Here is a 72,089-nt window from a genome sequence, read left to right as displayed (position 1 = left end):
TATTGCCATTCATTATTTGAAAATTAGTATAGGTTTCACTGAACATAAGTCTTTTTATGTCCAGATGAAGTTCTGTAAAAACTCTGTAGGGGAGAAAGATAAGCCAAATACAGAGTTTAGGAATATAATGAGTTGATGAGTAGCTTTCAAACATACCAACAATAAATGGCTGATTTAATTTCATTCAATTTGTATTCTCATTAATGCCTGGGCTAATTTTTAACTCATTGCCCCCCAAAACTAACATACTCTGTCTTTCATATAACCTCTCAGTGTTGGCTTCTCAGCTGCTAAAGCCAGATCAACATAGTCACATGGCTGACATGAATGACTAGTCTATCATGAGGCTCCAAAGCAATTTACTACCAACAGGGAGCCTAAAAACAGGGTGATCAGCTGGCTCTGACTTCCAGCTTCTCCCCTTTCCTTGTGAAGCTCATTGACTCTTCTCAGACTGGCTTTTGGCTCAGTTCTTTCTTAGGTGAATAATCTGAAGTATTGGTGTCTCTTTAGAGGATCTTCAGCTCTCCTGTTGGAGGCCTGTGGCTCAGAACATGCAGGAATGGGATTTGATTCCACTATTTGAGGAAAAAACTTCATGGTTCAACTACTCTGACTTAAACAGTTTAGTGGTTGTGATTAGGCTCGTTACTACTGACATTGCCACAGATACATGTGAATTGCAAACTGAGAGAAAAACAACCAACTTCCAGTGTATTGCTTTCAGAGAGCACATGACTTCAGCCATTGAAAACAAGTCAGAAGAGAAATAACAGTGTAAGCCCATGTTTCATTAATCCTCTACTAGCTGCAAGGCACACGCGTGAAATTTGTTCCACTAGGGAAACTCTTACAAAAGCTGAAAGCCTGCCTGGAGAGTCAGGTATTGTAGTAGGAGGAAGGTACAATCTTTTTTGCACTGTTGGGAATGTTTGTTATGTCTGTGTGCAGGTAGTATGGTTTCAGAAAAATGTACTTCCAAGACACTCCTTTTATTTGGAATATCATGTTTTGTTTAGAGGCTGTGTTTTCTAATTTTAATAATAATGAAACAATCCTCATTTGATGTAACTTACTGTGGGCAATGTAAAGAGGCTCTGATGTTAACCAGCCTTAAAACAGTTGCGCCATGTCTACACTGGCCTCTAAATGGTTCTTTATGATGTGTTAATTAGTGAACATTAATTACTGTACATATTAAATGCATGTATTTCTTGTCAGCTAGGTCTAGAAACAAGACAGATAGTGGAAAACAGTGCAACAAATCATAAAATTATATCACTTACATAATATCCATGCTACAGATAACTAGAAAGCTGCTTTCTCATGCTCTTAACCTACCACCTTTCATATTGAACGCTATAGTCACAATGTGGAAAAAACTACCCATGTACAAGTAATTTGAAGGGTCATTTATTTACATGTAAGCATCTTCTGAAGCTACTTTATAGCACAAAAGTATTCAAAAAGTCCATTAATTATATATATGAAAAGGGCATATAAAACCACATTGTTAAAAATTTTCACTTACTTCTACAGCATCATGAACATACAATAAATTTAAAATTTCATACACGTCTTTCAAAACACTTTTTCTAAAGACATGGAGGTAACCATAAAAAGGCAATGATTTGGCCTCAGTATTCTCTAGAACAAATCAAAATTCCAGAATCATAAGCTTCTCCCTCCAAATGTACTAGAAAAAAAAAAGCACTGCATATAAAATTAAAGATACCAGATTTTTGATTTTTTGTCAAATTCTAGCACAAGTGTACACTAATTCTCCATTATGCATGATTTTAACAAAGACTTAATAACAGAATTACATTATGTTGTATAAAAAATTAAAGTTTGGGCTCTATAGAAAGGGAAACAGATTTTGAATAAATTGAAAAACTAATTTGGTTTATAATATTTAAAGTGTCTGTAAATTTACAAATATTTCAGACAAAATAAATTGTGAGTTAACAAAATCAGAATTATTTTCCGTATTCTTAAATTATTTTTATCACAGATTAGTATTTGGAAGATTCATCCTTTTTGTAATATATTTTTTAAAATCCAGCCTGCAAGCTTTGACTTAGAACAGAAACATTTCTTGTGGTGCATTTTCTTCTTGCATATTTCACAAGGTCAGTTAAAAGAAACTTTCTAAAAAGGCTTTGAGCACCAGAAGAAAGGCTCTACAAATTAACATTTACTTAAACATGTTGATAAATTTCTGTATTTGTGGCTAAACGGTATTTATTTTTTCTATTATTTTCTTGGTTTGGGACTTGTGAGAAAAGTGAATAAGCAGTTTTTTAAATAATTATAATCTTTCTTGATCAATAATATACATCAATTAACTGTCACTTAGAAGTTCAAACATAATTATTCTATATCTATCTTCCCTCTTTAGCATGAATCATTGTAGTATCTGATCTTAAAGCTCTTTGCTGTGGTCCTTCTTAGGAAATGAGAAGAAAATTAATGTTTGTGTAGGTTTAGAGACTGGCCCAAGGCTATGTAGCAACTCAGCAGTAGTACAACTGAGATGATTAGTCAGGTATTCTGACTCCCTCTTGATTTAGACACAGCTGTACCTAAACATGCCCATTAAGGGAAAATGTGTTTAACAACAGTGGTGTCTTCAAATTTACTTTATCTATAAAACAATAGCTGTAAAAACATAAAGAGAACACATCACAAAGTACACATTTAATACTGTGGCACAAGTGAAGTACTCTGCCTTTTTCTCTCGTACTTATAGATGAAGGGATTCATATGGAAGACAATAAGTAGTCAAAAATAATTTTAGCCCCTTCTACATCATATTCTTTGAATAACCATCAAGCAGTCTCCTATTTGGATAACATCAAGGGAGGAAAAGAGTGAACAAAAGAGAGGCCATTCATTTTTGAGTCACTTTGGAGGCAACCAGTTAGCATACAGAATAAAAAAATGAGAAGATATACAACATTATTTAGGCCAGAGAGTTCTCAAGAGTAGGTTTCAAAATACTTAGTTTGCTTTTCCACCAGCTTTCTCTCTTGCTTGGGATAAAAGTAGCAAATTCATCAATGGAGCTATTTTTCACCAGAAACACCCAACAGCATCAAACCAATCCTAAATGTAGGATATATTAATTTAAGCAAATCCTCATGAAAATTTTTTACAAGTTTGGAATTGTAAAATTAGTGAAGTGTACATAAGCAGAACAGACTATTGTGAGTAAATCAGGAATTCATTGGTTATAATACTGCTTTTTGAGGTGTACAACCCAGATTCAGGTGCTCAGTTTTCCATGATCTCATTCAAAAATCTGCCCTGCCATTTCATATATCAGGACTGCTGGACTGGAAGAAATTTTTTGGGTTTTTGTCCAAATGACCATTGGGTTTGAGAAATTATATGGAACACAGGAGACTGGAAGAAGGACTGGCCTATTTTTATTCTAAATTTTCTGAGCTGTTTTTACATGAAAAAACTTGAAAAGTTTCAGAAAGTTTTTCAGTAGGGGAGTACACTTTGCAATTCAACTCTAGTTACGCTAAGAGTTCAGTTATATTCAGATAAATCAATATTCTTCTAATAGCTGAAAGGATAACTGATACTGTATCCTTTATTCCTGTAAAGAAATGTTTAATTGTACATATCCATTGAACAATAATCAATAAGCACCCATTTAGAAGAATACATAAACATTTATTTATATTTCATTTAATATGTAAAATATGACAGGCTTTAAGTACATGCAGTGATGAAAAGGGTGAATAGGAAGTGTTTCCATGAATCAGGACCCTATCAAGAGTTGTAGATGCCAACATGCACCACTTATTTGAATATTCCGTGTGGAGGCACTGCATACATGTAACTGCAATGCAAACAGCATTTGCTTTGCATGTAAGATTCAAAATCTTTAACACCTTTCAAATTATTTTTTAAGAAGATAATAATGTTATTGCTGTAACTGAAAGTAATAGTGGCTATTTTTGAGCAAATATGCACCCCCAAATTCACAGATGTCTGGCCTGTCTGTTGTTCTCATCATAGTGAATGTGTGTAAGCCCTGGACTGCTCTCAATGTTGCTGATAGCATGGAGTTTTTCTTTGTGTGAGATACTTAAGTGCTTCAAGGGAAAATCCTTAAGACTTTCTGAGTTGTGCAGGTGAGTTGCTTTTACTGCCTTCTTTCATGCTAGTTAAGAGATTCTTCAAGGTGAAGTTGAGTGTGCCTTCCAGGATTGAGAGACCACTGCTTGGCCATAAGGTTGTAAATAGGAAAGGTTACGATAACTAAAATGCTGTTCACAGCTAGCACCAAAGGAGTTGGAGTACAGACTAAACACACTGAACAATTTACTCATCACAGAATCATAGAATATCTCAAGTTGAAAGGGACCCATAAGAATCATCAAGTCCAACTCCCTGCCCCTCGCGAGACTACCTAAAACTAAATCACATGACTAAGACCATCATCCAGATGCCCCTTGAATTCTGACAGGTTTGGTGCTGGGACCACTTCCTTGGGGAGCCTGTTCCAGTAACTGACCAACCTCTTCAGCAAAAAACCTTTTCCTAATGTCCAATCTGAACTTCCCCTGACACAGCTACATTCCATTTCCTTGTCTCCTGTCACTGGTCACCAGAGATAGGAGATCAGCACCTCCACTCTGCTGCCTTCCTTGAGGATGTTGTGGACTGAGATGAGGTCGTCCCTCAGCCTTCTCTCCTCCAAGATGAACAAATTAAGTGATCTCACCCACTCTTTATAAGTCTTGCCCTTGAGGCCTTTCACCATTGTGGCTTCTCTTGGTCGATTAAGTGGGTGACCTTGTCGTAAAAGGAAATTAAGTTGGTTAAGCAGGACTTCCCCCTTGTGAACCGATGCTGGCTATGACCAATGATTGTGTTGTCTCTGAAGTGTTTTTCAGTAAGTCCCAGAAGTGTTTTTCAGTAAGTCCCAGAAGTGTTTTTCGGTAAGTCCCAGAATAACCTTCTCCATCATTTTACCAGTCACTGAAGTGAGACTGACAGGCCTGTAATTACCAGGGTCTTCCTTCTTTCCCTTCTTGGAAATTGGGACAACATTTGCCAAATTCCAGATGACTAGACCTCTCCAGACTCCTAAGACCATTGAAAAATAATGAAGAGAGGTTCTGCAGTGAAATCAGCTAGATCTTTCAGTACCCTGGGATGAATCCCACTGGGCCCCGTGGTCTTTTTTGGGTCTTTTGCAGCACATCTAGCTGGAGTAGCAAGTCTCCAACAAGTTCAGAGTTGGCTGGGCATTTATCATCCCTCCAGTCATGGTCTTGCAACACAGGGCTCCAGGGGTCCCAGGGCCCTAATTGGTGTTAAAGACAGAGGTGAAGAAGGCATTAAATGTCTCTGCTTCATCTACATCCTTATTTGTGAGGTGTCATCAAGTAACAGACCAATGTTATCTCTGATCCCCCTTTTGCTGTAAAAGTATTTTAAAAAGCCCTTTTTGGTGTCCTTCACAGTGCTGGCCAGCTTGAATTCTAATCAAGCCTTTGGTTGCATGAATTTTCTCCCTGCAGCAGTATCTCTGTAGTCCTCCCTTGTCGCCTGTTCTTGCTCTCAATGTCCATACACTTCCCTTTTCTACCTAAGTTCTAGAAGATCACTGCTCAGCCAAGCCAGCCTTTTGACCTACTTGCTTGACTTTCATCACTTTGGAATTGCCTGCTCCTGTGCTCTTAAGAGATGGCTTTTAAAAAGTGAGCAGCATTCATGGACCCCAATACCTTTGAAAACAGATTCACAGGGAATCTTACTAACTAGCTCCTTCAGCAGCCTGAGGTCTGCTTTCCCCATACCCAGGGTTGAAGTTTTGCTGGCAGTTTTTCTTCAGTTGCTGATGATTTGAAGCTAAACTACGTCATGGTCACTGTGACCAAGACAGCCACCAATCACCACTTCATCCATGAGTCCCTCTCTGTTTACAAAACAACAAATCTAGGATGGCACCTTTCCTAAATATCAGGCAAGGCATAGAAATGAATACTACCTGTCTTAGAAAAGATTCTTACAATAAGCTGTCTCTAATCCCTGTTCTGAAGAGGAAAAGCAACTTTAGTCAATAGACTAAATATGTTCATACTCAACAGTAGCCTTTTAAAAGGAAGTTTTGCAGCACATTTCACCACTATATCTAAAAGACATCTCATAGTTAAGAATATATGCTAGGAATTTAATTACTTTAAGGAATTAAATTAGTAATTACTATTACACATACACACAGAATGATATATTTCTTTATTTAGAGGAGTTATTTGTTTCCAGGGGATGACATGTTACCTCCTGTAAACAGCAATTCCATAGCTATTAATCTTATGTTACAAATTCATAAGTAATAAAAAAAAAAGTGTTGGCGTTTCTCCATCCTCATTAATCTTTAGAGGTCTTAGATCTGTTCTTCACCTTTAACACTGCATCTTCTTTTAAGGCTCATATTCTCAGGACTAGTAGCTTTGTGTTGTACATTAGGATTTTAGTTCAGAACATGAGCGTGGTTTTAAAACAGATCTAAACTTTTCACTGACTTTGTTTCAGTCTTGGACTATGTGAACTGTGTTACTTTTCTAAAAAGATAAATTGGAAGTGAGCTAAATATGCTCCAAGAGCTATTGACTGTTCATCCCACAGAATGAGACCATAGCTAATCTGAAGCAATTCCCTGGAAAACATTTCTGGTGTGGATGTTGGTTCCTTGCTGTATACAACTGCTGCCATAATGCTGTACTACTTGCTCATGTAGATAGAGCCATTTACTCATAAATGCCTCCAGTGGATGGGAACAGAGAGTTATACCTAGCTAATGCCAGTCACTCAGATTTTCCTTGGTCTTTTAGCCGTACACCTGTCATTGTCAAAGCTTGGTTTAAAAATAAAATGAAAAGATTTTAAAACAAAAAAGAAAATATGTACTTTTAAAATCTCTACTTTCAGAGTCTAATAATATGTTAATCTCCTCCATCTCTGAAGTGCCACATCTTATCTCTCCCTGAATTTGTAGTCATTTCAGAGTGAAAGATCATGTATAGGTTCTCTTCCAATTACTTTATGCTTCTGGTTGTACTGCATGACCAATTAGTAAGGACCAATATTCTGGTCATTAATCTTCAGAGAAATTACAAGGATTGCAACTTCTATCAACAGGGTTATGTTTAGGCCTAGAAAGTTCAATGTATGACGATTTCTACATTATTGGTTGGAGCTTCAGCTTCATACTGAGCCAGCCTGAGGCCTAGACCCAGTCTGTCTAGGCATAAGAAAACTGGAGGTTCAGAACCTAGTATGAAATATAACTCTTTGGATATGAGTAGCTCTGTGGCTTATGACCAGTTTGGTTGCAATATATGTAAGAGCTTTCAACGAAACTGTATTGGTGAGAACAGAGAGGAAAATTTGACACTGGTTTCTCAATGCAGTGTTAGAGTGAGACTTGAATTTGAATGTTCTGTCAAAGAAAAGCTAAAAGGATAGCCAGGATTAACACAGTTGGTAATCTCAGCTGCTTGTCATCCCCTGTACAGTTGGAGCACATACTGTGTGGAACTTAGTACAGACAGAGCCACTGTGATTGACAAGATAATTGCTCTGTCTTCTGGAAATGTACAACATAGAAGGCTCTTCCAGATGAATTATTCATTCAAAGCTTCCACCAACAAGAAGCAAGTTGCCTTTGATTCAGGCAGGATTGTGATGAGTGGGATGGTGTTGATAACATTGAATAGAGAGAGGTGTGATGATAATAAGCCTGAAAGAAGTGTGAGGACTGCATCTGCTAAATAAATTCAAAGCTACTTTAAAAAAATCAAACAATACACAAAATGGGAAATTGTAAAATAGTTAAGAGAACAACATGTTTGAAATCTGTCAGTAAGCTTACAGCATGTGTTAAAAGGAAGAATGAAGAACTCTAAAATATGATCTTAAAAAAAACATTGATATTTTAAAATAATAGTATTAATTGTATTTAGAATTATATAACCTTTATCCCCCTTCTGTTGAGATATTTCAAAGTAAATAAAATATCTTCCCACCCTTAAAAAATAAGTCATAACTATTCCTTTCACTTCAGCAATGACCAAGAAGTGATACAATACTTTGTTTACAGAAAAACAGTGCATTTACTTTCCTTAGTCCCCAGTTCAAGAAATATTGTTGTCTACCCCTTTTCAGCAAAGTAATATGAAGCATCAATTTTGACTACTAATTTTGAGATACCTTTTTCCAGAAAAGCTTAATCATATTATAATATAGGGCAATCACTCTTCTGCATTTCCAAAGGGAACACATTCATAGGTCCAAAACTGTAGCACATATTTCATTAGTTGGGAAAGACAAAAATCCAACTTGCAGCTTGGATAGATGAAAAACCTCAGAATCTAATCTGTGTCACAGAATTAAGTGAAGCATTTATCTCTCACATAGCACCAGCCAGATAGTTCCAGATATACTTTGACACCTCCTCCTTTATGGAAAACAAACTTTTCACAGGAAGTCAAAGTCAATCCCTTCCAGAGTGGGAACATTCTGGGGTTGTCAGCCTACCTGGAACACTGAGGATTTTTAACTTGCTGAAACTTTGTGGCTGTGTTAGAAGAAAGCAATTTCTTTTTCTACACGGTTTTAATGGGATAGGAATACTAAAATTCTGCATGATACATGATAATATAGGCCATGTACCTTACATCACTATTTTTTTATTGGTGAAGATTTGGATATCTATCTTAACTCGGTTTATAAGATCTGGTAGCTGTTACAAAATTTCTACCATGAAATGAAAAAAATCTGTTTTGTCAGACACGGCGCTACACAGTTTGTATGCTTTTGTACACAAGGCTGCTAGCATCATCACAGTAAACTGCAGAGGAAATAGGCTGTTAATGTTAACTCTTCTATTTTTATTAAAAAGATGTTATACTATGGAGTACTGGTTTTCTCTTCAGACAGCTCTGGAATTTGGAGAAGACAAAAACTTCAAGAGTAGAACAAAAAAAACTAAGCAGAAGATTGATAGAGAAGACTATAATCTGAGGAAGGCTTAGAGAAGCAGTAAGAATTGTTCTGTGCAAGAGGACTAAAGATGAGGTTCTCAGGGTCAGGGAGAGCTAGCCTCCCACAGGACCTAAACAGTTTAAGAAAATTAGCCGTGTTGGAAGGACTCGGCAGTAAAGGCCTTAAGATACTATGAGTTGCAGGAGAAGCAACAAATCTTTTGAGGCCATAAGATCCTTCAGAGTAATGGGGATTCTAAGGAGTGGAATGAAGAATGATGTATTTTTGTAGCTATACACATTTATCATACCGTTGAATAAAGAGCATTAATATTTTAAAATTTTTTGAAAAATTTACGTATATGTCCCAACTGCATATTTGGGTGCCCTTTGGCTGGCAGTGTTGAGTGAAATACACTCAAGCTACTATTTGATTGGATCATGACTATATCTCTGAAATAGAAAAAGACAAGAAAGTGAAAAACATTGAATTTATCAAAAGTCAGAGAAGCTTAAAGCACATATGTATAATGCAAAGGAACCCAACTTAATGATTAAGAAAATAAACTCAAAAGTATTTTCACTAAGCGCATGGAAAAAATCCTCTAGCAAAATCATTACTGAAGAAGGCAGGGTGAGAGGATCCATTGTGCTACTAACAAATAGTTACTTTTATTGATACGATTCATATCACTGACTTATGCAAAGTTAAGCCTAGTTAGGATTGTTAATGCAACCTAAGTGACTTGGAAACAAAAAACTTAGAATCATAGAAACAGTTAGGTGTGACAGGACCTCTGGATGTCATCCACTCTAACCACCTCAAAACTGGACAAACTTGAAAGTCACAGAAAATATGTGCTCTTATGTTGCATACAGCAACAGTTCACCTTCTAAACTTAAATATCTAGTTTGTGCTGGTTGCCTCGGCACTCTCTATAGGCAATAGGAAAGCAAAGGTATGTGACATCCCAGAAATAATTAATCCCATGTTAAAACTCATGCTTTACTCAGGTAGGTAGGTATTGTGCTCTTTAAAATTCCTATCTCTAATGAATGTAGACAAAGTTTAGAGGATCAGCGAAGTGGAATTGGCTTAACCATGGACTTGAACGTATGCATTAATTTCTTTTTCTTATGGATGTTAAATATTTTTATAGACAATTTATTGTAATATGTTGTTCATATGAACATGAACAAAACAAATTTGTCTAGATTATGATTGCCACTTTGAAGGTGGGAAAAGCTTGAGAATTACAGTCCCTACATTAACTCTGATTTTGATTGTCTGCAGACCAAACAATATTAAAAATAGAAACTCTTGAAGAAAAAGGCAGACAGAATATATTTTTAAAGGGCAGCAGTAAGGCCAAGTAATACAGAAAGACAAAGGTGTTGGGTTCTGCCATCTTTACTCATACTGAGTATCACAGTAAAGTTTGTGGTAGACCCTTCAAAAATGACAAACATATTACTGCTCAGCGTAAGAGAAGACTACTGGCTCTTACCCAATATGCATTCCGAGTAGTGATGATAATGTCTTAGATTCTTACTTGGCACTTATACATAGCCTGATTTTCAGACATACTTCACATTTCAATAATGTCAAATGATTTCACTGGAAGCAGTGGAAAGAGCAGCACATTTGAAAATTTGGCCGTTTGTGTAGATACCTAAATATGAATTTAAGGTATAGAAATTTGAAAATCTTTGCCCTTCTCTCCACAACTAACTGAAGAACAAATTTCACAAGAAAATCTGTTAAAACAAATATAATTTCTAAATCATCATCATGTGGTCATCTAAAATATGGTGGTAAAATATGGTCATGGCTCTTTTTTAAAGTAGTTTTTTAATACTAATGTTCTCATAATTTGATGATCTGACTTTTAGTCTTCAGTTTGGAAAGTTTGATGATGGTCAGTTTCTTGAAAAGTAATCCATCCGAGGGTTTGATCATGTGAACATATGAAGTCTTAATGACATTTGTAGTGCCTCAACTCTGTGAAATGTAACATGTCAAAGCTACTCTGTGGGCCAGCATAGCAAAACAGAGAAACCCCAATTGTTTTTAATAAGAAGCACTGTGAATATTTTCAGTGGTAATATAAAGCGTATAGCACTTAAGAGCTTGAGATCATCCTTTCAGTTCTGGCTAACTTAAGTGTGAAAGAATGTAGACCCAAACGTTCAGTACAATGGTTAATATAGACCAGGTTGGTAATACCACAATTTGCATTTTTGTATGGAATCCATGGCATTTGCTCTAATTTCTCCTTTTGTAAACCCAAACCACAACTTATAACTCTGTTTGCATTCACTATTCTTTATGTAGATTTTATGCTTTAGAAGGCTTATTCAGATCAGTTCCATGAATGATCACATATGATGCAAAGACAGAACATAGAATTTAGAGCACCACTTCGTACAATCAACACAGTACAGAGTGCCGTTCTGTGAAAGTCATCCTCCTTTCTATGACAAATGTCAGTTTGTTTGTTTTTATATGTAAAAGTGATTCACCAACTATTTTGAAGAGAGGTAAATGAATACATCTTCCTACACAGAATTGCAAGAAGTTTAATTTATTTCAAACAAGTTTAACAATTGCTGTGGCTTATGAAGTTATATTCCCTTTGACTAGCATACTGCAGGGCAGATGTTTTGTCTGTAAGTTGTTTGTCCACCTACGCTCATTAACTGTTTACCTGGCCCAACAATAAGAAAAATGCATTAGTATGGAATGCATACTTATGAATTCATACCTGTATTGAAGGTCTGGATAAATCAAAAAATAGTTCTTACCCCTCTCTATTCTTCTCTATCAACAGATCGTTCCATTTAATTTAGATGAGCATGACAAAGTATATAGCTTCACATTGCTCTAGTAGTCATAGAATATGAATTTGACATCACTTTTAACATCACTTCTAATACACGGGCCGAGTTCTGCATTTTAGAGAAATCATTCCCCTGGGAATCATTAGGAGCATTTAGTTAAGAATATGTTTTCGGCTGGCTGAGTAAAGTGAGATTGGCAAATGAATTATGATTTTAATGGGACTAGAAATGTGTAAGCTAAGTTCATTTTTCCATGACCTTGTTTCAGTAAACTCACTTGTTATGGACGTATAGCATTACACTGCTGCCCTTAGCAATGTGGAATGTAAACAATTGATCTGTTCAAAATATATTACAACATCTATAATAATGTTGTGTTTTTCCGTCTTTTTAAAAAAAGAGAAAATTATAAATAAGGGAGATCCTTCATATTTCTCAATATATGGCTGTCAGAGTGCACATCTTAAAATGTTCTGTACAATCACATTGACTAAAAATTATTAATAGTGAGGTTATCTTTTACTTTAAAAAAGTAGTTTCAACATTACCATTTTTTTCCCAATTAATACTTTTGTTTCTGTGTCCCAAATGATTTTTTACTTTGATTTATTTGGTTCTTGGATTTACAGATGCTTTATGACTTAGCTATGCCAACCCTTTTGCTATTTACATTTTTATCCTCAGATTTTCTAAATGATAAGCTTTATAAACAACTTTTCGAGAAATCACTTTTCTGAGACCTATGGATGGATGGTAAAGACCCATTTTCTTCCACTGTTATTCCTTAATAGGTTTAAACCTCAGTCAGGAAGAAAAAAGTATGTCTTTTTAACTAATACCATGTCATCTCTTTAATCATGCTGATTCTGAATAATTCAGCCACTGTGGAAGTTGCAGGGTGAGGATCTATAGCTCTATCTCTCACTGGGGGGAGTTTATTATTACTGAGTCTGACAGCAGAAAGCCCTGGCAGGTTAATTGCTGCAGCAAGACTAGCTGGGAGTTTGCTGTTGATATATAGTGACTAAAGGGAGTGAAAGAGATTGACTATGCCTGTTACAGCACAAATATCTTCATGCGCCTCAGGTTCCTCAGAAAGATATGAGAAATAAATGTTCGCTGTTCATTTTCTGTCTGCACAATACAAATAGCCTCGGGCTGAACATGGTAACCACAGCATACAGAATATATACAAAAAAGAGGAAATTTGCAAATTAACATTATTACAAACATTCATGCCTGAAAGTGCTGAAAATCAATTTCAATATAGTTTGCATTTTAATGAGGTGCAAAAGAGATAAATTAGTTGTGTTTGAGGAACACTTGACTGGCAATGAGGTTTTCTGATCATATCATGTCTTAACTAATATTAGATTAAGTAAAACCAGTGTTAATTGAAGGCGTGGGAAATGTTACTGCTAGTTAATGAAGTAAACTCTTCCTGGCTGTATAGATTCATTAATTGAAGTCAGACAGCCATTTACCAGGAACGCCTGCCCCCTTTTTCCCTTCAAAAACAGAACAGTACTTGAAATTACTGAGGAGGAATATCACTCTTCTAAAAACAGGTTTAATTTTTTTCAAGGTTTGTTAAGACATTCTCAAATAATTTATCTTTATGTATTATAACGATATGGAAGTATTATTATTACTGAGGGTACAAAAATATTCAGATGCTTTTTCTGGAAAAGAACACATCCCAATTTTTCCAATAAGAAAGCATGATGCTAGTGGTTTTTTAACCTTTATGTATCAAGAGAATAAGTAATCAGTAGCTGTTTCTTTCTTCAATTAGAATTCTCTTAACAGAGGAAGAAGTGTATTTTCCATGGTGCTTTTAGAGGGTCTCTTTGCAATGTGCTCTCCCTGGAGTCGAGAAAACTGACCTCTCTCCACTTGTTTATAGTTCTCCTTAACTGCACTTCAATGCCCTGCAGATCAGCTCTGCTCTTTGTTGTGGTAATGAAAACTAGCAAGGAAATTCCTTTTCTGAAGGTATTTCAATAAGAAACATCAACTCTCAAATGTTAGATCACTATGCAAAATACAAAACATGGCCCAGTTTTTCTTCCATTTACTGCATTTGTGTACCAGTGTGACTATTCACTTCCATAAAGATTTTCATCTTTAAAGGTCAGTTAAAGGAATAAAGTAAAATCTACCCTAAAGAACAAGGTGCAGTTACTAGTTTCCACAGAAAAGCTGGAGACACTGCACTATGTTTTAGAGTGCCACAGAACAAAATAGAAGCTGGTTCTCAGTGGTCATTTGAGGGGTGTAAGGTCACATACAAAATCATAGCAATTGACATACCAGCTATTTTGAAAATATTTGCTTTTAAATACAGTGGATTCATTGTTAATCATTCTCAAATGCTTTATCTCACAATTTAATCCATAGAAAACATGTAAATTAGAAGAAAGTGTTGTGGACACTACGAAAAAGAAATGTGAGAGGAAGGCTGGTTGCAGTCGGCATGGAGTCTGCCTTGGAAAAAAATGTTGCAGTTCATGTTACTAGTGGAGAAGTATTTGGGAAAGAAGTTTAATATCTTGACTAACCCTCTGTAAGCTGTCTTCTGCCTTAGTCTACATCTATCCAGTCCAACAGTTTCAAATAAACCACTACTCCTTGCTTTTCTAAATGGAACCTGATGCATTTTTATTGTTTCATTTACACGTATCTTCATTCTCATTTTTGCATTTGGCCTCACTGCTCTCTCCTTCAGGACTTGGAGACTCCTTCAGCACTCTTCTTCAGGACTTCTCTCATTTCTTGCTTTTGTGTTGTGATTTTGGGGAGGAGGGGAAGAGTAGTCAATCCTTTCACCTGAGCTAGAATGAGGTCACTTCTTTGTTCTGATCTACTGATGGTGTCAAACTTTTAAAAGGATAAGCAGTTAACACTGGTGACTGTTAAAGTTACACATGTTGCAAAACAGTACCACAGGCTTTTAATGCAATTATCTTTCAGTTTATTATGCCTGTTTTCTGTTGATGCAAACAGTATGAAAATGTCTTTATTGTTCAACTCGGCTTTGCAACTTTATCACTATGAGAACAGAAACAGGTTAGATGTCACCTTCCTTACAATCATGAGAGGACTTAAAACATTCTTTAAAGCTTTTTCTTCAGCTTGTACTGCTAAAACCCTTAAGACAATTTTTACCTTATCAAAATGTTCACTTCTTTCGTTAACATGCTGAATACAGTTCTGACATTCACAAAAGCACTACACTTCAGCTCTCTGTCTGCACATCGTGAATATTCTGAACACATGTACAACAGAGAGGAAGATATAAGTATAGCTTTTGCAAATCAGGGAATCAGTCCCTTCTTTAAAACATCACGGTCAATGTTATTTATGATAACTGATAATAACAAAGCAAATAAACAAAAAGAACCAAAACCTTCCGCAATGGACTAAGCTTGATATAAATTTGACATGTTGACAAATGATGTCCTAACTCACCTTAATTTCCCACTGAAATTTTACATATTTCAGTCTTGAACGATTTCAGGTTTATGGTCAACTAGTTTCCCTCTATGTAGGAACAGAAAAATATTGGAAAAATGGTAAGTGATAAACAATGGCAGAAAGATTCAAAGACATACATGACAGCTGGATTTCTTTTTATCTCATAATATAACTGACTTAAAGTTTATGGAACCCCCAAATGATCTTTCTTCACTCTGTCCTTATCCTTTATTTCTAGGGCACTCTGGAGGGCATAGGAATGTTACTGAGCATTATATAACAATTTTATTTCTCTTTCCAAATGCTCTGGACCACCATAAGGGCATATACTTCTGCGTTCTCTCATGAGTAAGAAACATACCTGCTTTCCTACGTGCCTAATCCTTGATTCTGTTTTCCTAGTCTTCCATGTTAAAACCATATTTGTTCCCCCTATGTAAAATTTCATGCCCTAAAATTGCATTTCTGTAACAGACATGACGCTTGTACTTGAAAATGCTGGGGGAGTTAAAATTTTAAGTAACACAGATAAAATATTTAGAGAATAATTATAATATTTATGTCATATTAAACTAATGATATCACAGATTTGCGATTTAAAAAAAATGTCTTTTTTAAAAAAATATGCCATGTAAAATACTCTGGTAACTCAAAAATAAAATTTTAAACATTTTGTCAAAACAGTGACTCTACAGAATAAAGTACATTTATAGCAATTAAACACTGCTCTTGCCAGACAGATGTGATAAAGTAATCCATATCATTGCAAAGTTTTATAAATCCTAAGGAAAAAATATTAATAATCAAAAAGTACTTAGCTTTTAACAAATCACCTACTGTATTTTTCCCTTCTTTAAAGCAGAGGCTAAAAAGCAAACAGTAAAAACACATTATTCTACAGTTCATAATCTATTCATATCTTCATGACCACAGGTTATTTGCTTATAATGGGTAAAAAAAATTCAGATTTCACTGAATTAAATAGGATTAAGATTTGATTCTGTGTACGTAAAATAAAATGGGGGTGAGTGAGATTATTCCGTATCTAAAATTCTAGAGATGTGGCTTCTTCACTTTAAAATAGGGACCTCGATGACTTCTAACATGATTTTATGGTAAAAGAATAAAGGAGAAAAATAGGTGATGAGTTCTGTGTTAAGAAACTAATGTACTCTAGAACAGAATTTCTAGTAGATTTCTAATGAACATATGCAGAAAAATTTCACCATGCTAAAAAGCAAACTGCTTCATTCCAAGAGTTTCCTAATGAAAGCAGATATTGTATTTAACAACAAAGGAAAGATTAGAAAGCATAGTCTTACTATAGCATGTTAGGCTCATAGTAATAAGATTACAGAATTGAGCCCGTAGGAAATGACTCAGAAAATTAATTAAAATTGCTAATAAATCATTCTGGCTTGATTTCCTAATGGCAGTATGCTGTACACTGACACATCAGAGACATTAGTTTGATTTCTCTGCTCCAGTATCCCTCACTCCTTGAGGCACTAAGAGCTAGCAGTGTTGTGGAAACAGATTATTTAGTCCAAGCAATTGTAGGGACAAGAGAATCAAGTCTTAGGGGGCTTAGCAGTGATCCTTTCAATTGATTAAAGAGTGACACTGACTTCTTTCAAGCTGGAACCTTCTGTAGCATGAGGCCTTTACGGGGATGTTGCATGAAATGAGCTAAAAAGAGCTTTTGGGATTGATGAAAAAAACAGGGTTTGTAAGGACTGGGGGATTTGTTTACACTTAATAGAATGGTGATATAAAAAAGGATAAAGAGAGTGTGTGTCTGTCATCTTAGAAGAAAAAATGTAATTAAGCATATGTTTTTATGAGCATACGATGGAGGAGGGGTAAATTAGCTTATGTAAATGGTGTTTACACTTCTCACAGCAACCCTGTTGCCTTAAAACCAGTTTATTTCATGGAAGGTGAGGGGGGAATTGCTGGAATTTTCAAATTTTTCCACCTTAAAAGACAGTGCAGGCCACTTCTGTTCTCCTGCATATCTAGAAACACCTGCCAAATGCATACAGATGACTTTCCAGGAGGCTGTTGGAAGCAGCGCATAGAGAACCTGCCAGAGTCCTGCCTGAAAGACTCTGCAGTAGGTGACAAACCCATTTCAGGACATATCTATCCATTCAGAGCTAAAATTTCTTTAGAAGGTATAAAGATGCCAGGATGGGCATGTTAACATCTCCTAGTTGCCTTTTTTAACCAGTCCAGAACATTTACCTTTGAACTCAAAAGGAAACAACTTAGCCAATTGCCTGACAATCAGATTGAGATAGGTAGCTGATCACCACAATCCCGATGAACTTGAAATCAGTTTCCATGTAAGACAGAATTAAGCTCAGGAAATAAGTGACAAGATAATTAATATGCTCTACCACTGTTCATTTAGGAATAATCAACATCTTTCCTGTTGTAATAGTACATATTCAATCTTTGACAATAAAACACCTGAGATCTTTCTGTGTTTTTTCACCTGCCTGTACAGGTCCATCTTGAAATTCATAGCCCTGAGCCTTCCCAGCACAGTCACAATTTGTGTACATGACTAGAATTAATTCCATAATGCCTTTCACTGATAACAGAACTATTTGCAGCAAGTAGTCCTTAAAAATATTAGAAATATTAGTCTGTATTCACCAGAGAGTCTAGCACCAACCTGTATTCATTTCTCTGTTTTTTCAGTTTGTAATGGTAAGTGTGAAAACAGATCTGTACAGTATTAACCACAATTATGTGCTCAGAACGCAAAACCGTATGATGCCATAACACAAAGCTTCTGGGATTAAAAAAAAATAAAAAACTAATAGTTTTGCACTTACTAAGACACTTGTCATTTACATAACTCATTATGAAAAATATTTTCTGGCAAAATTGGTAAACACACAGAAGGTAAGAGAGCTTCATGTGAGGATGCAGAACTCTAACATCATTGCACTAACTGTGAGGTGGCTTGGTAGTTTGCATGGCTGTAGCTCTGTAATGGATGGACACAAGCTCTTCAGGCAAGACAGGAAGGGAATGGTAAGAGGAGGGTCTTTCTTCATGTCAACAGGCAGCTTGAGCATACCAGGCTACCCCATGGAATGAGCAGCAGGCTCACTGAGACTATTCAGGTCCGGATCAAAAGAGAGAACAGGGAGGGTAGCTTTGTGGTGAGAGTTTGTAGCCAACTACCCTATCAAATAAGGAAGTGGACAAAGTTCCTTTTTAAGCAACTCAAGGAAGCCTCTGTACCATCATGCCCTGGTTTACAGGAGACATTAACCTCCCTGACATCTGTTGCAAGGGCAAATCACTGGGACACAAGCAGTACAGGGGATGGGGGTGTTGGAGTGTGCTGGGAATAACTGCTTGTCACAGAACTTGGATGAGCCAGGAACTGCCAGTGGCTCTCCTGGATATGATGTTTACAAACAAGGAAGAGCCAGTTTGGGATGAGATAATCAACAGCAGGCTTTACTGTAGCAACCATGATGCTCAGGAAAATGTATGGATGACTCAGGAGACTGGCTTGGCTAAACGTGGAATGCATGACTGAGCTCAAATACTAAATAAATTTACAAAGGAGATGGAAGTGAGAACAGGCTTCAAAGGAAGACTGTAGAGCTCTTTCCCATGTCTGCAGGAGTGCTATTAGGTAACCCAAGGCTCCCTTTGAGTTGAGACTTGCAAGGGATATTAAGGGCAACAAGAAAAGCTCCAATCACTACACTGCAGTGAAAGAATAAACAATGAAAACGTGGACCCAGTGCTGAACAGGCTGATTGATTTCAGTGAAAATGGCTTCAGATAAGGTATAGGTACTCAGTATCGTCTTTGCCTTAACCTTCACCAGCAAGGTCCCCCAAGTCTGTGTGCCTAAAGGCAGGGTTCAAACAGGAAAGGAGCTGCTAGCATTGAGTGAGAAGCAAGTCAGGGATCTAGTCCATGCAACTACATTTGCATCTTAAGATGCTGACAAGAGTCGTCTGATGTACTTTCAAAGCTGTTCACTATGATCTTAGAAATGTTATGGAGATTGGGTAGTCTTTCTGAAACCTACAGAAAGACAAATATTGCACTCATCTTTAAAAAATGCCAAAAGAATGATCCAAAGAAGCCCAGGATGGTCAGCTTTGCTTTAGTCTCTGGGAAAATCATGGAGTGAGCCCTTTTGGAGCACATTTCTGGGTACATGAAGAAAAAAAGGATGTCTGGGAAAAGTTAGCCCGGAGGTACCAGAGGTAAATCATGTCTAAACAACCTCATTTCCTTCTGTAATGAAATGACTGGATCTGTGGATGATGGGAGAATGATAGATGCCATCTACTTTGACTTTAACAAGACTTTCAACAGTCTCCCACAACATCCTTAAATGCAGATTGAGATGTTATGGTCTACATGAATGGCCAACGTGAGGGGAAAACTGGCTTGAGCATTGGGCTCAAATGTAGTGGATAATGATTTCACTTCTACATGGAGTCTTGTTTCAAGGGGACTACTGCAGGGTTTTCTCCTGGGACCAGCAGAGTGCACTGTCAGCAAGTTTGTGAACATCAGGCTTGGGGAATTGAACACACTTGAAGACAAGGCTGCCATTCAGAGGGACCTGGGTAGGCTGCAGAAATGGGCCATCCAGAAAGTAATGAAATTCAGCAATGATACATATTGAGCCTTGGAAAGGCAGAGCCCCTGTCAGTGACACAGGCTGGAGATGGTTCAGCCAGTGAGCAACTCTGTGGAGATGGCTTGGGAGCCCTCGTGCCATCAAGCGTAGTAGGGGCCAGCTGTGCAGCTGGGAAGTAACAAAGGGCCAGCAATACACTGGCTGTGTGAACAGGAGAATGCCCCAAGGTTGAGGTTGATAATTATCACCTTTTACTCAGCACTTGTTAGACTGCATCTAAATACAGCAGCCAGTTTGGAGCCACCTAATACAGGAAAGATGTCAATAAACTGGAACAAGTTTTTCAGAGGGCAACCAGGATGATCAGTGGCCCTGAGAGCAGAGGCTGTGGAACTGAAGCTTGTTCACCTTGGAGGAGGAACAGATCAAGGAGCAGTCTCCCAGCACTTACATAGAGATGATTAAGGAGTTGGAGCCAGAACAAGAGGCAACAGTCTCATACATGGAGATGGGATTTTTCCCCATGAAACTAATTAAGCAATGGAAAGGGTTTCCCAGAAAGACTGTGACATTTCTGTTCTTTGAGAGTTTTCTGGACAGTTTGACAGTTTTCACTGGACAAAGCACTGAGCAACCCTTTCTCAGTTCAGACCCAGACCCTGCTTTGAGCAGACAGTTGAACTGTAGATCTCCTGAGGTCCTTTCCAGCTTGAATGATCCCAAGAATATTGCACTTTACCATATAAAAGAACATTAAAAGTTGTATTTTATTCAGAATTATAAAAAAATAGATGAAGCTTTTAATAAATTGTTGATAGATCTTTAAATATCTTTAAAAGTGGTTTTTATATATTGCAGTTTTATTTCAGCTTGAGAAACAGTAGAGCTTCTTTAACAAGAATCAGAATCAGCAAACTGGTGTGGCACTATCATGCAAAATGGCATTCTGATTGTTGTGGTTCAACCCCGGCTGGCAACTCAGCACCATGCAGCCGCTCGCTCACTCCCCCCCGCAATGGGATGGAGGAGACAATCAGAAGAGTGAAAGTGAGAAAGCTCGTGGTTTGAGATAAAGACAGTTTAATAGGGAAAGCAAAAGCTGCGTGCGCAAGCTAAGCAAAGCAAGGAATTCAATCACCACTTCCCATGGGCAGGCAGGTGCTCAGCCATCCCCAGGAATGCAGGGCCCCATCACGCGTAAGGTTACTTGGCAAGACAGGCACCATCACTCCGAATGTCCCCCCTTCATTCTTCATCCCCCAGCTTATATACTGAGCAAGATGTCATATGGTATGGAATAGCCCTTCGGTCATTATGGGTCAGCTGTCCTGTCCATTGTCCCCTCCCAACTTCTCATGCACCTGGCAGAGCTAAGAGCTGAGAAATCCTTGGCCAGTCTAAGCACTACTCAGCAACAACCAAAACATCAGTGTGTTATCAACATTATTCTAGTACTAAATCCAAAACACAGCACCATACCAGCTACTAGGAAGAAAATTAACTCTGTCCCAGCAGAAACCAGGACACTGATGAATGTGTTATGATAGAATCATAGAACATTTGGGGTTGGAAGAGACCCCTAGACGTCATCTAGTCCACCCCCCCTGCAGTGAGCTGACTAGATCAGGTTGCTCAGAGCCCCATCCAACCTCGCCTTGAATGTTTCCAGGGGTGAGGCCTCCACTACCTCTCTGCACAAACTGTTCCAGTGTTTCACTACCCTCATTGTAAAGAATTTCTTCCTTATATCCAATCTAAATCTACCCTGGTTTAGTTTAAAACCATTACCCCTTGTCCTGGCCCTACTAAAAAGATTGTCCACATCTTTCTTATAGGCACCCTTTAAGTACTGAAAGGCCACAATCACGTCTCCCTGCAGCCTTCTCTTCTCCAGGCTGAACAAGCCCAACTTTCTCAGCCTGTCCTCATAAGAGAGGTGCTCAAGCCCTCAGATCATTTTAGTAGCCCTCCTCTGGACCTCCTCCAACAGGTCCATGTCCTTCTTGCGCTGAGGGCTCCAGAGCTGGATGCAGTACTCCACAGGAGTTATCATATCACATAATCCAGCATTAACATATATTGACTCAGTGACATGATATAATGCAATGTTAGGATCCTAAATCTTTATTTGTCAGTATGTTATTCCCATGCTTGTTTCAAAATAAAAGGAAACAAACTTGTTCTGAAAATTTGATACCTTACTTTCTTCAGTCATATTCAATGCTGTCTTGCAAAAATAAAAACAAGAAAAGAGCTTTACTCTTGAAAGGTTTGATTGTATAGTACTGAATTTTACAGGTTTAAAGGTGGTATTGACAATTACTATTTTTCTTGGTAATTCTTTAATTCAATGTTCAATTCTAATTTTTAAAAATAATCCTGAAATAACCCTGAAGATTATATTCAATATGGTGGCTTTAACAACCTCTGACTTACATGCCAGTGTCATTATAAGTCAAACTTAAAGGCTTTGGGCAAGTCAGAGAATAACCTCCAAACCTCACTTGCACATTAGAAAAAGTGAATGCTAACCACTAGACATAAATGGTTTCAAAGGCACTGTGACTTCAGTAAAAGCATGCAGCCTTTACATTGTGAGAGTTGCCATTTAAACACAATGCTTAAATAAAGGTTCAGATTGGTAACTTCATTGTAATTAATTTCTGAACAAGAGGCAAAACTATGTATGAACTGTTCAGTGTACTGGAGGAGGTAAGATAGGGAATATTGAAATTGTTTCAGGTCAATACTGACATATGGATGAAGCTTATTTATGTCCCTCCCTGTTGTATAGATTGTTTTCCAGAGCATTAAGAGTATGGAATATACCTTGGTTCAAAAGAGCTGAATTAAAATGTGACTTAGGATCTCAGAAACATTGCATAAATTAGCTGTTCTTATTTTCAGATATTAAAAGTAATGTCAGAAACAGAAATAATTGAACAATAAGATTAAAGGAATAGTGGAAAAAAGATATTAAAATGGAATCATGTGAAGAAAATCAGTATTTGTATTTTTTCATTTAGATTTTATGACTTCATGGGTTGAAAGTGATTTTGTCTTGTATTTCAATTGGAAAACTGAAAGACTAGTCCTTTGGCATTCTTGGTTTTGAGCTAAGAATTGTTCTTTTGGGCTATTCTTCACTTAGACGAGGCATTTGGAATTTACAGTTTCCTTTAAGAAGACATCTAAATGCACAAGCTCATGATCTTCTGAGACACATCTTTCCAGTACCTTGTGTTTGTGCTGGTTCCCTCTATATAAACTAAATATGACTTGAAACATACATCAGCTCAGGTTGCCTATCCTTTTTCTACAGAATACTTCAAGTGTGGGCTCATGCCTTTTCAAGTATGTTTGTATCCAGAAGCCACATTCCTGGGTATGAAAATGATCTTTAGGAGATATCAGAAGAGTAAATCCACATTTGTTTTACCCTATTACCTATATCGAAGTATGTCCCTGCCTGTTGTATAGATGATCGGCATACATCTGACTGCTCCTATTTATCTCAGCTGCCACTGTAGTTGTATTACAGAGGCATAACTACAGTGGATATTTCAGTTACATAGACAAGGGAATTTTTTTCAACATGAGGGTCGTTGAGCATTGGACCAAGTTGACCACAGAGGTTGTGGAATCTCAAACCTTGGAAATATTCAGACTTGACTGGACATAGTCCTGGTCTAAGTCAGCTGTGCGTTGAGCAAAGGTTGGACAGGATGGTTTCCACAAGCCCCTTCCAACTTAAACTATTCTATGACTATGTGACAATGAAGTAGTTTCTGAACATAGCATATTTCTTCTGTGTGGCGTTGGTGAAGAGCTGGAAGTTTAGCTACCTTGAAAACAAGGTGGGTAACTACAGTCAACATACTAGTGTCCTACCAGAAACCAGCAGCAATCCATTAAATGGCAGATTGTGTTTGAATGTATTTTCTGAGTTGTTAAGAACATTGTAGATACAGTTGTACATCCCACATGATTGTCATAAATGGTTATACAGTAGGTGTCTGTTTTTGAACAGAAATTGCATCTTTGTCAAAACTGATGTCTAGGATTGAGTGAAAAATACTCATTTTGACCAATCAACCTCTTTTACTGGAAAATTCCCAGTTAGATCTAGTGGATTCCTTTCTAACTGCAAAGCTTCAATTATTTTATTTCAAAATATGAGCCACTACAAATAGTTCTGCTATGAAACAGAAAAGAAACAGAGATTCATTCTGGTAAGACAGTGTAAAAGAAAAAAACAAAAACCACAACAAACCACAACACCTTATCTATCCGAAAGCAGTCTTCCCACCCAAAACCTTATCTATTTTACCCCATCCACATTGTTAGAATACAAACCTTGCTTGCATTGCCCCTTCAAGAAAGAACTGAGATTATGTTAATTTTACCAAAGTTTGTTTAAAATCCAAGCAGGTTTGTTGAGAAGTTGTATGAGCCACAACATTCTATTAGCATCAATAATAACATAAATACACAGATAAATATTGATGTTAGACCTCTTGGCTCAGATTATAAGTAGAAAAAACAAGCAGCTTACACCAGGCAGAGAACTCTGCTAAACTGGAATGTGTTCAGAGTATATATTGGTAATGGTAATGGTAATGGTAATGGTAATGAGAAAGAAACTGAGGTCACAGCACCAAAGCAAGCTCTTTTATGTCAATAGCTACCTAACAGCATCTGAGTGTGTGATGATGAAAATGAAAGGAAACCCTGCTGAAGACAGAAAAGTGAGAGCATTGACAAGAGACATCAGGAGTGGCACAGTGATGTGTCATTGCCAAAAAAGCGATATTGTGACTCTCTTCTTTACAAGGCCATCACTGCTTGGGGGAAGGAAAAGAATTTGCCTTGGGACTGTTGTTGGTGCTACACTCATTTCACATGAGAGTGTTCAGAATGTCCCTGAAGGCTCTGCTTCTCTTCCCAAACATTCCTGCCAGAATTTGACCCATAGAAGTAAGACAAAAGGATTCCTCTTCCAAGTACTATGACTTGAAGGAGTACAAACAGGTTACTATTACTACTTCCATTTACTGCAGTGTTAAACTTCATGATGATTTCATTCTCCATTGATGTGTAATATCTTTCTTCTTCATGTGAAAGGAATAATGACTAACAAAAGAATTTCTCTTGGGAGGCTTTCAGTGACCACTGTGTAAAATGGCCTGGAAATATTACAGAAGAAATTGGAACCTAAATGTCACTAGGGGAAAAAAACATCAACTCTTTTCTATAATTTTCACATAAGTGCCATAGATTAAGACTTATGCTACCTGTTGAGTGCCCAGCAATCCTTTGGGAGACAGGTCAAAGATACAGAAATTTAAATATAAGGAAGAGTGAACTATCCATATCAAAGTGTATGTGTATTGGGTTTGTGTGGCAGGGTTTTGGTAGTGGAGGGACTACAGGGGCGGTTTCTGTGAGGAAGCTGCCAGAAGCTTCCCCTGTGTCCAACAGAACCAATGAGAGGAGTGAGAATATGTGAGAGAAACAACTCTGTGGACATGAAAGTCAATGAAGAAGGAGGGCAAGGAGGTGGTGCAGAGATTCCCCTGCAGCCTCTGGTGAAGACCGTGGTGAGGCAGACTGTGCCCCTGAAGCCCATGGGAGGTCCATGGTGGAGCAGATCTCCATATGCAGCCTGGGGAGATGCCCATGCTGGAGCAGGCAGATGCACAAAGGAGGCTGTGACCCCGTGGAAAGCCTACACTGGAGCAGACTCCTGGCAGGACCTGTGGACCTGTGGAGAGACAGGAGCCCACGCTGGAGCAGGTTTGCTGGCAGGACTTGTGACCCTGCGGGGGACCCCCATTAGAGCAGTCTGTTCCTGAACTTCTGTCTCTTGTGGAAGGGACCCCAGACTGGAGCAGGGGCAGAGTGTGAGGAGTCCTCCCCCTAAGGAGGAAGGGGCAGCAGAAACAGCATGTGATGAGCTGACCACAGCCCCCGTTCCCTGTTCCCCTTGCCACTTGGAAGGAGGAGGTAGAGAATTCAGGAATAAATTTAAGCCTGGGAAAAAGAGAGTGGTGTGGGGAAGGCGTTTTAAGATTTGTTTTTAGTTCTCATTATCCTACCCTGACTTGATTGTTAATAAGTTAATTTTCCCAAATTTGAGTTTATTTTGCCTGTGACAGTAATTGCTGAATGATCTCTCCCTGTCCTTATCTTGACCTGTGAGCCTTTCATTATATTTTCTCTCCCCTGTCCAGCTGAGGAGGTGGCGTGACAGCAGCTTTGGTGGGCACCTGGCATCCAACATGGCAGCCAGTATGATAAAAGACACATTAGAGGAAGGAATGACCTTGGAATTTTTAAAAATAAGATCAGTGTGGAAAATTGCTAATGTTCTGTGTATGAACACACCTACCTGGTTTTCAGCACTCTCACTAATTAACCCTGACAATCCTGAAGTGTGTTGTTACCACAATTCCAAAGATGGAGAACAGTAGGAATAGATAAAGTCTACAATGTTTTAATTTACACTGAACTGGTAGTAGACATAGGAACGGTGTAGCAATGAAACTGTTTACATCATCGATGCAATAGTCCAAAACAAATTGAGTGTTATGAGATCACAGAAGAGCAATCATGAGACCTTTTGAAGTTTGATACTCCACATCTTAAGTATAACCAGTGTGGATAGCAACTGTCCCAGCTTGTTTCCAGTTCTACTGGTAAACATATATTATGCTCTTCATTTCTCACAGACAATTCTGCTATTGAAAGAGAAGTGTGTTATAAAGAAAATTTTAATTACAGTAACTTCATTTTTAACCAAGGAGAAAAAAAAGGATTGCCATTCATTTATATAAAATACTCTTAATTTTATTTTGTGTGTAATTGGTGATTTGTTCAACTGAAATAATTATACACTTTCCACAGTTATTGGATTAGAGTAGTGAATTAAGTAAGTGCAATCACTGGTATCCCAGCTATCATACACTGACTTTAAGAAATAATCATTTCATCCACATGACCAAGACTGTTATTTTACTAATCCTTAAGATACAAACAATGCTCTGTTCGTGTTCCAGCACACAGCGGGTGGGAGAATAGATTCGTTAAGCTGGGTGGGTTTAGTCTTCTTTTATGTGCTCATTCAATTTTATGTTCATTTACTTATTGTACACATATGGTGGTAGAAGCTGCTAAAGCAATAACTGTTATTCTGCAAACAAGGCAACACATAGAAACAGATACAGGTTTTCCAATATTTCTTTTGGAAGTTTTGTGATTAAAGACATGTCTTCTTTCTATGTCTGAGGGTTTACACCAGGAATTTCCTCAACTATTTTACCAGATATTCACAGATTTGGAACCATAAAAGGACAAAACTGGAGAGAACCAACATGAAGTTTTACAGACAAAAGCTGTGGCAGTAACATCAAAACTTTTGTAGCTTTAAAAAGATGCAATTACTTTCCCAGACTATATGAGTGGGAATTATCCTTTTCCCATCAGAACAGTACACATTATATTTCTTATTACTCTTGGAATTATTACATTTCAAAGCTATTTCAGATGGTATGTTACCTTGATTCTAATAGACTAAGGAGAAAAAAGAATCCTAGGTAAAATAAAGTTCTCAGTCGGAGATATGCTATGGAAAAAGACACGCTAAGCATTCAGCTTACATTTTTCTTTAAGGTGGCTGGCTTCTACTTTCAGTCTCTGTACCATACTGCAGAAAAACATCATGAGTAATTAGGAAAATAAGTGGTATAATAAGTCTAAAGAGGAAAATTAATATTGCATTAGAATAAACACAGTATTTTAAAATTTTATCATTGACATGTGTATTCAGTTCTTCAGTAAAATACTGCAGTTCAGGGGAGTAGGAAATCTGTTTCACCAAAGGGCTTTTTTTCCCCTTATTTAGGCATTTGACATACAGTGATGGGTTCACTGAAACTGCCTTTTTTACACATTAAGCCTTTTGAAAGGCTTCAATTTTTTTCCTCCTAGTGGCTATTTGTTTCATGACAGCATTGTCTACATTCCTCACAAAAATCCAGGCATTTGTCCTTGTGCTAAATGCTGACATCCTCTGATAAGAAGAAAGCTAAAAGGGGGAGGAATTGAAGGTCAAGATGTTTATTTTGCTCTCAAGTGAACATAGGAGATAAATATTTTTCAGTGACTTCCTACTTGCTATAATATAAAGTTTATAGATGAATTGGGATGAACATCTAGATTGCCATTACTCTGAAAAGAAAAACAAACCTCACTTGCAAAAGCTCCTCTCTACACACAGGGCAGGAAGTAAATGCTATGTACTATTGTGCTCACTTAATCTTCTTCTATTCTTGTTCAGGTTAGTTTAAAATTTCAGTTCATTACAGAAAATCAAAACAGCTGTCAATCATATTCCAAAAGTGCAAATCAGCCAAAAGAGAGCACATCTGAAATATTGATATATAGTTCTATGTCATGTTTTGGTAGAACATTCAGATGAGCTGATGACTTGACTCCTTCAGTACTCCCACCCTAGAAATTTCATATAAAATTGCCACTGACTTTTTAGTTTTGGATTAAGAAACATGCAGAAATTGTTAGCCTCTTGTTCCTCTCTCTACATATTTTCAAGTGTTATGTGTTTTAATATTCTGGAACTTTGATTTCTGGAATCCCAAACAAATACAGTATGAGCACAAAAGTAAAAGTAGCATTTGTGCCTCATACAATGCCTTGTCTAGAGAAGGACATGATAACTTATTAGGTATTTTAAAGAACCAGAATTTCCTGTGCAAGTGAAAGTGTGAATAAGGAGAGCAAGAGACGATGAGGCAGTGAGAAAAGGAGACAGATGAAAAGTTATATCTAGTCCAATTTTAAGTAAGTGACATTGATTTAGTTTAAGCTGTCCTGTGCAGGACAAAGTCTGTAAAGGTAATAGTTGAGGGTAACAAAGTTCAGACAACTTCACAATGAAATAAATGTTAGATATACTTGTAAACACTTTTTCAGATCTGAGGTTATCACAGTGCTACTCCTTTTTCCTCCCATTCCCTTCATCTGCCAGTGTGATCTTAGGAAATCAGGCTACTTCTGTTAAAAGAAGCAGAGTATAAATCCCCAGATAAACTGGGATGATTTCTATCAGACTTACTTAAATGGTTAGAGCATTTTTTAGACTAGATGGCTCCATTGGAGGAGTTGTGACTCTTACAGGCAAAACTAAATGTAAGTTTGGACTCAAAATAGCATTGGAACCAAGGACAGCTGATGCATGTTCAGTGTTCATAATCAGACCACTTTTGTGTTGAACGCAGCTTTAAAAGACTTGAAGTTTAAATACATGTTGCTGAAAGTTTAGACAGTAGACTCTATAGTATAGAAGAACATTTTAGTTGTTTGGCAATTTATTAGGATACTGAAAAAAAATGTTCTCATCATGTATGCAGAAATATCTTGAAGCATGCTGTAAATGTCCATTATCATTATTAAATGCCTACAGGACTGCAGAGATTTTTGTTATTAACTTTACCACAAACTGCTCCCAGGTAGAAAATGACATTCCTCTTTCTTTTGTTTCCCATGAGTATCATATGCTTTTTAATTACATAACTACAGACTACATTTTCCATAGAACTATGGGCTCATTCTGACTGCTTAATGAGGTACCATTAATATTTTACTTTTCCTTCATTTTCCTGTGTATAAATTTACACCTTGTTTACACCACACTATGTAGATCTTACTCTGTATACTTGATTAACAATTTCTTCATGGGTACTATTTCATTCATTGAATAATTAATTGAAAAAGAGAAATCAAGCTGACTGCAATTACTGGAGAGACTCCTGTAACTATCTGCTTTATGAAATTGTCTTATGTCATACAAGATGAAATAAGCAGTTGATACTTAGTTTATATGGGAACAGACTGGACTGCAGTCAAAGTGTCCGGTATAAACTCTGTGTTGACTTGGAGGGCACTGGAGGAACATATGGGTTTTACTAACAAACTACTGCCTGGGAACATTCCCATAATCTGAATTACCTACAAAGGTGAATTGGTCCTTGGCGTGCCTTTCTCTGTGAGTCTTGGACATGGTTTAGATGCTTGAACATCCATGGGGCCTTGCATACAGCCACACAGACTCAGAAGCTCAGAGAATTTATTAGCATAGATTTGAACTATTTTGTGCCAGCTGGCTTCACTGTGTACCTACAGTCCTGAGTACATTTTAGTTTATTGGTATAGACATAACCTTAATATCTACCAATCATCACTCTAAATTTTTGAACCTCTTGACAGATTCTATCTTATAAATGACCCCTCTATCCTATGAAATTCTATTTAAAGTCAACACCATCAGAAACAGGTAGAAATGTGTGGAGGTGAATAACCAGATTTTGAGTTGCTTACTATGGCTGCTGATGAGAAACATCTGTGTTCTTTCTCTCCACTGTTCAGCATGACCACGAAGTAGAAGAGATTAGTAGAAGATCTGGATGCTAAACAATAGTTTTAAAAGGCTGAAACCAAAGGCTGTGCTGTTATTAGCAATTAAGGTAGCCCACTGGGAACAGGTCTGTAGCAGGCCCAATATCCATTAATAGTTTGGAGATTTTACTTCAGACTAGCTCTGGTTTGGCTTTTGACCTGAATGCCCATTAGTGGCTGGACTACCCTAAGTGTTCTTGAATCCTCATGCAGGGAGTCCAGCTTGCAGACTGAGAGGGGTATAGCAAAGCTCACTCAAGTTCCAAGCAAAAACACTGATGTGGAGGCACCTAAAGCACACCAATCTGGCAAAAAGAAGGGCTTAAAGTTGATTTCAAGAAAATAAACATGCTTTAAAACTACATATCAAGTAGGAACCATACCACAGAATGTAATAAAATCAATATAGTTTATGGTCAGCACTGTGTTAGTCAACAGGGGTGTCAAAACTAAACTGGCACTGAGCTTTTAGCACAGAGATGACATAATTTTCAAAACTCAGCATTGCCTGAAAGCCAACAAAGCACCAGACACACAGGGAGTCTTTTGCTGAAAAGGACTCTGCTAACATATCACAGGGAGAGCTGGGAACTTCCCTCAGAGTAGTTCACTGAAAACAAGCACTATTGGATCATTCTTGGCAGTCGGTGCAGAAAGATCTTTCTGTATGAAAATAGGGGTAACAGCAAGTGTTAGAGGGCATCAAAAGGTACGAGTAGCTCACAGCTGATGTTTCACAGTTTTTATAACTTTGCAACACCTCTGAAAAGTGACAATACAATTCTGTCTCCTTCCAGCTGAAGAAAATAACCAAAGAAAATAACTAGCAAGATGCTATTATGTATAGATACAATTTGACAAATTCCGATTTTTTCAGAGTACTAAATTGTTATATAGAACTTACATAATCAGCAAAACTCCCAATAAACTCCACTTCTAATAATTACACTTCAGTGTTTCATATCAAATATCTTGAAAATCGTAAATATTTAATGGATAAGTTCATGTGGAAAGTTTAGCTGACTTTATCAAACAGATTTCCTTTTGCTTTTGATGTGAACTAATACCTCACACATCCATCTTCTTCAATTAATGAGTCATAAATGTTATAGCAGACAGTACCAACTCATTCATCCCTACACAGATACACCTTTGAATTTATTGAAGTCAAGTTTCTACATAGAAAAAAAAGAAATAAAATAATAAAAAGAAGACTATCACACAGGGGCTAATTTGAAAAACAATGTAGATGATTTTCTTAAATTTGCAATGTTGGTATTCTCTTGCACTGGGGTGTTTGCGTATATGAGTATAAAATTTTAAAAAGCATACCTTAAAACAAAATCCTTTCACATGACTTCATACTGATTACTGTCATCAAAAAAGTCGGATTCAGTGCACAGAACTCTCCACTGAATACATTAATGTTGGTTAAAGAAGGTTATTATCAGCTCTATATACCTGCTAGATAAAATTTACATGTTACTAGTGGATTACACAGGTTATTTTGGCACAGCATTGGAGTGGTGAGACTGGGAAGCTTGTATGGCCATTTGTAGCTCTTCTGCATGTTTTCTCCTAGGTGATCTAGTTTTCATCTATTCTCCCCAGTTTGACACTTACCCTGGGCAGTGCCCTGCCCTGCATGGCACTGTCCAGTTCACATTCTGCCGTAGCTCCCTTTACAAATGTTCAGTCTCCACTCTGTAATCATCTTATTTGCTCTTTGTCTAACTTTCTTTACAAATCCAGCTTCATTCTACCTATACAGCCCTCCCTGTGGACTCTTTTATCTTTTTTCTGCTCCAATGTCAGCCCAGTTTGTTCAGCTGTATTTACTCCTCCTCTGTGTTTCTTGTTCACAGGACCATTCTCCTTCTCTAAGTTCCTCTGCCAATTTCAGTTACACCACTTATCTACTTGGCTCAAGTAAAATTATTTAATTTATATTATTCTCCCTGAATTTCAGTCTCTTCTTTCTCCATCTAATTTTCAGTCAGGTATTCCCAAACTCCAACCTGCTATCACACTTTCTCCTTTTCTCTATCAGCATCTTCTTCTTTCTGTGGAGCACAAAACTTCAGACACAGCCATGAATGGTCAGTCTGGTGGCACTGAAATCAACTCAAACAAGGAACTCAGATAATAAAATATGTGGTACTCACAATAATAAGGATACAACATTGTGGTGGGTTGACCCTGGCTGGATGCCAGGTCCCCACCAAAGCTACTCTGTCACATCCCCTCCTCAGCTGGACAGAGGAGAGCAAATACAATAAAAAGCACGTGGGTCGAGAGAAGGACAGGGAGAGATCATTCAGCAATTACCGTCATGGGCAAAACAGACTCAACTTGGGAAAATTAGTTTAATTTATTACTAACTAAATCAGAGTAGGATATTGAGAAATAAAAACTAAATCTTAAAACACCTTACCCCCACCCCTTCCTTCTTCCCAGGCTCAACTTTACTCCCATGTTCTTTACCTCCTCTCCCCAGTGGAACAAGGGGATGGGGAATGGGGGTTGGGGTCAGTTCATCACACCCTGTCTCTGCTGCTCCTTCCTCCTCAGAGGGAGGACTCCTCACACTCTGCCCCTTCTCCAGTCTGGGGTCCCTCCCACAGGAGACAGTCCTCCACAAACTTCTCCAGTGAGGGTCCTTCCCACAGGCTGCAGTTTTTCACAATCTGCCTCAGTGTGGATCCATCCTTTCCATGGGGTGCAGTCCTTCAGGAAAAGACTGCTCTAGTGTGGGTCCCCTGCAGGGTCACAAGTCCTGCCAGCAAACCTGCTCCAGCGTGGGCTCCTGTCTCTCCACAGGTCCACAGGTTCTGCCAGGAGTCTGCTCCAGTGCAGGCTTCCCACAGGGTCACAGCCTCCTTCGAGTATCCACCTGCTCCAGTGTGGGGTCCTCTGCAGGCTGCAGGGTGGCTATTTGCTCCACCATGAACTCCCATGGGCTTCAGGGGCACAGCCTGCTTCACCATGGGCTGCAGGGCAATCTCTGCTCCAGCACCTGCAAGCATCTCCTCCCTTCCTTCATTACTGACCTTGGTGCCTGCAGACTTGTTTCTCTCATATATTCTCATTCCTCTCTCTCTGGCTGCTGCTCCACAGCAGTTTTTCCCCCTTTCTCAAATGTGTTATCACAGAGGTGTTACCACCGTTGCTGATGGACTCAGCCTTGGCCAGCGGCAGGTCCCTCTTAGAGCCAGCTGGCATTGGCTCTATCAGACATAGGGGAAGCTCCTGGCAGCTTGCTCACAGATGACATTCCTGTAGCCCGCCCATGCTACCGAAACCTTGCTGTGCAAACCCAATACAAGCATCTAAGAGAAGCAGGAATTCGTTTTGATGCATGTATATTCAACATTTTGCTTAATGGCATTTTTTTAAGACTGTCTTTCACTAATGAGGTTGCAGGCCTAATTCTGCAGAATGTCACATACCCAATTTTACCAGTAGTACAAATAAATTAATATTACGATGCTAAGATCAACACAACAAGCACACCAAGAAAAAGCCTTAACTTTCAGTGAATGTTTCATTGTAGGGATATGCAGGACTATCTCCTCCTGCCCTCTGACTCCCAAGCTCACTTGCTCTACTCCTTTTTATGTCTTTGTTTATTACAATAACTTTCTATTTTAAATTCTAAAGTAGAGAAGAGAAGAGAAGAGAAGAGAAGAGAAGAGAAGAGAAGAGAAGAGAAGAGAAGAGAAGAGTAAGGAAGAGAAAGGAAGAGAAAGGAAGAGAAAGGAAGAGAAAGGAAGAGAAAAGAGTTCCAGTTGGAAGGGATGTACAACAATCATGTAGTCCAACTGCCTGACCAGTTCAGGGCTGACCAAAACTAAAAGGGTATTATGAAGGTCATTGACCAAATGCATCTTTTAAAGGCACTGTCAAGCTTGGGGCATTAACCACCTCTCTAGGAAGCCTGTTCCAGAGTTTGACCAACCTCTTGGTGAAGAAGTGATTCCTAATATCTAGTCTGAACCTCCCCTGGTGCAGCTTTGAGCCATTCCCACACATTGCATCACCGGATCCCAGGAAGAAGAGATCAGAACCTTCATTTCCACTTACCCTCCTTAGGAAGCCATAGAGAGCAATGAGATCACCCCTCAGCCTCCTTTTCTCCAGGCTAGACAAATCCAAAGTTCTTAGCTGCTCCTCACAGGACATGCCTTCCAGCCCTCCACTAGCTTTGTTGCCCTCCTCTGGATGCATTTGAGTACTTTCACATCTTTCTTAAATTTGGGGTCCAGAACTGCACACAATACTCAAGGTGAGGTGTCCTGGTTTAGGCTGGGATGGAGTTGATTTTCTTCCTGATAGGTGGCTGCTCCATCACTAAGTACAGTGGGGATAATTACCTCTTTTGACCAGCTGTTTATGATGTGTTTAATGCACCTCAGGGTGCGGTGTGCCCTGTGGATGCCAGGGCACACTGCTGGCTCACACTGAACCTACTGTCCACCAGAATCCCCAGATCCCTTTCTGCAGGGCTACTTTCCAACCACTCCTCTCCCAATTTTTATTTGTGCCTGGTGAAGAATCTGACATCTGTTCTTGTTAAATTTCATGTCAGTGATGATTACCCAATGCTCCAATCTACCCAGATCCCTCTGCAACGCCTCTTGTCTGTCAAGAGAGTCAACAGTACCTCCCAGTTTCATATCATCAGAAAACTTGCTCATGGTGCATTCAACTCCTACATCCAGATCATTGATATATCTACTGAACAGAACTGGCCCTAGAATTAAGCCCTGAGGAACACCACACTGGTGACCGGTCACCAGCCAGATATAGCCCCATTCACTACAACCCCTTGAGCCCTGCTACTCAGCCGGTTCATCCAGTGTACTGTGTAACTGCTCATCCCATTTAGACAACTTGTCCATAAGAATACTGTGAGGGACAGTACCAAAAGCCTTAATAAAATCCAGAAAAGCTACATCCACCACCTTCCATTCACTCACTGGGCAGGTGAACTTATTGTAGAAGGGTATTAGATTAGTTAGGACTTTCCCTTTGTGAGCTCATTTTGACCGTGCCTGATGATCGCATTGTCCTTGAAATGCCTTTCAATAGCACCCAGTATTTTCTTCTCCATAGTTTTTCCAGATACTGAGGTTAGACTAACAGCCTTGTAGTTTTCTGGGTCTTTGTTCATGCCGTTCTTGTAAACTGGAATAACATTGGCTAGCAGGGACCTCCCCAGACTCCCAAGACCTTTGGTAGATGATTGAGAGGGGTCCTGCTGTAACATCCACTAACTCCTTCAGTACCCTGTGTTGAATTCTGTCAGGCCTCATGGACTTGTGAACATTCAACTGATACAACTGGCCCCTTACAATTTCAGGGTCTGCAAATCAAAAGTCACTGCTCCCACAGCTGTGGTCCTCCAACTCACAAGAGCAGGCAGCCCATGGTCTATCATTAATATTAAAGACTGAGGCAAAAAAAGCATTGAATGCCTCTGCCTTTTCTTCATCCCTATTTGTCAGATTTATTTTTGTTGACTATGCATCTTATTATAGTTTCTGTTTCTATGGCATGTTATTTTTAATTTTTTTTCCACAAATCATCTAGAGCCTTAGGGGTTTTTTTGGTATATATAGAGCTTTAATTATAATTTTACAGAACCTAGGAAGTAACTAATCAGTCTCAGCTTCTGTTATTTGATGATTAAAATAGGATCTTATTACGTAGCAATAACTACTGATTGAAAACTGATGGGTACAAAAATAACAATGACTATGAAGCCTACTTAGTAGTGTGTAGATGCCACATAAGCAGGGACCTTTGTTCAGAAAACTCTGAAAAGCTTAGAAGTAAAATAAAAACTTTATAAGACTGATGGCATAAAATAGTTAGCCAACTACACCTTGTTTTTTTCATATCTAAAAAGCAGTAATGATTTCACAAGTTATCCTTGCTTTCTGAGGAGTTTGGGGGACTTACTAAGCTTAACCAATGTACAGAAAGTGACCTTTAACTCTGGAGAATCAATACCCCTTATCCTCAGTAATTATCTATCCCTTGGCTTTATTCACACACAAATGTTGCAAATAAGTGTCATGCAGGTGGTGTCATCAGCTGCACAGTTTCCCATGATCTGTACTGGACAAGTAGAGTTAAAATATGCATATGGACTTCTTAGGTATAAATGTAGGTGTCTCTGAAAATGCACTTCCTCTTTTATATAAGTTTAAAATCTGAGAATGAGCAAACTTGTGAAACATTCATCATGCATAACATCACCTGGCATTGCATGTTTCAGTTGTTGTGGGCACAGAATTTGTGTGGAGAATTATGACTTGCTTTTCCAAAAGTAAATTGCAGTTTTTCACCTGTTTTTTTGGTGCCACAATTGCAATGCTCGGCTTTGTTACCACATCAGTTGCAAAGCAAGAATTCTTATCAGTTTGAAATTTTGGTGGTGGTGGTGGTGGTGGGTTTTTTTCTGAAACTAAGCAAAAGGTCATAATTAGAGGTAATGTGTAATTAGAAGGGGAAAATTATTTAACTGATCTAAAGTCTTGGCAAAAATTATTACTATTTTTTAAAAAAAATAGACACATGAACATTTTTGGAGGTTGAGACATTAGTAAATCCAAGGAGTTAGCTTGGAAGCTGGAAGATAGATTCTCCAAGTTGCTAGAAAAAATTTACCTTATATATGGTTTTGCAATATATCACAGAGATGCCAGCAAAATATATGTGGTATATGTATGCATCAGTGTATTTCTGAATATGTATTTTCTCATTTTAGTATGTAAAACAAGAAAAAGGAGATGAAATGTGATAGTCTGGATACTAGATATTGACAGTTTAGTGAGTGTATATAAATTTTTCAGAGGTACACAGATTTACAATCTCTGTCTAGGACTTGACCTATTCATTTTTAAATTTTGTTCATGCACATCATGCTTCAGAAAACTAGCTTTATATTAAAAAAACAGACAGTAAAAAACCGCAAAAGTAGGTGGAAATGTAGTGGCTCATCTATTGGCCACGCTTGCCTGCAAGCGCAGTACTATTTAACACTGATCCTGTTTGCTGTGGTTATTCATAGGCTATAGCAGTGAAGTCATTAACTAAAACATTAGAAAAAATTACATCTGTCCTGTACGGCTGAGCGAGGGCAGAAAGAGCATATGCAGGCAGACTACATTTGCAACAGAATGCCTCTGCTAAGGGCAACTTTAATTTGGCTTTAAGCATTCTGATACAGCAGATCTGGAAGTGAGTAAATGCTACTGTTTTCATGTCTGTGCTCGCCTCTTGCTGCAATGTTCGGGTTAAAACAGCTGCATTGCAATTTGCCTCCTTTAGATCAGTTACTAATGCATCTGTCTGCTTTCTCTGTCTTCTACACTACTATGACTCTGATACATAAAATACCTTTTCTCCAAATTTTGGCTTATTGGAGTGGATTGAGTTGGGTGATGTAGCTAATTCTTCACTTAAGGTTTTTATTTTTAAAATTACTTATGAAATGCGCTCGCAAACCTCAAAAAATATTTTGTGAATCAGAAAGGAACAGTGTTAATGAAAGGCAATGAAACCATTACTTTACTGGATTCCGAAAATATTCAGGGATTTCAAAATAATATTCCATGGCTGCTTGTGGAAACTGGAAAAAATTTAAACAACACAGCTTTAAACATAAGTGATCTACTTTCAAAATAAAACTTGATGATCAAGCTTGTATTTTAAAGCCAAATTTTGCTTTCTCTCTTTTCTTTTTTCCAGTGGAATTGCTTGCTAGGTTAGGCATCGCTCTGTTGTCTATACTGAAGATGGACAGGAATTTATGATGGTAAAATAAAGCTAAACAGTCTATCTTCCTTTTGTTTGATTGATAGCCTTTCTTTCTTCTACATGAAAAGGAAGGAGAAGATTTGACGAAAATAATGATGGAGGATTCAGGCTTCTAAGAAGTATTTGAAAAGGGAACAGTGAAAAAAAAATGGTGTAAGTAGGCAATTAAAAAGATGTATAGAGGTGTCAAATTAGGTCACAATAGACATCCTTGATGAGTTTGCTTGTGTAAGCCCAGTTGATAAACATCATATATTTGTTTTGGATAGAAAAGCTGCCTGGTTTTCCCTGTAGCCTGGGGAGTTTTCTTTCTTAGTTCATATTTCACATATGATGTGTGGTCACCACCCCACTTCATCAGTCATTTGTGCTGCTGAAAAACATATGTTGCCACTATAGCTTGAATTGCATTTTGGGTGTATTATGGATTTCTAGCTGGAAAGCTGGAGAAATCTTATAACTTTTGAACAATAATTTAAGAACATCATACAAAGCCCAGACTTGCCTGCTCTTAGAAGAGATTCTTGCCATCACACAATCAAAATGGGAAATCATTTCTCGCCTTGTAAAAGTCAAAGGCATCCTCTGCATTTTCATTATTCTGTTGCAATCCAAATATTAGTCTTCCATTCTCTAACTCTTTCTCATCACTATGTGATCAAACTATTGCCTGGAAAGGAAAGGTTACATTTATCAATCAAGTTTGCTACCAGCACTCAAAATAATTGAACCCTCAGGAGAAACAGGCCCTGTGTATTTTTTTTTTTTTCTGTTGTTTCAATATCTCCATAAAAAGCCATTTCCATATGTTTGGTTCTGTGGCAGGAGGTTTTATGAAGTGCTTATCCTTTTCACAGTTCCAGAAAGAAATGCTGATATATATATGTATATACATATATGTGTATTTGCTGGTTTAGAGCCAAAAAAACTTTTTCACAGAATCCCAAACCTCTCAGTATATGAAAGATTTTTGACATGGTCAGACTAATCTTTCATTGTGTGTTTTAATGGGATTCTGTCCAGAATCTAATTCTAATATCCAAAAAAGAGCAGGAAGTAGCTCTGACAACAATGAGGGTGGTGGGACACAGGGACAGGTTGCCCAGAGAAGTTGTGGATGCCTCATCATTGGAAGTGTTCAAGGCCAGGTTGGCTGGGGCTTTGAGCAACCTGATCTAGTAGAAGGTGTCTCTGCCCATGTCAGGGAGGTTAGAACTAGATGATCTTTGAAGGTCCCTTCCAACCCAAACCATTTTAGGATTATGTGATTCTATGATGAAAAACAGAATACACGTTCACATGCCCCAGATAGATCTTAGCCAAAAAGATTCCTGATGGACTTTTTGTGTTGACTTCAGTGGATTTGGATATGAAATATATGCAACCCTGAAAAATTTAGGACATAGCTGTTTTAGCAGCCCACTGTGATCAGAAGGATCTTGTCAGAATACTTCTGTGAAGAGCCCACTTCTGTTTAAACACATTCAGCAGATAACAGGCACAATCTACCTGCTTGAAAATTTCAGGATTCACTCCCTGAGGGATACAAACCATGAGGTATGAGTTCACTAGTTGCCCTTGAGAAAAAGGCTCTCAAAGAATGAAACTAAACCAGACTTTTGACCCTTGTAAGAAATCATATTTTTTGGTCCACAGAATTCCCCATGTGAAATTGAACTCGGGGACCAACAGACTACCACTCAAAATACACAGTATATTTCTCAGACACTGGAATACTCAGTCACAGCTATCACTGCAGACACAGCTCTTATTCAACTTGTAAGACACTCTTAAAAGTAATGAGCTTATGGCTTGAATGTTTTAATTACAAGTTCATCTGTCAATGCCTTTTATACACAAGGACCATTCATTCACTTCCTGTCTGTTTTCCAACTGCAATCATTTCTCAAGGCCATATGTAATTTTTTTCCTCACTCAGTGTTATACTCCTTTGGTAGTCACAGGGAAGCTTAAATTTGATAATCCGTTTAGCTCCAGCCAGCTGCACCTGCACTGTAAAACCCAACTTGGCGGGTTTACTGTTGGTGACAGTAGCGTCCATATTGAACTTTGGCAGGAGCAAACACCACTATCTCATGTACTGTTGTGGCTAGGTACACATTTTCCAGTGGGTTTTAAATCTGTACTTCAGTTCATCATGTTCATTTGAAATTTCTGAAGAGATATGTCAATTAAAGTAATGGCATTTCACAGGAAAAAGAGCAATGCCAGAAAAGAGCATAGTGTTGCAAATATTATTTTGCTTCAAACATTTGAAAACATTTCCAATGAAAAAGTATAATTTTGTTCAACTTATACAATTTATTTCACTTAAAAAAACCCTGGAACATTATTTTGCATCTCAAAAAGCAAAAAATTTTATCTTTTTTTTTTTTTTAATCCAAACAAAAGTAAGTCACACCTTTCATTCCAAGTTAACTGAAAGTTCAAGAAAATAAATCAGTTTTCAAATTACCAAAACCAGAATTCTGGGAATAAGAATTAGGGAAGGTGCTGGAAATTACCTTTGTTTTTACAGCATCTTGTCTGTGTAATACCTTTGAAGTGTTTCAATTAACCTCTGTCCATCAGTGTCATTTTAGCTGTAGAGGAGAAAAGCAGGGTGGCCAAACTACTCCCATCGACAAGAGGTCTAAAAGAGTATCTGAAGGAAAAAAAAAACCCTCACATAATCCTGACTCATTCTATTTCTGATAACACATTGCTTCTTAGCTTCTACTTGTTAGAAGAAATTCCAGTGAATGGGTAGAACTTTGGCAAAAGTGTATTGAAAGAAAAGTCCTCTTTCAAAGTGAATTATTTAAATCTCTGTTATAAATTTAATGAAAGTATAAAACTAAGCTGATTCTTTTAATAGGGATGCCACAATTCCCTTACCAAGTAAAATATTTTTAGAAGTTTTTTACAGATTTAAATAAAACTGAAATAAACATCTAGATCCTTCATCAAAACATTAATCTCCCTAATGAAAAAATTGTTCTTTGTTACCATTAAGACCATTATTGCTGAATGTAGAAGTCAAATTCAGCTCAGCTACTAAGAGTTTGTTTGCAGTTTATTGCAGACTTTTTGCTGTAGAACTTACACTGGACATGTTAAATCTTGTGAAGAGGTTTTTTAAAGGACTGAAACGTGTTTTTGTGGCAATATAGTTTCAAATAAAAAACATAGTGACTTTTTTATGACAGGTTTTGTTGCCATAAACTTTCATAATCATTTTCAGCTGGGTACCATGCCAGTAGCCAGCAGTTTATTTGTGCTGGGGATTATGCATTCATACAGAGCTGAGATTCTTACCTGTAGCCATTCATTACATGTTTGATCAGTAAAAAAATAATGTACTTTGAAAGTTTTATTGCATAAAGTAATTTATAGAAAATGCACCCAAGATGGAGCTCTGGTTTTTGTAATGATGGTTTTCTCTGCATCTGCTGATATTCTGGAAGGGCAATGCTCATCTTTAATGTTCGATGAGGTGCAATACAATCTGCTGAGTGAAAGAAACTAACAGAATGGTCACCTCCACAACTTCAGCAGAGTACAAAAGCATTTTGAGAACCTGAAGATTTTAGAATGCTGTACTGTTTATTCCACAAAACAATCTCCCTTCGCATCTCCAAAAAATCTTTCTTTAATAACCAAAAAAACCCACACAGTTTTATAATGGAGGTCGCCAGGGGCACGGGTGAAGGAAAAGAGAGGAAGTCAATACGAGTATTTTAACTCTCCTCCTTTGTGCTTACCAGCAATGGTGTCTCTGTTTCCATTGGAAAGCCTTCACAATGAGTTTCCTGGGAACAAAATAACAAAACATTAAAACCCCTGCATATTTCAAGACATATATGCCCCTTTCCACCTTCATGCTTTTGCTTGTTTGTGCAGATCCAGGTGGATTTGGGAGTTTCTAGTTAAATAAAGTGGTAAACTGTTGCAAAAAACTTACAACTTGCTTCCTCCCTTAAAAAGCCAGAATAAACAGATCCCTGGTGAGGTTTTAACACATATTTCCAGGAAATATTAATTCCTGACTTCATACACAGGAGGCAGAGAAGGATTTTGTCTGATTTGACAGCTGAGAACCTGAACTGTCTTACAGCACTTGCTGCTGTCTGGGACATGGACTAACAGGGGCTGAGAGTTTAAAACTCAACTGTCCCTTTTGCCTTTGAACAGAAGTGCAAAAACTGATGGTTTCATTGTTAAGGAATAAAAATACCCAAACACCTGAAAAAGCTATTTTTAGTAACTGGCCTAGATTTTAAAAGCATCTCACTGAATGACCAAGTTAAACTGTCAAGCTAACTCACTCATTTGCTGAGGACAACAGCAGGTGATGGCCTAATTTGACATAAACAGATAAACACTACAGAAAAACTTTTGTTTTTCTTAGTATCCTTATTGCTAAAGGAGTCACAGGCTAGAAATGATGAAGTGGACCTATAAGAACTGATAGTAAACCCCTGACTGCTAAATAATATTAATACACAACTATATTTTTTTCATAAATTAGTAAACAAAAAAATGCCAAATTCTATTCATCCCCAGGCTTAAAAGAACAAGGAGAAGCAGTGACTGGTGTGATTTTATGTGTCATAAACCAGGAGCATAATTATTCTATAATCCTTTTCATTTCACACCATTACAAATATGCCACAGTTCCCTCGTTGCTTTCCAGAACAAATTTTTCCTTGTGCCAGTTTCCATTTTCTATGCTATCTTCTATCAGAAATGTTTGCTTACCAGGTCAGTACTGTTCTATTTTAGAAATGCCTGATTCTTCTTCCCTATCACCATAGTGGGAAAAGATAAAAAACAAAACACATCCCCATTCACCCCAAGAGTAAGAAGGCTGCAGACAGTGCATTGAAAGGACAGCTGCTGCAGGTATTAAACAGCAATATTTAGCACAACAGAGGTTTCAGCCTTAAGAAATGAATGCAAAAACATAACAGTAGCTCATGGTGAGGGTAAAGGCACATTTGGGATTACTAGAAAAAGAAATATTGTTGGAGTTGTTTGCAGAATTCTACTACTGAGATTTCAAAGACAACAATCTACCCTGTTACACAGGACTGAGCAGTGAGCAGTATGCAGGAAGTAAGTTTCTTGACAAAGGTAGTGGCAGTCAGAAAGTGTAGACATAGCCCAAATCTAGCCCCCCTGCTGGAGTGAAAGTGTTTATGGTTGGTTTCCCAAGTGCTGACATGCGATCAGTAAAGTTCTGTTAACATTAGTCGCAGTTCACCCTTGTCCTGTAACAGTTTTGCATGTTGGAGTGAAACAAAATAGTCCAGTGATACTTCTTAAACTGCTTTTGAATTCTTGGGTGTCTACAGAGCTCAGCCTGTTATGGTCAGTTCCATCCTGTAAATAAGATTCCTTCACCCCCAGCAAACAGACTGGCTTGGGCTCCTCCCCAGCTTATCCCCTTGTCAGACTTGCCCCGTACTGAGCCTACTTATCCATGATGGCACTCTAGCATTTTTTTTTCCTTTCATGTTTCATAAAATAACTATATATTCATTGTTACAGGACAGAAAAAGAAGGTCTAGTCTAGCCCTAGGCTGCATACCTCAGTACTAGTGACCTGCAATATTATTCTGCTCTATGCACATCCTCTTCTTCAACTTCTTTTTCCTGGTATACCTTAAAAGTAGAAAAGCAGAGTCAGGTATCTGATATGGATTTAATGTAAAATTTTACAGTGGAGAACACACAAATCATTAAGTACAATCAGCTAAAAGCAACATTTTACGTGTGCTCCCCCTCTTCATTTTAGTGGACCACAGAGTACATTTGAATTAAGGTCCCTGTGTGTATTTAGCATAAATATTGAATCATTGTCTATCCTAATAACATTTATCTTCCTAAACTTTTCCATATCTCTCCAAAAATTTAGATAACTTTGAAAATTTCAGTTGACTTTCTGTAAATATAATACTTGTTTTAAGCTTCTACTTGCAGTTGTAAAGTCTTCCTGGACCAAAGCTTTGCCACTTGCAACTGTGAATTAGTAATCTGCCGTTCCATTTGGTAACTACGACAAAATGAAAAATTGTCATATATTCCAAATTTGAGCATCAGCAGTGCTCATTAAAAAGTATCAGGTCATTACAGAAAAATTTAACAAATTAACTTAGTAGCTCACAAAAATGGAAAAAACTGTGAGTGCTTTTCACTGATGTGATGCTTTATAGTGTTCCTGTGTATTTTTGAGGACAGATACATTTTTCTGATTACCGGATATTGTCAAGATATTATGGGTCAGTTCTTCTTCAGATTTAGCCTCACTACTATTTTCAGAAATTTTTAAACAATGCACAAAAACGCTGGACTAACGAACTTCGAGTGGCCGATGCCTTGCAGACAATACAGCCTGTTCAAACTTCAGGTAAACCTTTACCAAACTAGAATGGAGCATTTAGACTCATTCTAGGTATTCGTGAATGGCTGTACAAGATGCAGTCACAGCAGAGAACTGTTCCACTTTGCTTATCTGTAACAGTACTTTGATGAAAGCAGTTCCCTCTGTATAATATGTAGGACCAGATCCTGCCATCCCAGTCCATTTGTCTCCAACAGAAATTTCCACCTTTACATTTCTTAATTGTGACAAACAATATTCAGGGCTTCTGAAGCCCTCACCCACATTCATTGTATTTCAGATAATATAGATTCAAAATGTAGTGTATGTTGGGCCAGGCTTGAATAAGTTGAATCATTACTGTACATGCACCTCAGACTAAGGTATAATCAAGGCACGAACATCTTTAATCTTATAATTTTCTTACATTCTTAAAAAAGAAAAAATGGAAAGAAAATTAAGGATTAATTAGACTAGCATTTCTAATTTCTGAGTTTGCACGTTCCATTTGCATTTAGTAAATTGGATTGTATAGATATTGTTCAGGTGCAATTTCAGAAAAATTCTATTGTAAAATCACTAAAAACAGTAAAATAATTCCTAGAGTCTTAAATGTAAGAAGAATAATCAGTGTAGTATTGTTATTGACAGTATTGTCTTTTAACTTTTCCTTAGGATATTCTTGAACCTTCATTCTGAGAAGTGAACAGCATTGTAGATATGAATTCTATTACTGCTGTGCTGTTTCTAATACATTTTTCAGCAGCAAAATGTCTTTGTACCACTAAACAACACCTACTTGCGAGTGAAAAGGGAACAAAAGCTCATAAAACTGCAATAAAATATTTATTTCACTTCAGCGATAGGATTAATTTTATCACTCTAGATTTATGACCCTGGAAATTCTTTGCTGGATATTTAATATATCAAAATAGCAGAACAAGGAGTCTGAGTTAGGAAATGCTTTGTGAAACTTATGATTTACTGAAGAGAACAGATTTATTTTTTTTCATAGGACTTAATAAAACAGCAGAAAATTGAATTAGCTTGGCATAAAGTTTAATTGCCTGACAAAAATTTGATAGTGCTATTGTGTTACAGTTTATGTATAACATACATCAGAGCTGGTCTTTCTTCTAGTCTGATTAGGGAGGGGGCTCTGCTTTGTAGAAAGGGCTACTTTCATTTGCTTATGGGCTTTATAAAGGGGGAAACACATATGTAATTACATTTGCATTTAATTTCTCTCAACTGCTTTTCAGAGCTGATGTTTGGAAAAAATCACATGCATATGATAATACAGAGACTTGAATTACTTTGCCTCTGTTTCTTCTGGAATTTCAGAAGTCATCTTCACTTCAAATCAAAAAAACTAAAACGATTTTCTTGTTCAAAGAAACATCAAACAAATCAGAAGAAATTTAGTTTTATTTCAGATGACTATTTCTATTTGTGTTATATCATAGGCTCAAAGTCAAATAGAAACATAAAAACCCATATTCCAATTCCTTATGTGATGATATCTTTTTATATGCTCCAGCTGATACTGTAGAAACATATATGGAAATGAAAATATCATATCTATTTGATCTTTCAACTTTTTTCTAAAATCAAAATTTTCAAGATGAAAAGAGCTTTTTGTTTAATGTAAAGCCGTGGAAAGCATCAAACTATTAATGATAAGATTTTTCTTCACAATTCCTAAAATCTTTTTTTTTTTAATAGTAAAATAACCCAGAAGAAGAAAAACATAAAAAGAAACAAATAAGCTTGCAGTTTTCAACCTTTCTTTTCTGCATTTTGAACTGTCACTATAGAAATAACTTTTTTCTTTTGGTATTAGACTTTCCATAACAGTAGCACATAAGTAATACTGAGAGTGTTTCCTCTGGAAAAAAAATTGCTAGAGTCTTTGCTGTGCTGGAGTTTTTGAGGTTCTGTTACCCATCCCTAAATCTATGTTCAGAGATTATATTGGTACTAGAAACCTACACCATATCATAAGCAGAAAGTTAAATTATGGTGCAGATCAAGTAATTGTAAAACTGCCTTTACATACTAAAACTGTCTCAGTCAATCAGACACACTGTCTCAAAAGAATGTCAAACTTTCTTCCCAAACAGCAGGCCCCTAAAAAAATTTCTACTACAGTAATTTCCATCATTTTAATAGGCTGGTTCTGAGCTGATTATTCAGAGAACTGAGATGCAGTTCCAAAATAGGAGAACTGCTGTGTAATTGGGTAGAACTCAATTTTGAGACCACTATAAAAGTTTAAAATGAATCAATGAAAGTTAGAAATGGCAAATCATGTGTAAAGATGAAAACATGTTTATTGAGTACAGCAACTCTATACTTCCTCCATAGTATATTTACTATTATAAATGGTCAACTGTTTTGGAGCCTTTAAGATCTCATCATCAGAGCATGCAGATAATGTTTTAGTCAGTTATTCCTTTCAATGTTTTTGAGGAATGATACTGCTTTATATTTTTTAATATGATTTAAAGCATTTGCAGGTCAAGGGTTGCTGAAATGATAGATTCTTTACGACTTCTTTATTTGTATAATGCATATAATTGGTACATTAAAATGAAAGAATTAGAAGCATGCAGCCACAGGGTGCTAGATTAGTAGGAGCCTTAAAAGCTTTGCTGTTCCCTCCTATAATTATTGGGAAAGCATGCTTAATTAGCATAAAATGCATTAGTAACAATTAAACAGAGTTGAGGTTAACAAATTAACACTTTTTAATTTAAATTTGACTTTTTAATTCTAGAGAGCCATCAGCCCAGCAAAAATGACACTTGATTTAGATAGCATATTCTGGTATTGTTGGGATAAAACCACACTCTATCCTTCTATGTCAAGCATAATCTTAGGTTAACATAAAAGGGTCTACCTTCATCAGGAGTGGAACTCTGGCTATTAAACTGGTGGGGAAAAGAAAAACCACCTTGGTATTAATTTCTAAACAAATCTAAAGCTATTAAATTCTGAGATTCTGTGCTAAGAAGAACTATTACTCAAAAAAAGTTAAGTTACTCTCCTTGTTGAAATTTTTGTTGAGTGAAATGAAACATACACATTTAAGTACTTGCCGTGTCTCCTAAGATCGTATCATGTATACCAACAGCAAGATTAAGAGCCCATTAAATATTCTTCTTGGACCATAAGCTCCTTTTTAGTGTTGTTCCCGTGTTGTGAAGAAATTTCTTGAAGGTTAGCAAATAAAGACTAGTGTAGCCTTAAAATTCTTAACCCATGTCCTGAAATATAGGGTCATTCAATGAAACATAAATGAAATCCCATGGTTTGACTACAACAGACATTAAGCGCAGTTTACAATATACCCATCGCTTAGGAAATCTTCCTTAGAGATGTTCTCATGTGGGTGACTGGAAATGTGATAGACAGGAGAGAAAACAATTGATTCTACAAAAATAATCCTCTCCACCAAAAGGTAGATGCTGATAGGATTACCAATAAAGGTGTGTCTAGCAGAGAAAAATCTGAACAGAAGAAACATGTACAGACAAATCTTACAAATAGATTAGGTGGCTCTTTTTTCAATAGATGTTCTCCAGAAGGTGCTTCAAAGCAGAAGTCATCACAGGAAATTTTAGGCACAAGGGCCCTTGAATTCATGGTCCTCAATCAGTGGAAGTGCAGATGCATGACAAATCTGACAAGGCCACTGAGGCATGGAGAGCTATTAGTCGAGTCCTAACAAAATATGCTTATACTAAAACAGCTTTCACATAAAATGAACTGATACCTTAAAAGCTTTCTCAGGTATATTTTACCTAGGGGCAAGTGAGTCCACATTGAAGGTTTTTTTTCACATTAAATGCTATTATTTACTTCTGTGTCATCTGGGCAGTCACAGCCTGGTGGAAATATAATGCTTCACCATTATAGTGATATTTTAAGAACGATAGTGTCTACATTCTTTGCTATAATCTAAACTCATTGTTCATTGTATGTCACTCATTACAAAACACAACATTCCCTCTGTCTGAACTGTTGCAATTCCTCTTCTAGTAGGCACTGTAGCTACTCAAACAGACACTGATATGGAATCATTCAATATTTAAAATTATCAAATTATCACTTTGCTGATACTTTCCAACATTTTCATACCACTCTTGATTCAAAAATACCTACCTGCACATATGCACTTGAATTATTCCTGAACTGGATAACCCAACATCAAAACTAAATATAGGTTAGAATAGCATAGGGTAGTGTTTCAAATAATAGGGTAATGTTAAGTAATTGAATATGCAGTGGAAGACATCAGGAGTGTTTACCCATAGCATTTCACTGTGATGGAAAGTTCACTTGAATTATCTCAAACTTCTCAAAACATTGGAAAAGTTAAGAATAAACATTGGCAGAATGATAGATTAGATAATTAAAAGGTCCTTTTTGTCACTAATTTCTCAGTATCACACAATGAGTATAAAATCTGTGCGTTGATAACTTATTACCTTGCCTATTTCAATCATTTATATGACAGTTCTTATCTCCTAGATAATCGGTCTCCTGTGGTTTTTTTTTTTTTAAATCATTTCCAGCAGAAAGGTGACCAGAGGTATTAATATGAATGAGAAATGAAGTGTTCATTTTAAAAACTGGAGAATTTTTTAAAAATAGATGTAGAAAAATATTGATGCATAATTACCACTGAAGAATTAAGATTTCTGAAAAAAAAATACTATTGCATTCTCAGTTGTGACTCTCATTTCAAGTTTAAAATTATCTTTGCCAAACATTGGTTCTCATTTATTGCAACACATACAATAAAAATTGTCACCACTATCCTGCTTTAAGTCTGATAGGAACTGCAAAATAAGCCATGGTGGAGACAACTGGCTCAGCAGTTTGCAAGTCACAAATATTGCAGTTTTAAGATGCTAATTGCTATAGTGAGGAAGACAGGTTTTGGATACTCATAACATCTTAACTTTTGATCTGAAACAACATCTTTTAAAACCATATTTCTGCATGGTAAGTCAAGAGAAAACCTAGAAATAGATATGATCTTATTTTATTGTTTGACTCACACCATTGTTTGATGTAGCAACGCTTTAAGTATTTTCTTAGAAACTAGAATTTGTTATTGTAGTAGTATTGCAATAGTGGGATAGTGTTAAAGAATATTTAACAGTCCAAAATATTGTATCTCATAGCATTCATGAAAAGAATGGCTGTTGCCATCTTTGTATTTCAAATAACAGAGCAAAAGATTTTGAAAAAGCAGAGTCTAATTCTTCATTCTTACAGAAAATCCCTTTAACCATTCCTTGGACTATCTGCTCATATGACCTGGCATGGTTCATCCTGTAAAAAAATACTTTGATTCACAAAGTGTCTGAATGATGTAATACTACCAGTGCTATTGTTTAATAGCCCTGAAGTACCATAATCTCCAAGTTTTTCTTTATCAAACTAGGATCTAACATCAGTTCTACTTTGTCTTTGACTTCTCATTTTGTTTGTGTAAGTACAAGTCCATAAATGTGAAGGATTTTTGGAATACATTTTTTTCAATCATGGTATTGGATTCACAGCTTGGAAGGATGAAAAGTAATTTATTGATTAATAAATAACAAAAGTTTTCAGTTAACACATTTTAAGCCATTTATGTAGTGCTCTGAAGCAACTGCATGCAAGGAAAGGAGTTGTACCAGAATGGCAAGACAAAGAGATCATGTCTGGGTTTGTATTTGCCTTCTGAAAGATGATGTGGGACTGTCCAACCAGTTAAGTACAGCCCACTGGATTTTCTGATGAAAGATAGGTTTCAGGAGTCTGCTGGCCTCTAGCACAATCTCCTAGTTCTAAGGGGGACTGCATCCTTACTAAACCAGTCTGAAGGTAGGAGTTGCATAACTAACAACTTTGTTTCTGTAAATATAATTTATGGTAATTGAGCCAGATTATAAAATTAATCATATTAACAAAAAGAAGATTTATAATTACACAAATTCTTTCACTGAGAAAATGATGCAATCAGTAATAATAATTTGAGGACATTTTCTGCCTACTGAACACTAAGTGCATGTTCACAGCAGCCACGTTGAGAAAACCAATTGGAAGACTTCCAAATAGCCTCTTATGGTCTGTCATGTCACTAATCCACAAATTAAATCACTGCTGAAGTGGAATATGTTACGATTTTTCAGAACAACTTCAAAGACAGTTACAGCCAATTGTGTCTGTGATTTACACATCAAAGTAGTAATAATAAAAATACTTAGTTGTACATAGCACTTTGATCCTTGGATCATGATGCACTTGTCAAAGGTGGATAAGTATTATTATTCCCATTTTACTGATGAGGTTACCGATTTCCTCAGGATGCTCAGTAAAAAAAAAAAAAACAACTGAGAATTATACCTCTGTTTCTGCCACATCTCCTGCTAGACAGAGCTATGCAGCAAGAAGTATCCATTGTGTAGAAGCAATATTCCAATTTGAAAAACTGATGACCTGATCCAGAGGGCTCTGAAGTCAGTCCAAGCCTTCATACAGCATTCTTTAGGCCAGAATGCTAACATGTCACAGATAGGGATGTCCTATGACTCTGCTGTGATTTTTCTCTTCCTTGGTCCACTTTATCACCTACTCCCTCATTGTTGTCTTAGACTGCTGTATTTTTATGATTGGAATTAGCTCCTATTGAGCAGAAGGAACATTATAACTTATCAGTTACCAAACTATGACAATTTTCCCTGCCAATAGTTTGAATAGGTAAAGAAAGAATGCTATAATAAATTTTGCTGATCAGCTGGAAAGGGAAGAGACAGCAAGGTGACTGACAGTGGCGCATGAAGCTAACACCAACAGATGGGAAGGAATGGTGGGAAAAGGTGCTGCATATGGGTGAGTGAGATTTGGGCGTAGATGCATGGGGCTTCTGGCTCAGAGCCTTGCTAAAAAATGCAGGTTTGGAGGAGAATAAAGAGGAATTAGTAGAGAGAAACAAACCTTTAGATAAAAAGACCTGTAGAACCAAGTAGGACATCCAAAAAGAGAGAGGTAACAAACAGGATGGAGAAGGAAAACCAGTAAAAAATAGCATAATGAGAGGGAAAGAAATAGCAAAAGGAAAAGTCAGGACTGAGATCTTTGTATTTAATTTCTTATTTAAATCTGAAATTTATCAACACTTGTTTGCATTTAGTACTTCACAAACAAGTTTTCTGTGTCTGAATACAGACCTCTTCCATAATCCAGAAAAATCTACTGAGTAACTTCTAAACTGTTTACAAGGATTCAACACCATCACATTTTATCTTGAGGTCCATATAATACTCCTGGTTTGAGATCAACAATCTTTACCAAATTGATCTGCAAAGATTTTTCTAAAACCTATGGGACTTATACCACATATTTTTCAGTCATTCCTATGTTCTTTGTCAAACACATCCTTCTGAACATACTTATCACCAGAATTTATTAGCAGGTTTCCCATAGGATATACCTAGACATTATTTAGTGAATACAATCACACCAGTAGTAAATTAATACAAATACTTGAGCAACATCCTCAAAATTATCTTGTATTTCTAGTTTTAGGTCAGAGATACAGGACCGTGAAGAAAAAATATTATGAAGGAAGTATGTTTGCAAATTCTAAAGAGTCAAAAGCAAATTTTTAAAAAGGAAGATTAATATTTTTATTTTGCATGTTGTTGGGACATTAATATTCCAGTGCAAGCATTTGCAAGTTTTCCAACAAACCATAAGAAAACTGTTACTACAAGTACTTAAGGAAATTTTCCATAGACTAGACAACACGATCCTAACTTAGTTATACATGCAATACCACTCTCTTTCAGCTTGTACTCTTGAGGAATATAGTAACATGCAATAGAGCTCTTTAAAGGAGTAGAGAGAGCTAAGGTCTAACCCTAGAACCTCCATAACTTATTTGGTATATATTTGACAACAGTGTGTCTGTTTCTAGAAAGTTATATTATCTTTACACTCTTATTTCCACGCAGGGTTTAAATGGGATTTCAAAACTCAACGGCCATTGTATAGATTTTTCACTCACAATTTGAGGCCCGGTCAAGCTAGAAAATAGTCGAAAACTTTCAGGAACATCAAATACATGAACTGTTCTGAAAAATTTCCTAAAGAGAATGATACAAAATTTGTATTGTTTGTACATCGTACAATACTGATCAGTATTGTATTCAAGATATGTTTTGTATCTTTCAGAAATACAGTCCACAGTTTTGTTGTTGCCATTACAGAAAAGAGTAATTTTAGCCTAAACAGGGACAGTAGAACAGCATTTTGATTCCTCCTTCCTCCCAATGGTATATAAAAAGTAGAGTAGAATAGAATAGAGTACAATAGAACAGAACCAGTTGGAAGAGATGCCCTCTGAAGTCCTGAAAGAGAAAACATTGCCAGTGGGAAATGTAGCAAAAGTCTGCAAAGTTGCAACAGCTTCCAGAAGCTGCAATGTCAGAAAACCACTTTGTGCTTCTGTTCGGTTCAGCTTCAGCAGCTTGCACAACCATTTATTAGGAATGGAATAGAACAGTTCCTGTTGGAATGGTCCTGCAACTATCATCTAGTCCAACCGCCTGGCCACTTCAAGGGCCAATCAAAACTTAAAGAATATTACAAAGGCCATTGACCAAATGCCTCTTTTTAAGGCACTGACAGGCTTGGGGCATTGACCACCTCTCTAGGAAGCCTGTTCCAGTGTTTGACCACCCTCTTGGTAAAGAAGTGATTCCTAATCACCAGATCACAGGAAGAAGAGATCAGCACCTCTGTCTCCCTTTCCCCTCCTCAGGAAGCTGTAGAGAGCAATGAGGTTGCCCCTCAGCGCCCTTGTCTCCAAACTACACAAGACCAGAGTCCTCAGTTGCTCCTCACAGGACATGCCTTCCAGCCCTTCCAGCAGCTGCTTTGTCCTCCTCTGGATGCATTCAAACACTTTGACATAATTCCTAAATTTTGTGGCCCAGAACTGCACACAGTGCTCAAAGTGAGGCCACACCATCGCTAAATACAAGTGGGATAATTGCCTCTTTTGACCAGATGGTGATGCTGTGTTTGCTGCACCCCAGGGTGTGTTTTGCTCTCCTAGCTGCCAGGGCACACTGCTGACTCACATTGAGCCTCCTGTCCACCAGGAGCCCAGATCCCTTTCATCTGTCCTTTTTCCAAATCTAAACTTATTTTCTGGTTTCACTCTATAGGTATGCATAAATTTTTGTTGTGGATTCTGTTGTGGATTCCATAAAGAAATGGAGGGTTTCGTATCTTTGTCAGTGAAGATATGAATCTGGCTCTATAGCCTAATGCAGATCATCTGTGGTGCAGGACTGCATACAGTAAGAACACAATAAGCTCTCTGCTCTTTGACCACAGCAAGGCCCTTAACTGATATTCCTACTCTCAAAAGGAGTCTTTTTAAAGCTAGTGACACTAGTCATAGGAGCAATACTTTCCTATCTGGGCCATATATCTGCTATATCTTTTAGCATTTGTTTTGCCCACAAAATGCTTCCTTTTACTCCTACTACAATATGATGTATTGTAAATCTCTCAGGAGTTGGCCCAAAAATGTTAGAATCAAAAGTCTTGAGAAATACAAGCATTACAAATAGAACTCACCGCTTTCCCCTTAAATACACAATTCAACTATCAATAAATAGATATGTGTATCTATTTATATATATATTTTTTTCTCTCTCTCTGCAACTTCGTCCAGTGCAGATATGTTTTCTAATCCAGTAAAGAGGCAGGTGAAGAAAGAGCAGGTGCTGTTAGGCTCACATAATTTGGTGCACTGTTGCAGGTGCTCATATGGTATGGCGAGGAATCCAGTACATGGACTCACGCTTGGAGAAATGGAAGATTTCTGAATTAGCTATCATGTCCAAGTTCAAAACTTACCTCTTTGGTCCATCTTGGTCTGGATCAAGAAAAGAGGCATTACCACCTAAATGCAGTAGTGCCCAAGTAATGCAGTCAGCAGGTTTCCAAATAACATAGCAGACTATATTTCATCCTCTTTTTATCCATTTTACTACTTTCACTGCTTTCTAAGTTAATCATCAGGTCCTACTACTCTTACTCATGTTAGACCACTTCTCCTCTGTTTACCCACTGTAATAAGCTAGGTCCAAGTCTTTGTAACAGCTATATAGCTTCATTCTCTGGAAGTGTCAGGGCACTGCAGGGCCAGGGGCTCCCTGGAGGCCTAGAGAGTAGCACGACATAGTATCCTGTTCTCCTTGCCAACACATTCCTGTGAGACTGCTGCCTTCTCCCTGGTGCTACAGTTGCATGGTGTCAGGAACCATGCTGAACGTTTGCCCAACGGCCCCATGCCTCATACTGCTATTGTCCTATTTCCTCCATAACATAGCCTGCAATTTAATTCTTTGTAGCTGACAGTATGTTATCAACTGTCAATGACATTAAGACTCATTTGCATACATATATACAGGGTTCTTATTCTCCATATTTCACAGAATCACAGAACAGCAGGGGTTGGAAGGGACCTCGGGAGATCATCTAGTCCAACCCCCCTGCTAAAGCAGTTTCACCTAGAGCAGGTTGCACGGGACTTCGTCCAGGCGGGCTTTGAATATCTCCAGAGAAGGAGACTCCACAACCCCCCTGGGCAGCCTGTTCCAGTGCTCTGTCACCCTCAAAGTAAAGAAGTTCTTCCTCGTATTCAACTGAAACCCCTTATGCTTCAGTTTGTATCCATTACCCCTTGTTCTGTCACTGGGTACCACCGAGAAGAGTCTGGCTCCATCCTCATGACATCCGCCCTTAAGATATTTGTACGTGTTGATGAGGTCCCCTCTCAGTCCTCTCTTCTTCAGGCTAGACAAGCCCAGCTCTCTCAGCCTTTCCTCACAGGAGAGATGCTTCAGTCCCTTAATAATCTTTGTAGCCTTCCTCTGGACTCTTTCTAGGAGTTCCTCATCCTTCTTGAACTGGGGAGCCCAGAAAAACATTTTGAATGAAAGCCTCTAGAGGAGGACAAGAATAACCAGGAAAAACTTCAAAAGTCTTAGAAAGATGTGAACAGAAGAACATCTGAGTTGTATAAGGCAAAGCAGAGGACCACAGAGGTAGGGGGCAAAAGTTCTGAAAGTTTCCAAGTCTGGAAAGTTAAAATTAGCTGTGGAAATAAAATTGTCTCTTTCCTGTTTGTTTCTCTGCTAGCAAAGTATGTTATACTAAAATATTTTGGTAATGTCACTATTTTGCCTCTACTTGTTATATGAACTGTAGCAGTGTCCTGAAAAGATGTAATGTTCCTGAAAAAAATCAGGTAACAAGAAACAGAGTGAGTCAGAAAAATGAAAATGCAGTTTTGGTGTCTCTCTGGTTTTGACAGAAGCACCTTCCTCTCTCCCTCAGGCAAAACTGTTGGTAAATATATATATATATATATAAAAAAAGCCTATCCTGTCATTCTAACTTATTTCCCTCAGGTCCACTGTCACAATTCCCCACACTATGCCCCCATTATGTTGTTATTACAAGGTGCTGCCCTGACCTGGCACGTGGAATATGGTGGTATTAACAAGAGATTTTTTTCCTATTTGAGAACAGCACGCTGCCGGAGTGCAAGGCTGTAGTGTCTTCTTTAGAGAATTGGTTGTTGGTTAAATGAAAAAAAAAAAAAAAGAGTTCCTTTTTTTTTCAGTTACACTTTCATGTTAGTAATTACCTAATGTCATTTGGGACTTGTAAAAGTTTTGCACATTGGCTGAGAAATTCTTTAACAGTGCACACTGTGTTGTATATGTGATGTTACATGAGGAATTCTTCAATAATCTTGCAATAAATTTTATATTACTTAAGTTCTTCAGTAATGAGCTCACAAAAAAAAAAAAAAAAAGTCATTGCTAAAGAAATTCACTGATGACATTCAACTGGGAGGACATGCCAAGGATAGAGGCTGATCAGAACATTGTAAGGGAAGAGCTGAATGATCTTAAGAACTGGAGCAATAAATTGGCAGTGTCATACGTGTGGAAAAGGCATCGGTATATTAACTGTTCATGATCTGCAGGTTGTCAGCTATGCAGTAACCGTTTGATTTCACTATGTTATCTTTGGGCACATCATGAGCACAGACAGAGAAATACTAATGGCATTGCACTGTACATGCTTATCCCCTATCTAGAATTTTGGGCAATTCACACTAGCAGGATGATCAGACAAATGGAGAGGATATGGAATGGAAAAGATATATGAGAGGAGTCTAAAAGTGTCCATGGCTAGTGATGGGTATGGAAAACAGAAGGTATTTTCTGACTATAAGAGCAATGATATAGTAGAAGAGCCTTTCTGTGGAAACCCTTATTAATTCCAAAATGTTTGTAAAAGCTCCTAATAAACTGGTGGTTTTTCAAATGAGATGACCAGTATCGGTGATGCCAGGAGTCTCCTTTCCAAGCCCACTTCAGTAGAAATGGCTGTGCATTCTTGGTAGCTTTGGGGACCCTGGGCTCAGAGGTTTATCTCTGTAAAGACAGAAGTGCATATATGATGGAAAGAAAACCCCAAACAAATGTAAAGCATTTGGTTTTTCCTTTTTCCTGAAAACGTACTCATATTTTACAGGAGAATTTGCAGGTTTACAGATAACTACTGTGAAGCATGTATGTCATCACCGAACTATTAGACAGTCATAATTATCTAGTCTCTGTCTTTTCCCATTTAATTCCATTTTGTTATTCTCTTTCTTCTTGCCATTGCATGAAATCAGATTTGAAGCACCTTGGGACAAAAGCCATTTTTGGTTTTTTTGTGCGCTATTCATCTCACCTGTACTTGAAGCACCCAGGACATTATTGAACTCCATAAAATAATAAAATTGAGAAGGAAATATCATAAAATCAGTCTCTCCTGTGAAATCTCTGGCACTTCCATTACAGTTTATGTCCAGAAATACCATGAGAAGAGCCTCTCTCATTTTATCATCATTTCCTGTTATAGTCCCAGCTGAAGCCAGTAGTGAAAAATAATATATTCAAATATTTTCAAAAAACTTGACAAGAAAACAGCCTAAGCATGTCCCTAGATTTGGGTAAATGTTCAGAGGCTTCTTATCCTTTCTTAGTAAATACACTTCACAAGCAGGGATTCTTTACAAGTCTGAATTTCTGAGAATAAAGAGCCTTCATAGTCAGAAAAAGCTCTAAAATAGAAAAATAGCTTGCAGCAGTTTCTTGCAATCTCTTTGCTGTACTTTAAAGCCCCTCATAGCCTTTTGCTATGAGATTTGAGTAAGATATTCTGTTTACTATGGCCATTAAAACTGTGACATTTTTTAAAGCAGCTGCATTACAACATAAAGCTCAACAGGTCACATGGCATCTTTTACACAAACACTACATCATGGACTGTTAAAGGGAAGGAGTCTGTGCCTCAGACCATGCATGGTCTTCCTAAGATAGTAAAGAAGACCCTGAGTAGTAGGGGAGTTTTTCTTCTTCAGCTTTTAAAGTGTCTGGTAGAAAGATACTCCACCCTTCCCTTCTTGATTTCTTAATACCTATAGGAGATGGGATTTATTTTTATTTCAGAAGTAATATGTAGCTGAATACTGCCAGCAGTGAATGCAGCTCCAAAGTTAAAAAAGGTCTTCCCAGCAGCTCCACACCTGCATCCATGACAGGCAATTCCAGAGTTCTCCTAAGTCTAACTCAGGTCTGATATTTGTAATCACACCTTCAGAGCATAGGCAATGGCTCCATATACAAGGTGCATTTTTTCAGTCTTACTATGTCCCCCTGCTTTGTCGAAGGGACATGCCATGGAGCATTTTTCTCTCTATAGGGTCATCTGGTCACCAGCGGGAGTGCTGGTTTTGCATCCAAATGCCTCAGTTTCTTCCATATTCCCCCATCTGAGCCATGGGTTGAGGAGCCAGAACACTCCGGCCCTGTGGTGGGACTGCATGAACTGTTACTGTTTCTCTGCGTGATTGGAAGATAGCAAGTAAAGGAGGAAGGGAAATGAACCCAGACAGTTAAAGCCACATAAGAGAAATGGCAGCAAACATAACATTGACTATAACATGGTCTGTATGTTGCATAATTAGGAGCAGCAGCTTTACCTGTAATTTTTTATAGTGTGTACTTCTGCAGTAACTGCTGGTCAGAGTGCCTTGATGAGTCAGCTTCACTTTTGTACGCCTTAGCTAACCAAATTTTAGACAGATACTTTCAGCTTCCTTTGAGTAGGGCAGCATTTCTGTGTTTAGGTGCACTCAGCAGAGAGAGCTGATAAAGTTTACTTTTCAAATTGTGTCTATAAAGCCCCGTAACCTGCCTGCAGCAGATAGGTTCAACCAAGAGTAAACATTAGAAGGTTAGCATTCTCTCTTGCTGCATATGACCAGGAATAGGAGATAGGACTGTTGTTGAAAGCAGGATAATCTGTAGTTTGTAACTGCTAAAAATGCAGATCAACTGCTAGTTTTTAAAAACATAGAAAGCAGGAGCTGTCAAACCCTGTTGTGCAACCACATGCAATATAATTCATTAAGCAGATGAAAGTCTTCTCTTTGTGTGATTCTTCAGAGACCTGTCCCTAGCAGGCTGTATGAATGATTCTTAAGAGTGAAGCCTTGTGACTCATATTGTAAAGTTAGAAGAAATACATATATGTACGTACGCGTGTACGTGTGTGCATTCTTACCTAACTGTTGCAAACATGACAGCCTTTTAATTTTACTATTTTTCCTGCGTTACGAGAGAAATAATACAACTAATCTCATCATAGATAACTTTTATGACTTTCTGGTCTGTAAATAAAATAAATTGTATATTGGTGTTTGCAGCTGTATGTGTACACATCTAAGAACACATATATACAGAATCTCACAAAGCTATATACACACACTCTCACATGGCTGATTTTTCATTATGGAATACCCGATATTCCATTAAATTATTGAAGACCATCCTGTTATATTTATTACAGAGGTCGCTGATATTACTGCCAATTGTCAAATTTCAGTTTCCTGTTGTTGATTTTCATGCATGAGAAACACACCGCTGCTGGACTGATGCCAGAGCTCCATCAATCTCTCTAGGCTGCTTCGACCTCAGGATATGTAAAAGTAGTGGATAAATTGGAAGATCAATGCCATGTCCCTCCTGCTGTTCCAGCTGCTATTGAGAAATTAATATGAGGATCACTATAAATAAAAGATAAAAGATGATATGGCTTACAGTGTAAAATATTAAGGTTGGACACAATATGTTCCATGAATCTAAAACCAAAAGCTAAGGAAATTAACCCTGTAAGAGTATCCACTGCCTTTGTGGATATGGGGAACAGAGCAAGCTAGCAAGCAGAGTTGTCTAGAATAACTTTTTTTTTTTAAAGCATGGGGATTTATCAGAACGGATCACAACATTAGATATTACAGGAACCAGTCTTTAGCCATGGTGTAGTTTATCAGAAAGAGATAGTGAAATTGTACATTGTTGTGTGTTCAGTAGCATAATTCTGGGATAGCAGATGACTGATGCATTTAATAATGATATACAGAGTCTTTCAAGGGATAAGTTTTAAAGCTATTTATGGACCTAACATGCATTGGTTTCAATAGCTGGTGAGCATCTAGAACAAACCCCACAAAAAAAGAAATGGAACTTCTTTTGAGAAAGCAGTTCAGACCTCTTGAAGGGTAGGGGGTGAAATTGGAGCACTTCAGTCCTAGTGGAAGTTGCTGGGAAGTAAAGGGGTCCTGCCCTTAGGCCTCAACTCCCCACAGGTTCTTTAACTCCTGCAGGATCAAGCTGAGTGGTTAAATACCCCAAAGGAGCTGGGTCCAGTTTCCTCACAATGTGGCCTAGTATTCCAGGTTCAGATGATGTTGCTGCTTCTAGGAGCTATTATCTAAGTTTCAGGCACCAAATCTACCTCCTCCTTACATAGAAATAACCTCACAGCAAAACTCACCATGTGTGGAATGCTTCCTAACAGCATGAAGGATAGGTCTATGGCTCAGGTACATTCCATCTAATTTGAGCACCTAACAGAGGTCACCAATATTGAACATTATTTCCCTTCAGTTGGATCACAGATGGAACTTCCCTTTGTAATTACTAGATATTCAGATAGGAAGATTCAAGTCTTAAGTGGTTTGAATCTCCCATTGGAGCTGTCTTTCTCAGCACAGTTAGGATGCATAGGGCAATCCCACTCATTTCATAGGCACCCAGTCAGGTGAGAGACATACATGCCCCGTAAGGGGCTGCCCCATAAGAAACACTTTCAAAATCAGGTGATGTTCTTGGTGTGTTGTTCTTGTAAATTTCCTCACCATTCAGAGACATTTAATTTCCCCTGAACACTTAGACCTCTCACTTCCCTGAGCTATTAAAAAATAAATAAATAAAAAAAATCACTAAATGGTGAGTGAAACTCCACAAAAATGCCTGAAGAAGTTCAGGGATTTAAACTCTACTTTACTCAGAGCTTCAGCTTTGTATTGTCCACAGTTGTGTTCACATAAGGAAATGAACAGGATGGAATTCTGATTTATATTCAAACCTTATTTGTATTTTCATTGCTTAGGTATTACAGTAATTTCCTTTTGAGTCAAATTCTTTTCACATAAGAAAGCGTAACCCATGTGGGATGTGGCCTGACTTCAACAGAGCATTTTTGTGCTTTTGAAGCAAAAATGAACTTTTATGGACTGTGGTATCATACTTTGATTCCCTGGATAACATGCGATAGTCAGAACAGGATTCATTTTTTTCCTGATAGTGACATCACACATAATGCATGAATTTTAGGAATAAATGATTCTCTCCAAGTCTGCTTTTCCCATCTTCATACACACAGAGCTGCCCATCACCCAAGACATAGCTGTATGAATCAAGACAAAAAAGAGCAGCTGAATATATTTCTTATTGAGTAGGTTAATGATTTCCTTAAATACACAAGACCCTTGTACAGTAGAATAGAGTATTCATTGGGACCAGATTGCCTCTGGTGAATACAGAATGAATGGATAGTAATGGGGACTATCTAGACCTCTGCTCTTCAAATCACCTGAATGTGGAAATGACTGAATAAATTGCACCCATGGTGGAGTAGTCACAATTCTTCCTTATTATCATGTGCATTCACGCAACCATCCTAAAGCTGGGTCTAAGTCCAATGTGGTGTACCATTACACCTACCCCCGCCCATGCCAGTGGTTCTGTACTGCAATCTGAATGATTCATAAAAATTACTAGCAGCTAATTAAGCACAGAGAAGCCTGTCAGCATGAATTCATATCAAGTCTCAACAGACTTCTTTTCATGACTTGTCCCACTCTTCTCTTCAGCTGCTATTGGATTTTTGCCTGTGCTGGTAACCAAATTGGTATCCAACAGGTTTTGCCAAGCAGGCTGGCTTAACATTTCTTTTCAGAATTTCACAGTAATGACATTTTGGTCACTCAGTGATGACTAGAGAATTTCCCATAACATGCATGATTTCAATAGACCATTTTGCCAGAATATCAAACCTGAGGATTTCCCAAAACAACGAAGCAGTATTAGGCAAGCAAGTTGTATCCATGTTGCAGAATGCAGTGCAGCTTATAGACACACCGTTGTGGTTTAACCCCAACCAAGCACCCACACAGCCACTTGCTCATTCCCCCTCCCCGTGGTGGGATGGGGGAGAGAATCGGAAGGGTAAAAGTGAGAAAACTCCTGGGTTGAAATAATGACAGTTTAATAGGTAAAGTAAAAGCTGTGGGCACAAGCAAAGTAAACCAAGGAATTCATTCGCCACTTCCCATGGGCAAGCAGGTGTGCTGCCATCCCTAGGAAAGCAGAGCTCCATCATGTGTAACAGTGACTTGGGAAGACAAAGGCCATCACTCCAAATGTCCCCCTTCCTTCTTCTTCCCCCAGCTTTATATGCTGAGCATGATGTCATATGGTATGGAATATCCCTGGAGTCGATTGGGATCAGCTGTGCCAGCCATGTCCCCTCACATCTTCTTGTACACCCCCAGGGTCCATGCTGGTGGGGTGGGGAGAGAAGTAGAAAAGACCTTGACTCTGTGTAAGCATGGCTCAGCAGTAACAAAAACATGGCTGTTATCAATACTGTTTTCAGCACAATTCCAAAACATAACCCCATATGAGCTACTATAAAAAAAAAAATTAAATCCTTCCCAGCTAAAACCAGCACACACACACATGCACACACACACATGCACACACATACATGCACACACATACATACACACACACACGATTTAAATAAAAGTATGATTAAGAAGAAAAGATCAGGTTGCGTTGAAGTGATCAAGATTGAAAGAAAATGACACTTTAAGAGAGTCTTAATAACATTTTGTTAGGAATTCAGACTTTTCAGAATTTATATAATCCTTGTTTGAACTTGAAAAAAAGGAAGATATTCCTGAAAACTTTGTTTAGGCAATCTTTCTTGTCCATTAACATTGGCAGAACAAAAATTGAGTATTCAGTGGCAGTATTACATTAGACAGAACATAGACCTTGATTCACAACTCTAGCTGGCTACTATTACAAGGGGAAAAAAATAGTAAGGATTCTAACTTTTTAAATAGCAATCATGTATCTGATAGGTTAGTCTATTAGGGCTGCAGGTGAATTTATTGAAAGTTTATGCAAATAGCTTTGCTATTAATATTTCCAGACTCATATTTTCCAAGTTTCTTCTCCTCCTGCCTTTTCAGATTCAGGATTCAATTCAAAAGTAGTATACAAGTTATGTCCCACCTAAAGACAAATTCATGAAACTTGTTTCTTATTTATAGCCACATCTCCTAGTCAGTGAAAAAGGCTGGTTCTTGTTCAACTTCCTGGAAAGAATTCCCAAAGTATGAAGGTTTTTTTTTCCTTCCTCCCTATCTGTTTTCTTTCTTTCACAGTCTGTACTTTTTCTTAAGGGCCAAAAGTGTGCAATACAAAGGGAAAAGAAAAAAATTAAAGATCAGTGCCTTGTCTCCCTGCAGTGACTGCCTTGGTTGAGAAATGAATATGAAGATCCCCATAAATAAAAGATAAAAGATCATATGGCATTTGGAGTAAAATATTAACACCAGGAACAAAGTGATGTATCAAAGTCTGATGAAATTAACCCCCTGGGATAAACAGAAGCCTTGTTTATGTTACACAGGAAAACAGGTAGTGGAGAATTATGTCTCTGTGTGTTGCATGCATGCTCACGTGCATATGTGTATGTATGTGAAACATGCAGAATGCACACCCTCCCCCTCTCTACATTCATCCCATCATCTCCCCACACATATATAGACCTAATGTATATCTATGTTTTTGACTACACACACATTTATGAATGCTTTCATTATATATATATACATATATATATATATATATATATGTGATTTACATTCCATGTACAGTGGCCATGAAAGTTGTGAGAAAGAAAAAAAAAAAAATGGAAAGGCAATGCTACTTACATGTCTGTAAACCTGAATATAACATACATACAAAAGGGGTATGGCATGCAAATGTATGTAAATAAACATGCAAAAGTGAGATGTATATGTGTAGATCTCAGCACACTACACATTTGCACAGATACATATCCTGCCTGCACGTGTACATGTATACCTATATTTGTACCTTCTACATTTATGTGTGTATGTATATGTATGTGTTTAAACATAAATAATAAACTTATCTATATATTTATTTATAACCACACAAACGCATGTGTGACATGAACCATTCAGAACCCCTGAGAGAACTATTTTTTGTGTTTCCTGCCTTCTTGGTCCTCTTTAGTTGACATCTGCAAGAGATTTTAAGTTGGTTTACCCTCTGAGATGCACAGGTGAGTAATCACTCCTTATTCTATGCAGGGATGCTAACTTTTTATCTTGTTGGCAGGTACAGCAGCCAGAAGCTGCTTTTTTTCACACTTACAATCAAAAAAACCCCATAGAAAAACATGTTTTCCACTAAGATTTACACCAATCTTTTTTCTAGCTTATCCTTCATTAGATTAATGCTGGTTGAAAGCTCTGCTGTAAACTCTGTGTCTTAAGCACCCATCTAAGAAGGCATTAATTAATAGATGTACTTGAAATTGTTAAAAGCACAGACTTTAAAAACTGTCCTATCCTACAAAGCAAACACATATTGAGCCTTATAACTCAGCTGTACTTTTTAATTACTTAGATCTCAACCTTTTTTTAAGACAAGAGTAATGACATAAAAGAACCAAATAACCCAGGCTGTGACTATGTTAGACAATTAAGTTGAATCATAGGTAGAGCAGGTTGAATGTTACATACGTGTTTGGAGTAGAATAGGAAGCCTTGCTGCAGGAAATAGTAGTAGGTGAGCATAGTAGTAGGTGAGCACTCTCTCCTTGAACTAGTACAGTATCAGCCAGTTATTTCCTGGATTGAAGTAAAATTTGAAATTTGTATCAAATGGCATTCATTTGTAACAGCAGCCAGCAGACTACAAACTGTATTTTAGCAATGTTAGGAAATAAAACCAATGCCTGTTGGCTGAGTCCATGTGTCAAGCTCATATTACGTCCTTTCGTGCTGTGGTGACTGCAGTCAGTATCTTTATTGTGTTGACTTTTTTCTCATGTTAGTTTAACTGCCTAAACATTAAATGGGAGATGAGAGGGAATTCTCCGCTGCCCCGCAGTCTGGCTAGTCTATCAGTTAGCAAATCTGAAACACTAGTACTCTGATTCAAATCAATCTATATCCCTTAGACCAGGTATAAAGGGTATGGGTAGGAACATGGCAATAAAGGCCAACAGAGTTGAACAATAATCTGGGAGATTCACATATTTTGTGAACTGTCACTAATTCCAAGTCTAATTCTCTTGTATTATTAATAATCTGCAGATAAAATAGCAAGGTGTTTGAAAAATTGTCAGGGTATAGCTTCAGGTTTTCTTGTGCCACTCAAACACATCTTTTAAGGACTGATGAAAACATTTACAATACAATCCAGACTTGCTGACTTCCTATGTTACCTGAAAATGTAATTGCATATACAACATTACGTTCTCACAGAGTATAAGGGGCTTAGGGTTGTTAGCCAAATACTCATTTTGTTAGCATCTTCACAGAGTCATTATTGCACTTCTGTTTACTAATATGAGCAAACAGCAGTGGGGGCAGGAGGGATAACAAGTAAACAAAGGCTCGCATGCTTGTTATCATCACAAATAACCTACAGTTCTGGAAATATCTCAACACCCTTGCTATACTATACTCTGTAGGGTATTAGAAGAAGCCAAATAAAATATCATCTAGGTGCCAAGAGACTTGAATCAGGCTTTATAACAATATCCATTTATTTCACTGGAGCTGACATTGATTTCTCTAACAAAGAGGCTAGCTCCAAAGAGTTTGAGAAGACAGATATGGGCAGCAATAAGGACAATGCAATAGATATTCATATCTGCAGGGATTTTAAGTTATCAAAACAGCACCGACTTCACTAGAGGTTCACTGACTTACACCAGTTCAACTGGCTTGTAACATGAATCAATCTACACAGATCAACAGACCCAACTACACTTTATCAGAGTTACACAATCAATTATTTTCACTGATGCATTTCAATTTCTGCATAGTGTTAAGGAAGTGCATACAATTTTACATTTGGGTTTTCATTTCTTAATCTTCTTTTGGTAATCTGGAAAGAATAAAGGGTTAATGAAGTTAAATGCCTTGGCACACTCATACTGTAGAGCTGCTTGATAAGATACAACTTGCAGTATTAAAGTGCCAACATTGTTAAAATAAAGTACTTAAAGAGTTGGGAGACATACCATCTAAGGCTAAAATCTCATGTTGTTAACAGTACCACTTGCAGTATAAAGTATAATGAAAGATGTGGTGCTCTTGGTAATCTGCACTATAATAATTTTAATGCATCTAGAATTATTAAATGCTTTAGTGTTAAATAAGAGAATCTTTGACTCTCATTATTTCCTCCTCTCTTCTGCACCATATGTACATATTTTTATCCTCTTAAGTTGAGGAAGGAACCCCCAAACTGCAAAATGAACCAAAAAAATATTTCTTTCCTTCTCTTCTTGTCCTGCCAGACCATCCTGAAACCTATTTCAACTAACTCTGTAAAAATACCCAGAGCACAGGATCTCTTAACCCTCATCAAGACTGTGAGAGGCAGAAGCAGTGGAAATAAATGCCTCAGAGGTTCAGTAAGATTTTGTCACATCCTATGACCAACTAAAATACATTCAAGTATATTAGATTTTGTCATGTATATCTCAGGGGGAGTTCAAATGAGGCTCCCACAGCTGAGCCGTGCAAGCTACTGCCTAATCCAAATCCCTCATTCTGAGAGAAGGCAGACCAAAAGAGGCTCATGAAGCAGACATACTTGGGAGTGGCTCTTCCAAATTAAGGGATCAGGAGATAAAATGGGTAAAGAAGCTTTGGTATATTTTATCTACATGTAGAAAACGCCACATAGGTTGCTCATCTTTTAAACGTAGATGGTTCATGCAAAAGGTGGTTACTGATGTCATTTGCTTATCATGTGATTTTTTTCTGTAGGTATACATGCACAGAAGAACATCTGGAAGTCAAAGTGTTAACAAATTAGTGTCTCTGCTGAATAATTTCAAAGATGAAGCAAGCAGCTTCAGAGAACATGAAAATGCACTGTTACATTTCTAAGAGTTAATGCAAACCTTCCAGGCAATGAAGGTAGAAATGTTGATCAACTCAAAGGCTAGGAAACAAAGCCACTGTTAACAGGCCTATCCCTGAAATAAATGCATACATCACCAGCTTAATGCAGATTGGGCAGTAATGTGGCAAAGGCATTTCTGATAGGCATTAAGGAGTATAAGCAGTCCTTTTGTGTGAGGGTTTCTAGGCATAAGGTCTCATCTGCAAAAGGGAATATTTAGCCCTTAGGAGATGGTAGAGTGGAAAGGTATTTAGCTGATTGTGACTAGATTGCCAACAAATTTAGATACATTTGGATAGGTTATTCCTTCCCTTTCTTGATAAGGTGTTTTTCTCCATACACATTCTATTTCCTGAGCAATCACCTTTCACTGGAAAAAGTGTTGAAAGAGCAGAACTAAAGATCTCTACCCTAGGAAGGACTGAAGAGGATGAATAGACGGTTGTCCAATGACTGCTTGTTGCTGCACAATTGCAAAGCCAAAAAGAGATTTCACAGCCTCATCTGCTAGCATGAGCTGGAAATAAAGGACTCTTCAAGAACAGGTTAATGGTAGGAAGCAGGGAAAAAGACTCTCCCCACAGATTACTGACTCAACCAAAGGGAAAAATGCCTGAAAATTACACCAGAACTCAGTTATAGTGAACTTCCAAAATAGTAAACAAAGACTAAGACAAGAATGTTCTTACTCCACTCAGTGGACCAAACAAGAAGAGGAAAATAATACGCAAGCCTAATTTAGAGAAAGACAGGAAAAGTCACCTCACATTTATCAGGTGAATGGAAACACGTGGAGGACCACTGATGCTTTGATAGACGTCCTTACTGGAGACCAGTATTGAAATATAACTTCATCTATAAAATAGTGAAGAGATCTGTTAGCCCTACTTTGAAAATTGAGAAATTCCAAAACAAGTGAAGAAGTGTTTTTTCTCTAATGCTGATTAATGAGGTGTATTATGCATATATAACAGCATAAGTGTAAATATATGGATATGTTTTTTCATTTATTTGGACAAGAGCTGGAACTAGGGACAATATAGAGTACTTCCAATTGTATTTTAACTAACTGCAGTAGAATAGCAGGGGGCAAAAAAGAATTTGGAGTATGGCAAGTAAGCAAGTGTTTATTTAAAGTAAAAAGGAAGTTTCACTGTAAATAATATATGATCTTACAACAGGCCATACAGCGTTTGATAAATTATAGGGAAGAAGAATTTATGCAGAAAAGATGTGCTGTGTATAGTCTCATATAAATTCCAGGAATATATTGTCATGACATGACCATTATTTTCACACATAACCCTGCAAATGGATATGATTATTAGACTAGGTATCATGGATTTAAAACAAACAAACAAGCAAACAAGCAAACAAACAAACAAAGTAAATGAAAAGCCCAAAGAGTATTTTTTACCATTTTTCCTTCCACTGCCATGTATCACCCTTACTTTAACAGTAATTTTTTTTTTTAAATTTAATGTGACATTCGTTGTGTATTATCTTTATTCTTGGATAAAATTTCTAGTGGAAATGACGGGATTTGGGCAAAACTGTTTTTCCTCATTACAGTAATACGAACATCGTGGGTTGGTACATTATATTCTCCGATGCATATGTCCACACAAAAGTCCTGTTAGAAAAAACACGGAGCTGTTACTCCCATTTTACATGTAGAAGAACTATGGGAGAGGGTTCCAACCATACACATGCAGGTACTTCTAGAAGAGAGGCAGCTCCACTTTTGTGAACTGCAATTCACTGGCTAGGTCACGGACTCACTGTGAAGTGTTGTTTGTTGACTGGTGTGTTGGTTCTTATTCTGAGGTACTGGCAGGGGAGCTATCTTGCATCTTTTCTCCATGAGTGGGCAGGATGAACAGGAAAGGTAAACAGCACTGTTCCAGGAAAAGGCGGACAGGCCTTCAGTATTCCGTGATTTTGTCTGTGGTTTTCCTTGCCACAGGATGTTGTCAATGCTAAACATCTGTTTAGGATCAGAAAATGAACAGAAAAACTCATGGAAGAAAAATTTGTTGAACACAAGTGCATATAAATATGCCACCTCTAGGTCTCTGCATCATAAATCCCCAGAAGGAAGGGGACTGTTCTAGGGAAGTATCATAGAGTGCTTGCCCTGCATTTATACTCCTCCCTAGGGCCCCTGCAGGATGCTACAGTAGGTAGACCTTTGATCTGACCCAGTACAGGTAATTTTATGTAAAAATGGATGAAAAAAATAGGCTGATTGACTTGAAACAGAATGAAGAATGAAAATCAATTCATTCAGGGAGAGCAAGACTTGGAATGTACAGAGCTGGAACAAAATTATGAACTGTTGTAGAAAGGGCCTTGCCCTCTCAAAGAAAATATAAAGGAGTGGATAGCACATTTTCTCAAAATTTTTCTCCCTGTCTGTCTCTCAGTTATTTCCATTCTTATGCAAATTATGTCCACATATGCAAATTAGCCATCTCATTTTTTGTGTTCAGGATACTGGCAGGTATGCCAAAGCCCACATTTTTCTGCACCATGATACAACACTGCTCCCTGTAGTCAGACTGTCTACAAGGAGAACAAAGCATTTATCACAGGAGGGGCAATTCCTCAAGGCCTGCTCCTCTGCCACTTGGATTGCTCCAGACAGTGAGAAGTATTACTGGGTGAGTGCAGTTCATGAAGTCCTGTCTGCTTTGTTGTGCACTTTGCCTGTTATATCTCATAGAAATGCCTCTTCATATTGTAGTCACTACTTAATCAATACTCTTTTATACCCATATATAATGTTTATGACTGTAATTCACTTTCAGAAAATCATAATAAAAGTAACATGCAGTTGGAAAAATGGGAAAGAGATATTGACACCAAGGGATATTGCCCAGGATGGGGGTCATTGCAGCCCTTGCTATTCATATACACAAAAAGCAAATAGAGGTATTACCACCATTACTGTAACACATCCATCTAGAAACCAACAATTAGCAGCTTTAACTATTCTAAGAAAGTTAACTTTTTGGTATGAGCTAACCAAGTTACATGTTGGAAAGTCAAAATGAAGCTGCTGTTCTCACAGGAATCATAAAAATATGTGTGGGCACTGGGAATGCATGTATGATTTTGTATTTTTATTTTGAGTATTTTAGAACCTATTACTTTCTAAAGTTAAATTTGTACAGTGTTCTGATTGCCATGTAAAATTACTGTTTCTTGCCATGACAATTTTAGATTATGATGCAGTCTAAATGAGTGTAAAGAGTTATAGATATTTTCTGTATTCACATTACCTGTTCTTCCTACTGGCATTATCTATCACCAGGTAGAAATAACATTGACATTTTTCTCCCTGGGATAAGCAGAGAATTCTTGTTATATGGTGGTATTTTGGGATCAGAACTGCGGTTCATTGTTCTCCAGAACACATTTTCAAGATGGCATTTGTAAAGAGTACCTTCTGGATTGCAGTTCATGGTTTCTTGTAAAATTTCTTCTTCTAAATGAAGAGGAATGCCTTTCATCTTTTAAGAAACTCAGTCTGAGGAAGCCAGGACTACAGACAAGCAGCAACATGAAAAAACAGGAAATAGAACAATATCCCTTTCTTAGTCTGAAAGTAACAACGCCATATATTTGCAACTTCTATTTTTATCATCATATATATTTTTCTTGACAGTTATGTATGGCAGCTCATGCCAAATTATGAACAATGAATCAATCTTTGTTTCAAAGAAGCATAGAAGTAGCATTGAAAAGGCTGTGTCTTGTGTATTACCACCAAGTTACTCCAAACTTCATAAAATGATCATTCATCCCTATGCCAGATCATAATGCCACATCCTTCTTTTCCTTGCAATAAAATACTTTTCAGCCAAATAATGAACTGCATGTCACTAGAACATATTTTTAAAAATCAAATAGTGTAATACCTTGCCCCTTTGACAATGGTGTGGATGCTTTTTTTCTCTTTGTCTTAAATAAAAATTCTGAACTCAGGAAAGAAATCAGCTGTTCTGAATTTCATAGATGTTCAGTGACTTCTGAGGGGTTCCAAATACATTGTGTATTTGGCCACTCAGTTAATCAAAATTAATTTTCTACAATTTTTGGCTGAAATGCTTCTGAAGGATTTGACTTCTTGGCTCCCATAATCTGCCTGATTATTCATTCTCTGGCAATTCTGTATTTTCTTTCCAGAATCAGGCACCCAAATTTTGGCATTGATGTCGTGTATAGCACACAGAAATACACAGTGTCTCCTCAAATACCGAACAAAAGAGGTGGCTTAAACCAGCACTCTCACAAACTCAAACGACTATGTTCAGTGATCACTGAAAGCCATCCCTAAGATCCTTAGAGGCTGATTGACAACAGGATCAGCCTAATAGCAAGTGCACTGTAGTTCATGTTCATGCTTCCATGGTCCTTAATAATAGGCACTGATGGGCTCTGGATCCAGAAGAATTATAATCAGTAGACATAATTTTCCACAACATGTGGCATAGCTCTGCCTGGCAGTGGAAATTTAAGTAATTTTGCACTTCTATTCTGTCACATGTCACAAAACTCTGAGCTTTCCCTTGGATACAGGACTACAAACCTACAATCCATTTTTCTGGCTTGGTAGTGGAGGAATCAGTGGAATGATGTCAGCAGTAAAGTGAGCTATGTAGCACATGAGGAATCATATAACTATATATATA

The sequence above is a fragment of the Egretta garzetta genome, unplaced genomic scaffold (genome assembly GCF_000687185.1).
Source record: "Egretta garzetta isolate BGI_Z169 unplaced genomic scaffold, ASM68718v1 scaffold715, whole genome shotgun sequence".
Classification (NCBI taxonomy): domain Eukaryota; kingdom Metazoa; phylum Chordata; class Aves; order Pelecaniformes; family Ardeidae; genus Egretta; species Egretta garzetta.
This window is presented reverse-complemented; position numbering follows the sequence as displayed.